The sequence below is a fragment of the Gopherus flavomarginatus genome, chromosome 2, assembly GCF_025201925.1.
Source record: "Gopherus flavomarginatus isolate rGopFla2 chromosome 2, rGopFla2.mat.asm, whole genome shotgun sequence".
Lineage (NCBI taxonomy): Eukaryota > Metazoa > Chordata > Testudines > Testudinidae > Gopherus > Gopherus flavomarginatus.
The window spans coordinates 150,485,712-150,555,309 of record NC_066618.1 but is presented as its reverse complement, the minus strand read 5'-3'; the positions used below and the strand labels follow the sequence as shown (position 1 = coordinate 150,555,309).

The window sequence follows — 69,598 nt, the reverse complement described above, 5'->3', positions numbered from 1 at the left end:
GCCAACAGGTACTGGAGGTTTTAGGGGGCAGCCCAGGGGTAGGCCAAGGCAGCAGGTCCAAATCCCTTTGCCTATGATGAGTGGCTGATACTGCAGTCTGACCCAGTGAACGGGGGCTAGATGGAGACTGGGCAGTAGCCAAAACTGAGGCAAAGTGGGGATAGTGGGTTGGGGGTTCCCCTGGGAGGGGAGACCCAGATTGGTGGGGTACTGTCAGGGGGCAGCACCCCAGTTAAAAGGGCACTGGGGTCCAGAGAGGGACATGGGGGCCAAGAGGACAAGCAGATCACCGGCCTGCAGAGGGTGCTCCGGAGCTGGAATGAGCTAATTCCCGGAAGTCACCAGCAGGAGGCGCCGCAGGGGTGAATCCGCATGTCTACAGACAGGTATTAGTAATGGGTGATTTGATCATTAGAAACATAGATAGCTGGGTTTGCGATGATTAGGAGAATTGCATGATGACTTGCCTGTCTGGTGCGAAGGTTGCAGATCTCTCGAGACATCTAGATAGTCTTATGTGTAGTGCTGGGGAGGAGCCGGTGGTTGTGCTCCATGTAGGTACCAATCAGGGCCAACGAGAAGGGGGGGAAGCCGATACAAATTACCAGGGCCCGGCAGTCCGGAAAGGGGCCCAGGGCCAGGCTTCCCCACCCTCATCAGCCCTATTTAGGTGGTCTGGGGCCCGGTGGCCTGGAAGGGGGCCCAAGGCCTGGCTTCCCCCCACCTCATCAGCCCTGTTTAGCTGGTCCACGGCCTGGTGGTCTGGAAGGGGGTCCAGGGCCTGGCTTTCCCCTCAACCTTGTTGGCCCTGCTTAGCTGGTCCGGGGCCTGGCGGTCCGGAGGGGGGCCCGAAAAGTTCTTTTAACCAGGACCCAAACCCGCTCTCGGTGGTCTTAGTACCAATGATAGAGGAAAGGATAGGAGAGAGGTCCTGGAGGCCAAATGTAGGCTGCTAGGTAAGAGACTGAAGTCCAGGACCTCTATGGTAGCATTCTCTGAGATGCTCCCAGTTGCACGCACAGAGCCAGTTAGACAGGCAGAATTGCATAGTCTCAATGCATGGATGAGACAATGGGGTAGGGAGGAATGGAACCAGATTGCTGGCACTTAACATTAAACAAGTTGTAGAACACTTTAAACTAAGGGCTGGGGGAAAGCCGACAGGTGCGGAGGAGCATGTAGTTCGGACATCCTTTGGGGAGGATCTATTAATAGAGATTCTCTGTGCTCTAGTGAGGATGAGAAGATGGAAAATGATAAAACACAGGCAGGGTCTGATCAGAAACAGTCAAATAAAGAATTCCATTCAATTACATTGTGTAATGGCAGACAGCTAAAAGGAGTCAAGTTTTTAAAGTGCTCATATACCAATGCTAGAAGTCTAAATAATAAAATGGGTGAACTAGACCCTAGTATTAAATGAGGATATTGAGATAATAAGTGTGACATTGCACCCCATAATGCTTCATAGAAATATGCTTATGAATGTAAATATGACATAACTGGACTATGTTTTATGCTAGATATGCCATGTAACATATCTGTGCAAAGGTTATGTTCATTGCATGTATTGATCCTATCTGTATGAATGTATCATTCTTGTATCCGAAACTAGAAATATGAAATATAACTCTGAGGCCCTATTGTAATTATGCAAAGTGTGGACCTTTAATGGTGGTTTTGGAATCTTGATGGCTCCCATTAATCAGGACAATTGACTGTAGATGGGTGTTTTTTACCTGTAAGTCTTCCTGTATACGTGTGTGCTGGCAAGTGGGTAATGAAGTCTTACAGTGACATGTGATCATGTCACCTGAACTGGAATCCATCTTTAACCTGCTGCTTTTCCATTTAGAAGGAGGGGTGGGAACCCAGAGAGGGACAAATGGTTCCCACTTTGTGCAAAAGATATATAAGGGGGTGGAACAGAACAAAAGGGGCTGCAATCATGAGAAATCCCCTAGCTACCGCCTGAGCTGGAACAAGGACTGTACCAGGGGAAAGGCTTGGACCCAGACTAGGAAGGAGGCTAGTCTATCAAAGAAGCTTATTGGAACATCTCTGAGGGTGAGATGTACCTGCATTTAGTTTCCTACTGTATTAGGCTCAGACTTGCATGTTTTATTTTGTTTGGTCATTTACTTTGTTCTGTCTGTTACTTGAAACCACTTAAATCCTACTTTTTGTATTTAATAAAATCACTTTTTACTTATTAATTAACCCAGAGTATGTGTTAATACCTGTGGGGGCGAACAGCTGTGCATATCTCTCTGTCAGTGTTATAGAGGGTGAACAATTTATGAGTTTACCCTGTATAAGCGTTATACAGGATAAAATGGATTTATTTGGGGTTTGGACCCCACTGGGAGCTGGGTATCTGGGTGCTGGAGACAGGAGCACTTCTTAAGCTGTTTTCAGTTAAGCCTGCAGCTTGTGGGGGACGTGATTCAGACTTGGATCTGTGTTTGCAGCAGGCAAGCGTGTCTAGCTCAAACAAGGCAGGTTACTGAAGCCAAGCTGGCAGGGAAAACAGGCTCCGAGGTAGTCCCAGCACATCAGGTGGCAGTCCCAAAGGGGTTTCTGTGACCCAACCTGTCACAATATGCATCACAGAAACTTGGTGGAATGAGGATAATCAATGGGACACAGTAATACCAGGGTACAAAATATATTGGAAGGACAGAACAGGTCCTGCTGGTGGGGGAGTGGCATTATATGTGAAAGAAAGCGTAGAATCAAATGAAGTAAAAATCGTAAATGAATCAAACCGTACCATATAATTTCTATGGATAGAAATTCCATGCTCTAATAATAATAATAAGGGATATATTACCAACTACCTGACCAGGATGGTGATAGCGACTGTGAAATGCTCAGGAAGATTAGAGAGGCTATTAAAATAAAAAATGCAGTAATAATAATGGAGGATTTCAATTATCCCCATATTGACTGGGTACATGTCACCTCAGGATGGGATGCAGAGATAAAGTTTCTTGACACCTTAAATGACTGCTTCTTGGAGCAGCTGGTCCTGGAACTCACCAGAGGAGAAGCAATTCTTGATTTAGTCTAAGTAGAGCACAGGATCTGGTCCAAGAGGTGAATATAGCTGGACCACTTGGTAATAGTGACCATAATATAATTAAATTTAATATCCCTGTGGCAGGAAAAACACCACAGTGGCCCAGCAATGTAGCATTTAATTTCAGAAAGGGGAACTACACAAAAATTAGGAAGTTAGTTAAACAGAAAGTAAAAGGTACAGTGCAAAATGTGAAAACCGTGCAAGCTGCATGGAAACTTTTGAAAGACACCATAATAGAGGCTCAACTTAAATGTATACCCCAAATTAAAAAATATAGTAAGAGAACCAAAAAAGAGCCACTGTGGCTAAACAACAAAGTAAAAGAAGCAGTGAGAGGCAAAAAGGCACCCTTTAAAAAGTGGAAGTTAAATCCTAGTGAGGAAAATTAAAAAGGAGCATAAACACTGGCAAATGAAGTGTAAAAATATAATTAGGAAGGAGAAAGAACTTGATGAACAGTTAGCCAAAGACTCAAAGTAACAGCAAATGTTTTTTAAGTACATCAGAACAGGAAGCCCGCTAAACAACCAGTCGGGCCACTGGACGATCGAGGTGCTAAAGGAGCACTCAAGGACAATAAGGCCATTGCGGAGAAACTAAATTTAATTCTTTGCATCCTTCTTCACGGCTGAGGATGTGAGGGAGATTCCCATACCTGAGCCATTCTATTTCGGTGACAGATCTGAGGAACTGTCCCAGATTGAGGTATCATTAGAGGAGGTTTTGGAACAAACTGATAAATTAAACAGCAATAAGTCAGCAGGACCAGATGGTATTCACTCAAGAGTTCTGAAGGAACTCTTATGTGAAATTGCAGAACTACTAACTGTAGTCTGTAACCTATCATTTAAATCCGCTTCTGTACCAGATGACTTGAGGACAGCTAATGTGATGCCAGTTTTTTTTAAAAAGGGCTCCAGAGGTGATCCTGTCAATTACAGGCCTGTAAGCCTGACTTCAGTACCGGGCAAAGTGGTTGAAACTATAATGAACAATATTGTCAGACATATAGATGAACATAATTTGTTGAGGAAGAGTCAACTTGGCTTGAGTAAAGGGAAATCATGCTTCACCAATCTACTAGAATTCCTTGAGGGGGTCAACAAGCATGTGGACAAGGGGGATCCAGTGGATATAGTGTACTTAGATTTTCAGAAAGCCTTTGACAAGGTCCCTCACCAAAGGCTCTTAAGCAAAGTAAGCTGCCACGGGGTAAGAAGGAAGGTGCTCTCATGGATTGGTAACTGATTAAAAGATAGGAAACAAAGAGTAGGTATAAACGGTCAGTTTTCAGAATGGAGAGAGGTATATTGTGGTGTCCACCAGGGGTCTGTTCTGGAACCAGTCCTATTCAACATATTCATAAATGATCTGGAAAAAGGGGTAAACAGAGTAGGTGGCCAAATGTGCAGATGATACAAAATTACTAAAGATAGTTAAGACCCAGGCAGACTGTGAAAAGCTACAAAAGGATCTCTCAAAACTGGGTGACTAGGCAACAAAATGGCAGATGAAATTTTATGTTGATAAATGCAAAGTAAAGCATATTGGAAAGCATAATCCCAATTATACATATAAAATGATGGGGTCTAAATTAGCTTTTACCACTCAAGAAAGAGATCTTGGAGTCATTGTGGAGAGTTCTCTGAAAACATCCGCTCAATATGCAGCGGCAGTCAAAAAAGTTAATAGAATGCTGGGAAGAATTAAGAAATGGATAGATGATAGGACAGAAAATATCATCTTGCCTCTATATAAATCCATGGTACGCCCACATCTTGAATACTGTGTGCAGATGTGGTTGCCCATCTCAAAAAAGATATACTGGAATTGGAAAAGGTTCAGAAAAGGGCAACAAAAATGATTAGGGGTAAGGAACTGCTTCCATATGAGGAGGGATTAATAAGACTGGGACTTTTCAGCTTGGAAAAGAGACGGCTAAGGGGAGATATGATTGAGGTTTATAAAATCATGACTTGTGTAGAGAAAGTAGATAAGGAAGTGTTGTTTACTACTTCTCAAAACACAAGAACTAGGGGGTCACCAAATGAAATTAATAGGCAGCAAGTTTAAAACAAATAAAAGGAAGCATTTCTTCACCCAACGCACAGTCAACCTGTGGAACTCCTTGCCAGAGGATGTTGTGAAGCCCAAGACCATAACTGGGTTCAAAAAAGAACTAGAGAAGTTTGTGGATGACAGGCCCATCAATGGCTATTAGGCAGGATGGGCAGGGATGGTGTCCCTGGCCTCTGTTTGCCAGAAGCTGGGAATGGGTGACAGGGGATGGATCACTTGATGATTACCTTTTCTATTCATTCCCTCTGGGGCACCTGGCACTGGCTACTATCAGAAGACAGGATACTGGGATAGATGGACCCTTTGTCTGACCCAGTAGGGCCATTCTTATGTTCTTATGACCAGACCCTGGTGTCCTGCACCTGGCTAGAGGGGGTTGGGGGTGTTTTCCCTTAGCCCAGCTTGAGCGTGTGAGGGGAGCAGAGTGCCCCTGGCTTGTGTGGATTGGGGTGTGCTTGCCCTGCACCCAGCTTCGGTAGTGGTGGGGAGGCTGGGTGCCTCTAGCCTGGGGGCAGGGATTGGAGATGCTTGCCCTGTGCCCGTCTCTGGGTATGTTTGGGAGGCAGGGAGGCAGTGTCATCCCCTTGTGCACAGTTTGGGTGCTGCAGTCAGAGGGGCATCCGTGGCCCAGAGTCTCCCTAGCTCTCACATCCCTTGGCGGGGGTAGGGTAGCCGCCTAGAGGCTTGTGATGTTCCCATCAGTCTTTCTGGTTCGATGTCCTCTTCAGGCCTTCCTGGGGGTGGGGAGTGCTGGGGACACTGCAACTGGGTAACCATTGAAGAGGAGGGAAGCAAACGCCTGGCTGCTGGGAGGCGGAACAGTGTGTTCCTCAGCTCAGTGGCTGTCTATAGGTCCAGCAGGGGTCCAAGGCTTCCTGCCTGACATCCTATTGATCTGCCAGTGAGGCTGCTGTAAAGGAGCCACAGGGCAGGGGTGAGGACCCCTCTGTGCCCCTATCTCGGGAACCCCCTGTGTTCAGCTGACTGCAGAAGCCCTGGGCATGGGATGGGCCTATCATAACCTTAGTCCCAGATTTGGACCTTAGCGTCCAAAATATGGGGGTTAGCATGAAAACCTCCAAGCTTAGCTACCAGCTTGGACCTGGTACTTGCTGCCACCACCCAAAAAATTAGAGTCTTTTGGGGCACTCTGGTCCCCCTGAAAAGCCTTCCCTGGGGACCCCAAGACCCAAATCCCTTGAGTCTCACAACAAAGGGAAATAATCCTTTTTCCCTTCCCCCCTCCAGGTGCTCCTGGAGAGATACACAGACACAAGCTCTGTGAATCCAAACAGAGTGACTCCCCCTCTCCGTTCCCAGTCCTGGAAACAAAAAGCACTTTCCTCTTCACCCAGAGGAAATGCAAAATCAGGCTAGCAAATTCAACACACACACAGATCTCCCCCTGATTTCTTCCTCCCACCAATTCCCTGGTGAGTACAGACTCAATTTCCCTGAAGTAAAGAAAAACTCCAACAGGTCTTAAAAGAAAGCTTTATATAAAAAAGAAAGAAACAATACATACAAATGGTCTCTCTGTATTAAGGTGACGAAATACAGGGTCAATTGCTTAAAAGAATATTGAATAAATAGCCTTATTCAAAAAGAATACAAATCAAAGCACTCCAGCACTTATATTCATGCAAATACCAAAGAAAAGAAACCATATAACTTACTATCTGATCTCTTTGTCCATACACTTAGAAACAGAAGATTAGAAAACAGAACTACTTCTCCAAAGCTCAGAGAAAGCAGGCAGACAGACAAAGACACAGACACCAAATTCCCTCCACCCAGAGTTGAAAAAATCCGGTTTTCTGATTGGTCCTCTGGTCAGGTGCTTCAGGTGAAAGAGACATTAACCCTTAGCTATCTGTTTATGACAGGGCCAGAGAAGGAAGGGGGTGTGGGTGAGGTGGACCTGTCCCCAGAGATTCTTGCACCCTTGCAAAGCTCCAGAGAAATAGGGTCACAACTTAGGGTAGCCCTCAGGCCAAAGCAGCTGCCAGATGAGGGAGGCAAAAACCAGTGCAGAGGTGATGGGCTCAGAGTGCAGGGCCTGGCTTAGGAAAACCAGCAAGCCCAGGCTGTTCCAGAAGCACTGGCTCTCAGCTGTGAACATGTCTCCTCTCACCACGGAGAAGGCAGGCGCTGCAAGAATGTGAGGGGTCCCAGACAAGAGCTCTTCTCCCTCTGCAGCAGCTGTCCTGACTCTGATCTGCCCCTTGCCCCTCTCTCTGTGCCCCCGCCACCCATCCCTAGGAGCTCCTTCTCTGCCTTGCACTGGCCTGCCTGCTCAGCGCTACCCTTGGCCTAGAGGGATGGTCATGGTGCACTGTGCTCTCTAGGTTGCCCCGGGGCTCCCATTGGTCATTGTAAGAGCTAGCTGGACTCTAGCATCATGTCTGAGCTCCAGGCCGGCCAGCCCAGTAGCTGGGGAAGATAGGCTGGTTGGATGTGGGCTGAAACATTGGCCTACACATTGAAACAGAAGGTTCCACTTCAGCAAAAAGCACAGATGCTACGAAGTCTGGGGATGAACCTCAGGGACTCTTGCCCCTTGCGGTGAGCGGAGATCCAGGGCCTCACTGGCTTGTTTCCATGAGAAGGGGAAATTGACGATATGAGGTAGATATTTCTCTGGTGCCATCCTGTTCACTTACAGGGAATGTACATCATGTCCTCTTTCCCTGCACACTGTAGAAACAAAAAGCAGCAAGAAGTTTCTTTGCTCAGAAATCCCTCAGTCCACCTCTCCAGAGGGCTCTCCGCTTCCTCTCAGGGCCAGGCTCATAACTGCTTCTCTCGATGTCGGCTTTTTCTGCTCCGGCACACAAACTGCTTGCCAAATAATCCCTTGGCACCCACATTTGCAACCAATTCCAAGGAAACCCCTCAGACCATACAGCCTAGTGCTTTGGGTGGTGACTTCTATTGCATCCAGCTATTGCTACCTAAAGGGCAATTTAATTACTCCTTCCACTTAGCCTGAAAGAAAGGTGCTTAGCACACTATGTGTGTGATTGTCCATATATCAAAGACCCACTTCATAGCAATCATTAACCCTTTGCAGCATGATGCGACAATGCTAAAATGTTGAACCAATTAATCACATCAGTAACTGGGAAATCAGCTAACTAGACCGTATCTTTGACCTGTTAACAGGCTCTGTGCTTTCTCAGAGAAGCACAGCATTCTCCAAGTGCCTCCCTCTAAGGTAGGTGACACATAGAAGTTAACAAAGATTTTTTTCCTGGTCATTTTCCCCATGTACAATTGGCTTTATTCTCTATTTGCAAATTGCTGCGCTGGCCCAGTTGTGCCGTGGCTTCATGCTCCAGGCAGGGATTGAGAGAGTCAAATCATGTAACATTTGCTGACAGATTTGGAAACATTGTTTCTCTGAGGGATCTCCAGGAAGGTCACAGCAACAGCAAACCCAGCTCTGCTCAACAGCCTCCTGGAGGGAGAGTGAGCTTGGAGGGGGATGTTCCAGAAAGGTGATCTGCGAAGGAAATAACAAGTCTGCAACTTCTTGGCTGCTGTCTGATAGCGAACAAAGGCCTGAGATGACCTTGCAGGAGGTCTCCTTAGAGCTCTCTCAGCCTTTCTCTGGAGGGAGCAGAGAGCTTTTTCCCCAAGGATTGGGCAGGCATTTGAGAGAATGGCGAGTGGTCTGAAGCAGTCAGAGCTTAGTTGGCATTGTAACCCTGCCAAATCTCCAGACATCTACAGGGCCTTCTGGGACTAGACCTGAATTTACAGTGTGAGAAACAACTGGGGCCCTCTCCAACCTGCGTTATCCAACATTTGGAAATGCCCCTCCCTCCCCCATTGTTGTTGACTCAGGAGTGGGGTCCAAGGATCTGAGCTACCCTGGGCGAGTCTGCACTGCATACACGTTCCCTGGAAGTCCTGCTGCAGCATGCAGCGGCTTCAGTGATTGCTCTGGAGTCCGGTGTCATTTGTTCCAGGGCAGATCAGGGAGGGAACATCCTCACATCACTAGCTCTTGGCTTCACACCACAGCAGTGCCACATCAGGCGTTGGGCAGTGAGTAGAGCCTTGACATGGTGCCTCTTGTCTCAGCTTTGAACAGTGGGTAAAAATTAACGTGTTCTCCTGTATCCAGGGCCAGTAGGAATAACTGCCTCAGAGCCCCTGCCCTCCTCTGAATGAAGGTCTCCTGTGGAGGGGCAGGAGTGAAGTATCCAGTACATCCTGCCAGATTTCAGCTTTCATTCAAGCAAAGCCCTTTTTAGTGGGAAGGAGAAAAGCATCTGTGTGAGACCAGGCTGCATTCCTGAGTCTGCAGCCAGCCCATGTGAAGCAGTGTGCTGCATCCATTTAATAGGGCTGTTGATTCTGGAACCTAATGGTGGCAGTGCAAATGGCTACAAGGTGTCATTACTGCTCTGCTACTAGAGTTTTATCCCACTTAGTAAAATCTATACGAAAGGTCTAAGTTTTAAAGGTGAAATTGAGTGAACATTTTATCAAATACTTGGCTTTATTTCTCAGTGTAGGAATCTTGGAGGGAGCAGAAGATATGGACTTGTGGGAGAAAGGGAGGTAAGAATAATACTGTAGTGTGGTCAGATGTCCTTCCATGACTAGGGACTCTGGGCCAGAACTTGGATAGACCTTCAGTCTGTTGGAAATTTGGATAGGGTTCAGCTTGTCAAAAAAAGCTCAAGAGGTGATGTGATTGCAGTGTGAGTATTATTATTATTCAATCTTTGTATTCTCATAGCACCTCAGAGCCCTTGTCCTGGATGCTTTGTGCCCAGTGCTGTACAAACACACAACACCCTTCCCAGGGAGAAAACACCAGGTGCTAATAGAGAGAAAGGCAGAGCAAGAACCAATGGCTGGAGGCTGACACCAAACAAATTAAAATGAGAAATAAGGCACAAATTTGTACTAGTGCTGGTGAGTAACCACTGCAAAAAACTCCTCAGGGAAGTGGTGGCTTCTACCTCTGTTGATGTCTTCAGATCAAGACTGGCTGCCTTTCTGGAGGATGGTTTAGCCAAACACAAGATATTGGGCTGCATGAAGAGGTGACTGATAAAATTCTCTGACCCATGTTACACTCCCAAACCAACGGGCAGCAGCACCCTCCGCTGGGAATAGGCATGGCTGCTGTCTCCAGAGGTGCTAATACCAAGGAGTCAAGGAAGTGAAAAAGAGGGGAGGAAAAGGCAGGTGGAGGGTGACCAAACAGCTAGTGTGAAAAATTGGGATGGGGGTGAGGGATAATAGGAGCCTATATAAGAAAAAGACCCAAAAATCAGGACTGTCCCTATAAAATCGGGACATCTGGTCACCCTAGGTGGAGGAAGTATAAAGGTGGGACTGGAGAGGCCTATAACATCATCATCCCACCAAGCCCTATGCCTGCATTTATTCTGCAACATCCATGGGTGACTAACTCAATCCATGGTGCTGAAACAGAGTTGTGTCCCTTGATTGTTCATTCTGAACCCTAATGAGAAATTATACAGAAGTGCTGTGCACTATTCCACTGCGGATCAGCCAGGGCCTACTCTGAGAGCCCCGGTGGCTTGTGGCTGGCACTCTGGCACCCTCGCACTCATTTGTTTCATGTTACAGCTTACAATAGAGACACCTCTGTACGGGGAAAGGCTCGTGCATCTGCACATGGAGAGCACCAAAATCCTACACCAAACTGTATTCCAAGCCAGTGCACCATATCTCTGTGTGTGTGTGGGCACATTCCCTGACTCTTTGTCTGCACTGCTGGAAAATAAAATAGTGATGAAATATGCCGTTGAAACAAACTCAAGCAAACAACAAATCCGATCCCAGGAGACACCCAGATCGTGTTCTGGGGAAAACCAGATTAATTGACAGGAAGGAACAGGAACCGTTTGAAAAAAAGAGGTAAAATGTTCCACTTTCGCCTGTCAGAGTGGGTGACAGCTGTTCCTCTGGGGCTCTGCAATAGGATCCCCTGCGCACGAGCTCTGAGGCACCCCAGCAGGGGGGAACTGAAGCTGCTGTGTAGGCCCAAAGAGGAATGTGGCCAGGTTTCATAAAAACAGGCCAGAGTTTCCAGGCTCCTTGGAAAGCTCCTGTCCCTAATGGCCTCTAGGGAGCAGTGATGCCCAGGAGAGGGGGATGGGTTCTTCTCTGCAGTGCTGCCTCCTCTGTTCAGGGGCTGATTTGGGCCCTGTGCATCTTCCACCATCATAGCACCAGGGGTGCTGCAGCGGCAGGAAAACATCAGGTCAAAGGACTGCCCTGGTCAAACCTCCTCTTGCCCCCCTCATCTGACATGCCCCTGCCCCAGGCTATTACTCAGAGGGGGCTTTATGCCTGTGAGTATTCTATGTCATTGCTGGTCCATGGGGCTACCAGGGGCTAAGGGCTTTGGGGGAGTTTACATTCAGAGCTGATTCCACAGTATACTGCACCTGAATCTCTACTCTACAGAACATGGCCGCTCAGCTTGGCTCAGGCAATGCGGGGTGTACCATGGGTGTGGGGGAGGGATGGCGGTATTGTGTTCATAACAATAATATAGAGCTGTGCTTTTCATCTGGGAATTGTGTGGGGGCGACAGCACATGGTGGGCGTGGGAGACTGTTAGGGTGAAGTGCCTGGATGCGGGGCCTCTAGGGTGTTTTGCCTGAATTGCGTAAGGTGCTGTGTTGGGGAGTGGAGTCAGGTGCACACACATCAGGGGTGGGTGGCAGCATTGTCTTGGCTGCCATGAGGAACAAAGTTCAGGCCCTCCAGAGATGAAAGCATCAGCAAAAGGGCCAAGGCCTGGATCCCCAAGGCTATTTAGGCTCCAAACTCCCATGGGGAACTGTAGCCGAGGCCTCCTAACTGGGACACATCGCCCCGCTCTCCGGCAGGTCACAATGCCAGGGGTGGGTGGCTGGGAGGTAGGCACGCAACCAGGTCGCGTGGGATGATCCCAAGCCCATGGCGAGGCGGGTGGAGCCCCCAGAACACCGTCCTCAAAAAAGGGGGCCACCTGCACAGGTGGCAACCTCTGTGGGGGGGCGCAGTCGCCCTTTCCCTGCACGGGCTGAAATCCCAGTGCCCCTGTGCACCAACCCGGCCTCCAGCAGAGAGCAAAGCCCTTTGTTTGTCTTTCCCACCCCGAGTGGGGGTGGGGGGCTGCAGCCAACTGCCCCTTCCCCCCCTCCCCAATCCCCTGCCTGCAGATAGGAGCTCCATTGCTTTCGCCTGGGTGGGGGAGGGAGGGCTCAGCCTCCCAGCAGGCTATGAATATTGATGAGGCTGCCGGGCTGCTATTGTGCAATTGGAGCTGGGAGGGAGGCAGGATGGAGGTGGGGAGCTGCGCGCAGCGGCTCACTCACCCCGCGGTGGCTCAGGCAGCGGCAGGAGCGGAGGCTGGGCACGGAGGGGCCGCAGAGCCAGGGCTTTGTTAGTTGCACCCGCCGAGCCCCGCCGCCCCCCAGCCATGGAGCCGGGCCAGCAGCAGGATCAGTGAGCCCCCCCCCCCCCCGCCCCAGCAACGCCGCGCAGGGAGGAAGAGGGCGAGGAAGGCAAAGGGCCATTTTTGTCTCCTTGGAAGGTAAGTGGCTGGGCCGGAGAGGGGGCTGGGCACGGCCCGGGGGCGAGGCGGGGGCGGGGGGCGGGCGGTGGCGTCCCTGTGCTGGGGTAAGGGGATGCCTGCCGGGGGCTGGGGAAGGCGCCCCCCGAGGCCGGGGCGGCGGGAAGGGGAGGATATTTTGCGCCGTCTCCTTTGTTGCATGGAAGGAAAACCCTTTGCAAGCGGCCCGGTGCCCGCGGGGAAGGAGGCATCGGGGGGCTGGCTAAGCCGGGGGCGCTGGAGCTGGCTGCTCCAGGGCGGGGAGAGGGTTCCCCCCGGCTTCCTCCGCCCCCGCCTGGGAAGCTGCCATTTTTGTTGGTATCTTTTTTGTTTGATTTTTTTTTTAAATGCTTCTGGTTGCGGTTGAATTCGGGTTCGGGCTGATGGATGCCCAGGAAAAGTGGGTTTCCATAGCAACAGAGCTGATGCCATGGGCGAGGTGGGTCGGATGCCAGCTGGGGGGTGGGAGCGGGGTCGCCATCCGGGGCCCCCGCTGGCCGCCCAGCTGCTGCTGCCTGCGCAGTGTGGGGCAGGTTCTGGGGAGTGCTGGGGGGGGGGACGCTGCTCCGGGCATGGCTGGGCAAGGCGAGGTGGGCACTGGGCAGGACCCCTTCGGAGGGAGCCGGAAGAACGGGCCCGGAGTGGGTCGGGGGCTGTGGGCCAGCCCTGGGGCCTGGCTGCCAGCAGAGTGAGGGCAGATCTGCAGCTGATCCAGGCGCTGGCCGAGGCCGGGATCTTTGGAAGGGGGGGCCCCCGGGGTGGCGAGAGCTGCCAGAGAGCCCAGGGTTGCTGGGAATTCACACGCGAGGCTTCCTGGTCTGCGTGGGAGTGGGCTTGGGGGTTTCCAGTCAGTGCCTGCGGTCTGGGGGCTTCCCCCCTCTTGGCTCCAGCCAAGGACTCCGGCCCAGCTGAGTGCAGATGGATGGGAAGGGAGAGGCCTTGGGCCGGCGGAGGGGGCGGAATCCTTGAGCTTGTCCTAGATTGACACTCGGGCTGTTCTAGCCGGTTTTCAGGCCCTGGACAGTGTCTCTGTGGCTGTTGGTTTAGGTGAATGAGCTGCAGGCTGCTTCTGGTTTCTGCCCAGCAGCGCCCAAGCAATGGCTTATCAGTGCCACCAGAGGTTTTCTGCCTTCTTGCTGTTGTCTGGTACGCCGTTGGCAATGGGGGAATCTCTCCTCCTGCAGACTGGCCATCACAGGTCTAGCTGGCTTCTCCCGACTGGGCCTGACCCACCCACCACATTTCCTAGGTTTGAGGATGCTGGGTTGGGAGCACAGAGAGTCTCTGCAGGTGGTGTGGGTGGGGGGCTGCCTGCCCCTGCAGGGCGCATCTGGCATTGTAGTGTTTGTTGCCTTTTCCTCCTCTGGTGTGACACAGGCCCATGGGTAGTGGGGCACGTGTGGCTGTGACCCTCCAAAGAGGCTGTTTGCTTTGCTGGGGCCTTGGGGACAAGCAGCTGATCCAGCAGCAGCAGTTCTTGGCTTCTGGGGATGTTTTACTTTGAACAGAGGATCTGTGGGTACTGATTGGTCACCGTAGGGGCCCAGCCCTGCTATCTGATGGGCGATCCACATACCCAGAGTTTTTTTTCCTACCAGGGATTTCATGATCCAATATAATATCAGCCATGATTCAGAAGTGGTGCAGGTAGAACCCCCAGTTTGTCACAGCTAGGTGGACTGAGAGGCTGCAAACAGGAGACGGGGCAACTGCTGCAGGAGTCTTTTGTGGTTTGGTCTCTAAGCTGGTCCGTTTTATCCCAGCGTTTGGACGGCTTTGTACCAGTGCATTGGGTTTTTTCGGCAGAGATCCAGGCCAGGTGGGGACATGTGTCAGGAGGTTGGAGGGGGAGCTCATTGTGGAGGTGTGTGGTTAGGGATATTTACTGTGATGAGCGTTTGTGGGGCTGAAATATGGTATCTGGCCCCACCCCGGGAAGCCTGTTTGCACTCTGTGGCCACCTGATGGCTGGGTAATGCTTGGCTGAGCAGGGTCACGCTCTTCCCACCATTGGGACACCGAGGACTGCAACTTAATCAGGCAATCTGGCTGGTCCGGCACTTTGGCTGCCAGCAGTGCTGCAGGTCCATTGGCCCAGCTTGTTGGGACCAGCCCCAGCCTTAACCATCAGCATAACACAGTGCACACTGGGAATATCTCCTGACCTCTGGACTCCTAAATCCCACCTTCCTCCACCCTCCTGGAGGCCTGGCCTCTGCTTAAGTGTCTTCTCTAGAATCCGCTAGCTTCAGCCCTGGCCTGGCATGCCCATCTATTGTCCCTTTGACGCCACCTCTTGGGCACTGTAGCATGACCTCCTGGAAAGGGTGGGTGGGTTGGTTGGTTTGCACTGGGGGATGCACTGGGATGGGGAGGCTGGGTGGAGCCTGCTGCTGTGGTGTGACTTTGTTCCCTGGTTTCCTAAGAGCTGGCAGCACTGGTCCCACAGATGAGATGGTCCAGAGCCATGGTGCAAGGCAAGTTCGTGTCCCACTGCTATGAAAGGGCTCACGTTCCAGTGACTTTGCATAGGTATTGTCACAGTGGACTAGCTCTCTAGGGTAATTGCAGTGTGTTGGCTCTTCACTATCCCGTCCACACACGGGAAGGGTCAAAAATCAGGCGCTGGAATCCATGGCGAAGGTAGAGGTGGCGTGGATGATTGTTATGGCCAAGACTCACAGAGAACATCTCCCTCCCCCCGCACCCCCGTTGAGAGACTCCTGTGGTTTCCCTCCTGTCCTGTGCAGGGGATTTCCATGAGCAGGAGGGATCTGGGGAAGAGAGGGAGACTTCTTGACAAGTGACGTCTCCACCTAGACTTTCTGCCCCACGCCTGTGGATCGTGAACTCCATCCTGAGCATGGCAGTGCAGGCCACTCTGGTGTCTGCTTCAGCCCTGCCAGAAACGCCCTGGCTCCTTCACGACTGCCCCCTTCGCAGTGTGACTTCTGCTGGAGCCCCAAGCTCAGGCTGGGCTCCGGCCCAGCAGGAGGCCAGACATGCCGGTCCTAGCATGTGGGGCTGCAGGGGGGAAGAGCTGTGGAAGGAGGGCTGGAAGTCTGGGTTGGCTGTGGGGAGAAGGTCTTCTAACTCCAGGCCCCCAAGCCTGGCCCACTAGCAGCCATCCCAGGGGATGGAGCCCTCAGACAGTCAGACCCTAGCAGGGCCTTGTGCTTTCATTGGAAGGCCCTTTTTCCCAAGCCCAGAAATGGGGCAGATGCTGCTTCCTGGCCTCTGCTGCAAACCTTCCTCGCTGTAATCAGATGAAACTCTCCCAGGTCCCCTGCTCTGCCCCTCGCTGTTGCTAGAACAGTGGCTGACTCTGTATCTGGGTGCAGTGTCTGCTGTCCTGGCAGGTTCACAGCTTGCATGTTGGCTCGGGTGTGCATTGAAAATAGTTCACTAGGTAACTAGGTTAAGCAGAGGCTCATCCACCCACCCGCTTATATAATGCTGGGCGGGCCCCGGGTGAGTGTCTTGGAAGGTCAGGGTGTGCTGCATCCCTGGCTGCCTGGTTGGCAGGAGGTGGGGGGACAGCAGAGGCTGGGTTGAGCCTGAAGGGCGGAGAGGGGAGTAAGGGAATGTGAAGTGATGCACTAAGGCCAGCCATAGGTAAGTGGGCAGTGGAGACCATCTGTCATTAGTCTTGCTCCCTAGTGAATTAGTCCTGCTGTGTCAAGCAATGGAACTGGCTGCCAATTGATCAGAGAAAACAAGCAGTCAGCATCCATGTGACAGCCCCTCACCTGCGATCAGTGAGCATGCTGCAGCACCTGGCCCCTCTTGATGGCTGGGACTGTATGGACATGCTGCTCGGGCTGAAATGCCGGCAGCCACATGATGAGTCTGATCTTGACCCATGAGGGCCCCGAGAAAGAAAGCACAGGACAGGGCATGCACAGACCAAAGAACAATATGCTTTCTCTTGGGGGAGGCTGGGAAACAGAGGGTCTCCAACCTTTGCTAAACAATATCTTGGACAAGTCTCATGCCACTGTCCCCTCTGAATGCTAGCCAGGCACAGAGCTGCTTAGTAGTTAAACTCCAAGGGAATCAAGCCACTGCCTTCACGCTTCCAGTCACTGTTGCAGAGACTCCCATGATCTGTCACCCCCCGGGTGATGGTGTACCTGCTGTACTGTGGCTTGTTCTGTAGACCTTTGCCAGAGCATTCCTGTGCCATCAGGCGGTGCGCAAGTGGCTGGCTGCAAAGCCAAAGAGAGCGCTACAGAGCCAGGTTACTGAGCTGTGTTTGCCAAGGGGAAAGTGTCAAGCTCTTGGATCTTAAAAGAGAGGGAATGTGTGGGCCCTGAGGAACGAATCACTTCCATTAGCAAGGGGAGTGAAAAATATCTGTGAATGACCCACTCTTCCCCTCTGCCTCCCAAGGCATCACTAGATTTCCCTGGTTGGAGGACCCCCCCCCCAAAAAAAAAAAAAAAAGCCAACAAGTGAGTTTGGACTGAAAAGTTACAAGCAACTGAGAAGGCAGGTTTGGAATGGAAACATCCCCGAATCCTCTGGTGTCTAGAACCTCTGTGAATGTGAGCATGGGAGCCCAGACACCTCTCTGTGCTTCAGCATCTGCATTGGTAACAAGGGGTGCTTATACTTTATTGTTGGGAAAGGGCTTGGAGATCCTTGGCTGAAGGCCAGCTCATGGGGAAGGCTTGTGACTTAAACCACTGGGTCCAGGGGTGTGTGTGTTGGGGTGGGGGGGTCAGGGCTGTAGCTCTGCTTTCTGCCCTCTTGGGCTTGGGGTGCTGTGGGTGCCCGGCATTAGGTACCATGGGCATGGGGAAGGCCTTGCGCCAATCTTCCTGTAATGGCTTAGCTAGTCCTTGCCCTTTGTGCCAGGTGCTGTACCCCCACAGTCAGCTGAACCCGAGCTCCCAGTGCATTGCTGTGGCCAAAAGGAGCTAATGTGATCCTGGGTTACAGAAGCAGCAGAATGTGGAGTTGGAGCAGAGCGGTTCTTTTCCCTCTGTAGCTGGCACTGGTGCAACCACTGCTGGAATCCTGTGTCCGGGTCTGGGGCTCTCAATTCAGGGAGGATGTTGATAAATTGGCAAGGGGGGTGGAGAAGAGCCAGGAGACTGACTCAGGGTTTAGAAAACCTGCCTTCTAGTGAGAGACTCCAGGAGTTCCATCTATTTAGCTTAATGCAGAGACTGGATCCCAGTCTATCAGCATCCTAAGTCAGTGTCCCAGCACAGTCCATTTTGCCTGTTGGTCCTCTGACATCCAGACAGTGGGTGTTTTCACTGACTGGGAGCTGCGAGGGCCCAGTGTCTCAGAAAATTTGCTCCCAGGAGCCTTGCATCAGGCTCCTGAAACCAGCAGCCTCTCTGGAACACGTAACCAACCTGCCGCTTCTACACACTCGCTCCAGGCCAGGAGGATAAGTGGGGATTTATACACTGCAGTGGCTCCGGATATATGGCTGGGGAAGCAGCTAATGTCAGAACGACTGGAGATCAGCTCCCGTGCAGCCCGTGCCAGGCCGCTCAGTGCTTCATGCCCTGGTGGGGAGGGATCCCTTAGGGGGTGGGTGGGTGGCTGGAGTCCCCCAGTCGGAGAGGCTGTGATTCCAGCCCAGTTTCCAGCATGGCCCAGCCAGCCTGCGGCGGGGGGCCTTAACTTGCACCAGCAGAATCACAGGGCCTCGGGCAACTGGGGAGAGAAACTTCCCTGGGGCTGCTCAGCTGGAGCCTCTCATGGCCATGGCCCTTCCTGGACTAGGAGCAGTAGGAGTAGATCATGAGTTTGCGTGTGTCCTGGTGTGTGTGCCTGGGGAGGGTCTCACATGCATGTGCACGTGCCCTGGAGGAGGAGGAGTGTGTGCACGCCCGTGTGTGTAACAAGACCCTGCCCCACTGGGGCACTGCCATGGGGTGGTGGAGGTGAAAGGTCCTGGGGCCAGCACACACATTCTTTTCCATGACAAAGGAGCCTCTGATGGCAGAGCCAGTCCCTTTGACTGGGAGGTACCCCCTCCCTATGGGGGTGGGGTTGGGCTAACAGCTCCCATTGCATGAGGGGTCTGCCCGGCAGGCCCTGAGGGGATTGGGCCCATCTCTCCTTGCTGCTCCTAGGCGTGGGGTGGGGGAATCGGGGCCTACCCCTCCATAGTTTGTTCCTACCTGGAGGGAATGGGGGGTAGACCTGGGAATGGAATTGGGAGTAAAATTCCAAGCTGCATCCAGGTGACCCTGACTCCCATCCCTTGGGGTGGGGAGCATCCTGCCCCGGAGGGCAGGGTTGTGCCACCTAAGATAGCGCCTTAAATACCCAGTGGGGACCTCTGACCCTGAAGTCTGACCCCATCGCTTTCCAGGCCACCATCTGGGGTGGGATGGGGAGGGTCCCTCTGGCAGAGACCTTCGTGTCAAAGGGGCTGGGACAGCGAGTGCACACATTTTTTTTCCTCCCTACCCCTCCCAGCTCAAGGGGACCTGGCTGCGATGTGACTGCACCTCAGATCTTGCCTTGTCACTTAAGGATCCTGAAGGACGGGGGTGTGCCCTCACTGCTGGAGGGTGATTGGAAACAACAGGTGGGCTCTGCAGAGGAGGAGGCTCTGGCGGGGAGAGCCGGGCGAGTGGCTGGGGACCACGCATGGAGCCGGCCCATTGTTTTGTTCCCTGACTGCAGTATCTCAGGCCCCTGGGAATCTGGGTCAGAGCAGATCAGATACCCTGCGCTGGGGGAGGGACAGCCGAGTGCTGGCTCAGCTGCTCTGGATCTGAGCCACTGTGTGGCTGGCTGGGTGTCACAGTCGCGCTGGTGCTCAGCACCTCCCACCAGGAGCGGAGACCAGAGGAAACTGAAAGTGTCTGCATCTGGCCTACAGCAGAAACCCAGCCATCAGCCTGGAATTACCCCAGCCCCACTGGGGCAGGCCTGGGGGAGGGAGAGACTCTTCTTAGCTCCATGGGGACCAGCATCACCAGTACTCGGTGCCCTGCCCCTGTGTGTGAGGGTGACCAGGAACCCTGTAGCGAGTTAGGGGAGTAGGGTCCCCGGGCAGGAGGCTACATGCCCCTGCCAGCCAACCAGCTGCAGTGGGGTCATGGGCCCTGGAATGACTATACCTGTGGCTTCTGTTTCCTGCCCATCTGGGTGCAGCTCCGCTCGCTGCCCTGGTGCTACCAGCCCATATGCAGCCCGCTCCCTGCGGTGGAAGGCTGCCCCCTGGCCTTGCCCCCTGCCCTGCTGATTTCTCTGCCTGTTGCCCCTTCCCTGTCCCATCCTGCTTCTGCATCTGACTGTTCAATGTTAGCGGAGCCATAGAGAGCTGCCGGGTGCTGCCAAGGGGCCACAATGGGGGCCAGTGCCAGAGTAGCATGGAGCACAGAGAGAGCAGACGTTACCTTCCCCAGCCTTATTCTCAGCCCCTTGGCCAGCTGGCACCAGGCCCCCAACCCAGCCTGAGCCCCTAGGCTTGGGTTCTGTGCTTCCTGATCTCCTGCGGCCCTCGCAGGGACCCCAGCAGGGCGTCCTGTCCTATGAGGATGGAGCCTGCCCAGCACTGGATGTACACGTGTGTGTGTGGGGGGGGGGTGGGGGGGCGGGGAGAGTCCCATGGTCCTGGAAAGTGAACGCTGGGCCGGGGGAGCCCCTAATACCAGCCACTGCCCCAGGCTGAGAGCAGAGCAAGTCACTGCAGAGCCCCCACCCTGGGGGGGGGAGGGGCAGTGTGGAAAGTCCCTGTGATTTCCCCTTCCCCTACCTAGGGGTGTGTGAGTGCCCCACAGGGGAGTGGGGTGGGGATCCAACCAGGCAGGGAGTGGTGAGTGGGTGGCTGGTAGGCTCATTCCTGGCATTCTCTGTAATGATTAGCATGATCTTCCCCCCGCCCCGCCCCTCCATGGGGGCAACACAGGCTCCTGAAAAGCTGCTGTGTGTGTGGGTGTGAGTGACTCCATGTCCCAGCCACCCCACCCCATCTCCAGGAGCTCCCAGAGACTCTTGGGCTCCCCCTGGTGCCCTCCCCCCAACTCTAATTCAAAGAGATCAGCTTTGTTATTTACAGGATAAGGGGGAGAGATACTGGAGTGTTTGTGTGTCACTGGGAGAGCATGAGACAGCATGTGTGTGTATCAGAGACAGTGTGTGCAAGCCATGTGTGATTGTTTCTAGGCTGTAAATGGCTGATTTTTATTCTGAACTCCAGCCTCATCCCTCCAGGAATGCCCTCCACCCATTCTCCCGGGGCCTGGCTGGCCTGGGGTCAGAACCCAGAGGATGGGTGGCAGGGGGCCTTTCCCAACCCATTTGTTAGTCCAGGTCCCGTCCCAGTGGATAAAGAGCGAAGGCCTGCCCCAGGAGTGGGACCTAGGCGCCTAAGCAGCTGAGAGGCCGGAGGTTGGTGCCTCCCTCTGCTTGGGCTACCCAGCCAAGAATCATCTGTTGGGGTCAGGCACCTCAGCCAGGCCAGCTGCCCTGGCTGGGCTGTGCCCTGGCAGCCCAGCCTCTCTCTGTCCCTCCTCCAGCTCAATGTCTCTCTTACGCCTCCCCCCACATTCGTTCCCTGTGCAGTGCTGGGATGCCCTGCCTCACCTGTGTCTGGCCCTCCTGCTGTGGGGACTGGCAGTTCTCCGGCCTGCTCAGAGTTCCCCTATGGGATTGGGCCCCACTAGGGTGATAGGGCCCCCCATTTGTGAGAATACTGCTGCAGAGTGAACCCCGAGGGTGTGAAGGCTAAGACAGCCTGGCAGATGCCAACTGGATCAATGTGTTGCAAGGTTCCGACGTGCTGGGCCAGAGAAGGACCTAGAGAGCTGGAGACAGCAGTGGAGTTCACTTAGCCCCTTGTGTTCTCAGCACACATGGTACTGCCCCATCAGCTTCCATTTACTGGCAGCTTCTGCAGGATTCCAGGACCCTCTGGCCCCAGAGACTGGCTGATTTCTCCAGGGGAGGTGGGGTATGGTGGCGGAAGCAGACTACTCTGCCTGTATCTGCCTAGCGTCCAGGGCTCTCCAGCCAGCTCCTGTGACCAGCACTAAATCCAGCCATGCAACTCTCTAGCCATCCCCATTTGACCTGTGTATGCCCCTTCCTCCTGCAGAGTGTTGGAAGGGGAGGTGCTACCCCACCCACCCTGCACTCTGGGCCCATCCGGTTCCAACCCGGGCTTGGCCGAGTCCTTGGCCCTGGAGCGGCTTCCCCATAGCTCTGTGCTCCTGTGGCGTATCAGGGTTGGATCTGCTGCCTTTAGTTGCCTCTGGCTCCTGTGAGCACTTGCACAACCTCTAGGAGAGCCAGCTGGACACCTGCCTTGGCAGTAGAAGTGGATAATGAGGTCCAGGATCAGGGCTGGCATTGCAGTGTGTGTGGTGGGGGCTGCAGGGTTTTTGGTGGAGGACACAGGAGGGGGTGTTCTCTGCTAGCCAGGCCCAACATTTGGCCCAGGAGTGGGATTAATGCCCGGCCCTCTGCAGGGAGGCGGACAATAGCCACAGCGCAGTGTGTTGCACCCACTCTGTTCCTCATGAAGTGCCCTGTGCATGGTACCCTGGCCAAGGGGCTTTGATGCCAGGCCCTGGAGGAGTTTGCAGGTGGTAAGGGGATGGCATGGCTGGGCACACAGCACTCGTGGCGTTGCCATGGTCAGCAGAGCCACACTCTCTACCTGTGATTAAACCCAGGGAGCCCAGGCACCGCTGCCATGTCTCAATGCTGGACCTATGCCCATGTCCTCGCTTCCCTGTTTGAGGAGGTCCCACTGCTGTGATGGGGCAGGAACCCAGCCCCCCAGAGTCCCCTGCTTTGCTGTTGGTGCTGTCCCCCCCGCACAGTGTGGGTCCTGCTTCTGCTGGAGCTGCCGCTGGGCAGCACAAGTGTCTGCCCCTTGGGCCAGCATGCTGCCCCTCTTTCACCAAGTGGTGGGGCTCAGGGAGGGCAGTGCCATTGGACACTGTTGTTGCCAGGGCCTGCACCTCCATGTTAAACACAAGGGCAGCTGCTATCTGCACTTCATGCCAAAGAGCTGCAGCTCTTGGGTTCCTGGCAGGCTGCCAGCTGGGCTCTGCTGGGCAGGGCTGGGGTGCGTCTCCCCTTTCCAGGATCAGGTTACCTTCCCTGCCTGGCTGCACACAAAGGCCTCACGGCTGCTTCTTGGCTGAGAGCTCAGTGCACAGAGTGACTTGCATGGATCCGTCCCTTGGCACCAGGCTGCCCAGCAGAAAGAGTTGCTGGAGAGGGACACGGGTGGGGAGCAGAGAGGTGGCAAGTCCTAGGCACCAGGTGGGGATGCTGCATCCTTTTCATGGGGAGCTCCCCAATGCGCAAGGCTCAATGCTGCCTCAGTGCTCCCAGTTCAAAATCCCCTTGCTCTAGCATCTCCGGAGACAGCCCTGCAGCTTTCAGGAGGGGGGCAGGAGCGCTGCTGTGGGGAGAGATTCAAGTTACCCCAGACCTGACCTCTCCCAGCAGGGGGTGCTGTAGGGAGCAGGGCGGGAGCACTAGTGTGGGGAGCTCATGACTACTCCAGCCCTGGCCTCTCCCAGCAGGGAGTGCTGTGGAAAGCAAGGCAGGAACTCCGGAGTACTCACCTCTCCCAGGAGCCAGCGGTTCTGCTATTCAGCCTTAATGTCACCCCATTCCTGCTGGTCCCACCCTTGTGCCCTCCTCTTACCATTTCCCCCCGCCCCCCCTTTTGTAGATCAGCCATTGACTAGCTGTGCGGGTGATCTGACTCTCCTGTGGGCTGCAGGCACCTCTCCGTTGCCACTGTGATGCCACACTCCAGAGGGGACTCTCTCCTAGTGAGGCGGGGGGGATTCCCTAGCAGAAGGGGCCATGGGACTGTGCCTGGCACAGTTTGCTGGGTGACACTCCCACCCCTCCCCCTACGCTGAGCAGGAACTGCAGACACCAAGGCACATCCGGGAGTGCCCCCCTTCCCCTCCCCCACTGCCCCAGGAAGTGGCAGTTGCATTTCCAGGTGCCTGGGCCCCCAGTGCTGATGATCTCTCCCACCCGGGACAGCCTGGCCCTGAGGGGCAGGGAGGGCTGTGCCCATTGGGCCCCTGCTCCTTACCTTGTGCTCTGAGTCCTAGAATCTGTGCCTGGTGGGGGAGGGGGAGGCACCTTCTCCTCCCCACCCACCCACCCTGCAGGCCTCGGAGCATGCAGCATCCCAGGCCCTGGAACCTCCCCGAAACAGTACCTCTGCCCCAAAACCAGCTACAGAGGGGGCCTGCTGGAAAGAGTGTGGGAGTGCAGGGAGCTCCTGGCTACTCCAGCTGTGGCCTCTTCCAGCAGGGGGTGCTGTGGGGAGCGGGGCATGAGTTCCTGGCTACTCCAGCCCCAGCCTCTCCCAGCAGGGGGTGCTGTGGGGAGTGGGTTGGGAGCTCCTGGCTACTCCAGCTGTGGCCTCCCCCAGCAGGGGGCGCTGTGGGGAGCAGGGCAGTTGGCTGTGGGGGGGAGCTCCCAGTCCCGGCTGCTCCCAGCAGGAGGAATAAATTAGTAGTCCCAGTTAGAAATCACTAAACCCTGTGAGCTTGGCCATGACCCCACATGCACGGAGGCCTGTGCGTGCAGATCCCGGGGATCCCCGCTTCAGCAGGGTGGGGAGGGAAGCTTCAGGATTAAAGCCCACACTGGGGCGACACGCCAGAGCGGGTTTCATCAGCAACTGCTAACATGGAGCGGCTGAGCCGGATGCCTGCAGCATGAGGCCCCTAGCTCCAGGCCGGCACTGCTTCCCTTGAGCCTAGTGGCTCAGTGCACCTCAGGATCTGCAGTCTCTGTCCTGCTCTTCAGTGGCCTCTGCGGGCAAGGTGCCAGTGGCTCTGGGGGTGCCAGGGCACCTACCCCACTTCTCCCCATGCATCCCCACCACTGGGTGGGTTTGCTGACAGCTCCACAGAGGACTGCAGCAGGGTGGTTCCGTGTGCTTTGGCCTCCAGCAGCTTTGCTGTTTCCCAGGACTGGCCTCGTACAGGAGCAGAGAGGGCCTCAGGCCTGCTGCAGAGGGAAGGGTTTAAGGCTGCAAAGCTCGCCTCTGCCCCAGGTGCAGGGAGGAGGCCCCATGCCCTACTGCTGATTCACAGGTCGGCCCCCCCTGCCCTCTCCTGCGGTGCCTCCTGGGCTATAATCTCTGGGAAGGAACAGGCTGTTTCCTTGTTCCAGGAACATGTTCTGTAAGAAGCACAGAGGGCACAGATGTGCGCTGCAGGGGAGCTATGCGCAGGCAGATGGTCAGCGCCAGGCAGCACAGGGCAGGTCCACCTGGAGGGGCCTGCAGCACGTCTTGTGCTCCGGCCCCTCGCCTCCCCGCCCCCCCCAGCCAGCTACCGGGGCCCAGCACTTACCCCCCACCCCCTAATCCTGTAGTGCACCTGCAGGGGCCCTGGCAGGCTCAGGACAGGGCCCTTCCCCAACCCAGCTCCCCAGGAGGAGCTGCACGGAGAATCCAGATAATTGTGCCCTAGGGAAGAGTGGTCCTTCCCTCCAGGTGGGGGCTGGGGAAGGAGCCTCATCTCCCCCAGCCACCCTGCTTCAAGACCATGGATTAGCTCTTCATCCCTGGGATGGGGAGGGGACGGGATTGGATTCTTTCTGCTATTTGCTACAAGCCCGTGCGTTAGCCTTTTGTAAAACTGGCATCCCTGCCCGGCGGCTAATAGGGGGCTTGGGTGCAAGGACCTTGCGCCATGCCTCAGTTTTCCTGGTGAGCATGTACATACAGAGCTATCCTCCTCCCCAGATGTTGCTGGGCAGGGAGGCATTTTCCCCTTGACTCTGCTCTCCAGAATCCTCCCTGGGCCGGTGCTGATGACGTCCCTTTCTTGCCAAGCATTGGCCTGGAGTTGGAGTTTGAGAGACCACCAGCTGCTACCCATGCTGGAGAGAAGCTGGTTTAAACTTGTCCACTGCAGAACATTGGTTTCAACTGGGAGCAGCTCCTGAAGGACAGTGCATTTTACCCCCCCACACACACACACACACACCCCACCATGGGAATGCGGTGCCCGTGCCACGGTCAAAGCTGCAGGATGTGCCATGGCCCTGTTCCAGGTGCTGGCAGCCAAGCGGGAGTAGGGCCAAGGCAATCGTGGCTGTCCCTGCAGAGCTCTGCCTTGCCATGGCACAGGCCAGCTGTGGGAGTAATGAGAGGGAGAGACACTGGGCCGTGCCCCAGAGTGCAGGAGGGGCCAGCTGCTGATGGATGGCACCCAGGTCTGAAACAGCACTGGTGCCCCATGGGAAGGGGTAAGACTCATCAGCACCCGAATGAGGCTCAGCATGCCCCGTGCATGGGCTCCCTCCTGGCTCCTGCTCCCATCAGGCCAACCAGAGTCTGATAGCTACAGTGTCCCAAGTTCTACCAGCAGGCTCTGGTGCCCCTGTGTGCCAGGGAGCTGGGGCAGGGCTCGGCACAGGTGCAGGTCAGATGGGGCAGGCACAGCAATAGAAAAGTGATGAGGGCAGAGTCAGGGCCGGCTCTGGGTTTTTTGCCGCCCCAAGCAACAAAAAAAATTCAGCTACTCCCTACCCCAGCCCTGGGCTCTCACCCCTACACACACCAGTGCCCTCCCACACTGCACCCCCTGCCACCCCAGCGCTGGGCTCTCCCTCCTAACCTACCCCACCCGCACCCCATGCTGCCCCAACCGTCGGCTCTTCCCCCCCCCCCCAACCTGCACCCCCTGCCACCCCACCCCAGCCCTGGGCTCACCGCCACCAGTGATGACTCCGCCTGCTCCCCCCTTGCCTCCAGCCAGTCTGGCGCTGGCAGGGTCAGGATAAGCAGCGGGGCTCCTAGGCTGTGCCTGAGCCCAGAGTCCCTCCAGCCAGGCCTCCTGCCTCCAGGACCGGCTGGGACCCGGGAGGGCAGAGCTGGGGGACTGCCCTGGCAGGGGGCTGAGGAGCTGGGGCAGGGCAGCCCTAGAAGGAGCGGAGCGCCAGAGAGTGGGACAAGGGCCCCACATGGCAGTGCCCCGCTCTCTATGGCCCCACTGCTGTTGCTGCTTCTGGCTGCCCTGCTGCAGTCCCTGGGCAGCTCGGGCCACTTTGCTCAGCCCCGGCTATGGTGCTGGGGAGTGGACACCCTGCGGCACCTACAAGCAGCTCCCCCCAGCCCGAGTGTCCCCCACTCAGAGCCTGCCTGGCCCAGCCACAAGGTGCGGGCGCTGCTCCCCCGTGGCATGAACTGCACCCCCATGCATGATGCGCTGCTGCCAGGGCCGGCTCTAGGCTTTTGCCAACCAAAGCGTCAAAAAAAAAAAAGTGTCTGGAATGCTGCCCCTGAAAATGTGTCGCCCCAAGCACATGCTTGGTTTGCTGGTGCCTAGAGCCGGTCCTGGGCAGTGTGTCGCCTTGGCATGTAGGCAGGGAGGCAGAGAGCCCCCCCAGGGCTCCATGCCAAGGCCCCAGGCTTTGGGCATCATGCTGTGGCCTACCCCCACAGAGCCGGTCGCAGGCCATGGGGCCTTGCCAATGACTCGGCCCCATGGAAGGGTTAGTCACTGCCCCCGCTAGAGCTGCCAGCTGCCCCTTTCCCCAGGCTGAGCAGGGAGGCAAGGGCCTGGCTGCAAGCGGGGTGGGAACCCCACGACCTGGATGCCCCCAGTGCCCCTTCTGCATTGTAGCCTGTTATGCCCCGCTGTGGCTTGGTGTGGGGCTGGGGCTGGGGCTGGGCTTGGGCCTGCCATGTCCCTGCAGTACCAGGAGAGCTGCCTGACCCCCTGCCCTCCCCCTGCTTCACTCAACCCTCCACTGTCCCAGGCCAAAGCCATGTCTGGGCAGGGGAGCCCCTGCACAGACACTCTCTGAGGCCCAGGCAAAGGAGAGGAGCTGGGGGAGCCAAGCAGACTACACCCCTGCCACAAAGCACACCCTGCACCTTCCCTCATCCCCTCTACTGTGTCCAAGCCCCTCCCAGGCTTAGCTGTGGTACCGGAGTGGCTCTGATCACCCCTGCAGTGCTCAAGTCACCTTGCAGGGCTCTCTATGCAAGCTTAGTGCTGATCCCCATCACCTGATCTACTCCCCAGCAAATGGACCTCCCGGGGGTAAGATCCCCCAGCTCTCTGCAGCTGGCACTCTGGCACATTGGGGCCACCTCTGGGATGGTGCCATGCACAGCAACATGATGCCAGGCAGGAACCTCTTCCTCCCCTCAGCGAGGAGGTTTGGACCAGACAGCAGGTTTAGTGCCCACCCTCTTGCAAAAAGCGCTGGTGAGTCCTCCTCCTCCGCACAGTGGGTAGGACCCTCAGTGTCACCACTCCTCCTGGCTGCAGAGCCATCCCTGACTCGGAGAGGAGAGTGCCGCACACGGAGGCACCTGTGCTACCGCCATAGTGTTTGCCAGCTCTAGTGCTGTTTAACTTGTTTGACCTGCTCCAAAAACCTTTGCTTGTCCTTAGATTAACCCAGGACATGATTAGCCTGTGGAACTCACGGCTGTCGGATAGCACTGAGGGCAAGAGTAATGATTGACAGAAGAGACTTGACCTTGTATCTGGATAATGTGGCCGGGCAGAGGATGGTGCTGCTGTGTGGAACTGGGGTATTGCCACTTACTAGCCCTCCCAGCCCCCATCTTCCTGCTGGCTGTATAAAGCAGCTGGGCCCAGTCACCTGGTATCTCCAGCTGCCTTGACTTCCCAGCCCCATAACCTTTTCTTATCTGCTCCTTGTGACCCAGAGGGGCACCATGCACTCCCCTGGCACTGATACACACCTGCCTGCTAGGGGGCATGAGGCAGCTGCTGATCAGGGTCAGGAAGGGATGTTCCCCATGGACAGCTTATTTCAGAAGGTCCCATCAGGGGATTTCTTGCCTCCACAATCCCAGCCAGGGATGAAGCAGCTCCAGGCTGAGTGCTTATTTGTGTCATGTTGCCCCTTGTACCTCAGTCCTTTGTTCTGTCCTACTCCCTCCTGCCCCGTGTCTGGCATGCCCAATTCTGCTATGGGCACCGGCTGAGGAGTGCGATTCCAGTGTTTATATCACACAGACTGGTTCTGTTTGGAGTTTCTGTGGAAGGCCCACAACTGGGCTAGCAGGGGCTGCAGGCCAGGATTGAGGGGCCCTGGCAGAGCTGTGGCCAGGAAAACCCAGGTCTGGGGTTGCATGGGGCTGTGGGTCGGGGTTGAGTGGCATCAGCAGCTCTGAGGCAGCAGGCAGAGAAATCATTTGTCAACTCCAAGAGCAACCCCCCTCCCCATTTTACCTCCCACGGAACGAACACGTGGCTGGAGACTCCTTCCCAGAGCATTGACAGTGGCACAGGCTAGATCAACAGGGTGGCTACTTGGGGCAGAAACTCGTGGCCTTGCCCTGCAGCCTGGCAGCTGGATGGGTGCTGGAGTGGCAGGGTGACCTGGGGAGCTGGTAGGTGGAGCAGAGTGTGGCCATTCCTGGCATGTTCCTTGATGCTGTGTATTGCTTCTCCTCCCTCTCCCCTTTAAATGCAGCCTCCTCCACTAGCCCTTGGCAGGGTCCCCTTCCGGGGGCTGTTGCTGCTGTCCACAGCTGGGGGGCCTAGCAGCCCCTCTCTCCCCATTTGTGGCAGGATCTGTCTCATGCCTGCCCTCCTAGGTCTCCATACCTGGTCAGCTTGTTGGGGACTCCAGGGTAGACCTTCCATTGCATTACAAGGTCATTTACAAGTGGGAATGGAGTCCTTGCCTGCCTGTCATGACTCCATAAGAGGCAGGATCAGGCCCTGAGTCGTTTGCTTCTCCACTCGGCTCCTGCCTTGTCTCTGGCACTGGCACTGTGAGAGCCTTCTCCTCTGCAACACTGGTGCTCGGAGCAGCCCCCTTTCGCCCCCACCCCCGGGCACAGGGCTGGAACACTCAGCTGGCCGGCTGGTCCCTGAAGGGCAAGTAGGACAGAGAGAAGGGATTGTGTGTTGGGGGTTCAGAGGGAGGCATTGGAGGGGGCTGTTGTATCTGAGCCATCACAGAGGCACTGGTGATCTCTCACACACACACACACTCTCTCTCTGTGCAATGTGGCAGAATGCCCCTCCCCACTCCACATGGGGCAACTTGGGCTGGCATCTGCTCTGCTGGTGTGCAACCTGCTCACTCAGCCAGGCTACAGGAGATGCGGGGGATCCCTCTGGACGCACGGCCTCCCCCCAACCAGCTATTTTCATGAGTGTGATAATTTTATAGTGCTATGGGGGAGGCAATGGGAGAAGAGTGGGGATGGCAAGCTGGCCTTCATCCTGAGGGATAGGACGGTCTTTGTGCGGCATGCAGTGAGGTGCCCTGCATTGTCTTTGCACCCCTGGGAGGTCATCAAGTGCCTCTCCGACACTTAGAGAGAGGATCGCCCTGCAGCGGCTCCCCATGGTCTCTAACACACAGTCATGTGGTCCTTCTCTCTGCCCTGCTGCAGAGGCCGTGCCAGTGCTCTGTGAAGTAGCGAATATCTGGTGTTCCTAGGAAGACTAGGAAGTCTGTGTCCGGTTTGGAGAGGGCCTGCGGGATCCGTGCTAACACTGCAACCCTTATTCATCCATTAACAAGGCTAATCATGCAGCTTACATATTCCACAACGAATCGATCAAGAGTCAGGACATGCCCAAATCAGAGTGAACAGTTTAACCAAGTGCCTGTGTCTGTGTTCTCCATCAACTGTGCCCCTGTAGGTGCTTGCATTTTGACACAACTTTCAACTGTAGGGTCTCATAACCCAGGATAACATTGTGTCTTTCATTTCTGCAGCTACACTTGTATCCAAGAGAATGTGGGCATGACGGTATAATGCAAATGACCCAAGGAGGCAGAGTTAAGGAGATATGTGGTCGGCCTGAACTTTTGCTGTTCTTGACTTGAATGCATATAACAGTGGAATGTAGTTTTGCATTTAATTTCCTAGTTGTTTAAAGATAAATAAGTGGGGGAAAAGAAAATCTCATGTCAGTAGTGATCTCTGAACATTCTTAACATTTAAAACCACACCTCTGTTTTTTTTTTTCAAACTTGGCTTCATTTTTAGATCTTGCTGAGATCTGCCAAACAAGCCAAGTCTGAAGGAAACCATTGGAATTAGTTCTTTTGTTTGTCTTCTAAACTTTTTATTAAGGCAAAGTTACAATAAAACATTGCCATACTATATCATACATTACTTTTTACTTATTCAGGATCAGATTAATAATCAAAGAACCTAGCTAAAGAACCTGGCTTGCTGGCTGGGGAGCCCTCCTCCTTTGAGTACACTAAAAAAAGATGACCACGTTCTAAATAACTATCTTCTTTTCAATGTCTCTTGCATGTGAAAGCTTTTCCGTGACAAGGCCAGTTCATATTTTACTATACCACAATTCCATAGGAAGAAAAATCACATTTTTCCAATACAAAGTCTTGCTGATAACAATAAAAAAGAAATAAATTTGTCATTCTGTTTAAAAGGTAGATGCTTTGTGGGAACATTAAGTAAGAAGTCGAGGAGTCTCTGGGAAGCCGGCATTTTGTTATAAGATGAATCTCTGTAATAATTTCCTGCCAAAAACCATTTAATTCCTGTGCAAGTATGTTCCTTTTTCCCTTCAGCCCGTCCAACAGAACACTTCTCTTGTGGCAAAAATACGCCAGATCTTAACTGGATTAAAATGCCATCTGCACAGTCATTTCTAAAAACGTTCTTTGTGAGCTATGCAAATTGAAGGTGTGTAGCCCCTTTCCCATGCTCATCTTGAATTAGTTTGAAAGGCTAGAAGTCAGCAAAGTGGGTGCCAACACAGCAAGCATACTTACAACCTGCGTGAAAAGCATCTATATTCACCGAGTCTCCAAGGCCCAGATCCTCAAAGACAGGCACCTAAATATGGGTATCTTAGGGAATCGTAACTCAGACTTTTTGCCAAGGAACTGGTCTCGTGCAGATAAAGGGGGGGAAGAGAGCAGAGTTTGGGGGTCTGCAGACGCCCCCCTCAATAGCAGTCTGGATAGAACATGCCCTTGTGCAAGGAAGTGGATTTGTTTTGGTTTTTCAGTTTTGCTGAAAAACTGTTGAGAATTTTGATCTCTTAAAAAAAAAATCCAACTTCAGGTGATCTTGTGTGAGGAGCCAATGAAAATGGAGGGGGAGAGAGGGGAATCTGAAAACTGATTCTCAGCCTGAGTAATCAGATGAGACTGGATACCAGCTGCAGTGCTGCCTAACTCTTCTCCTCTTTGGCGCGGGCAAAATCCTGTTGTGTGGTGTTAGTGTGTTAACATGGGACAGGCGGAAGGGAGGGAGAGCTAGTGGTTAGAGCATGGGGGCTGGGAGCCAGGGCTCCTGGGTTCTGTCCCCAGCTCTGGGAGGGGAAAGGGGTCTAGTGGTTAAAGCGGGGGAGCCTGGACTCCTGGGTTCTGTGTCAGTCACCTCAGTCAAATCCCATCGCCTCTCTGTGCCTCAGTTTCCCTCACCTCCTAACTGGGATAATGAGCCTGGGGCTGTATTGGTTAATGTTTGCTTGGAGCTCCTTAGGGAGCACTAGAGTTGGGTAGAGATGTTGTGAGGTTTGCCCCACCCAGGTGGCTGCCTGGGGCTACAGCTCCCAGCCCGCCCCAAGGGTGCCATGGGGTGGAGGTGGCAGGAGTTTTCCTGCAGTGAAATCCCTTGTTTGTGAGCTCCCCTCTGCAGCCTCTCTTGGTGCTGGCTCCTGCAGGAAGAAGGCTATGCTGTTCCAGAGGGACTGTGGCTGGGAGGGGGTGGGCAGGTGTCCCAGCTGCTCCAGCTTGTCTCCATCACAGGACAGACCCCAGGGAGGAGCTTGCAGGGAGAGCCCCCTGGCTGGGGCCAGCCCACTGTAGCCAGAGCTAGAACTGGGTCTTGCTGTGCCCTCATGCTAGATTACCAGTCCTGGCCTGCCTGCCAGCCTTGGGGAAGAGAGTGCAGAGCCCAGCTGTAGGGGGTCACTCGGGAGGGAGGGGTCTGGCCTGGTGGGGCTTGCCATTGTGCAGAGATCCCTTAATCTGGTCTCTGCCTGGTCTGACCCTGACCCCCCATTGGCTGGTTGGCTCTGGGAAGCAGGGAGCTGGTTAAAGCCCCACCCCTATTAGCTCAGCCCGCATCACCAGTTGGGGGGGGGGAGGGGAAGAATGCTGGAGGGGGGTGGTTGGGATGGGAGAGACTTAACTAATGGATGTCTCTTGTTTGGGGGAAGGGCAGTGCAGAGCTGGGGTGGGGAATAGCAGGATATCCTGGGGGCCATGCCCTGGGGGCTGGGGTAAGGATTTATTTTACATCTGGCTGTCTGCCCCACTGGCTGGATTCCCCAGGCTGAAACTGAAAGCAGAATTTCAGAAGCTGATCCCTGTCCCATGGAACAGGGGCTGGGTGCAGTCCCTGGGAGGAGAACCCAACCTGGCTCTGCGCCCCTGGAGCGGGCTCTGGGTGTCCGGTGCTGGGACAGAACCCGACTTGGATCTGTGCCCCTGGAGTGGGCTCTGGGTGCCCAGTTCTGGGAAGGGAACGCGACCTGCATCTGTGCCCCTGGCCTGGTGCTAGGAACGCGGTGTTGAAGTGACTGTTGTGTTGTGGGCAGTCAGAGAGCTGAATTGAATTCCCTTCTCTTGGGGGGCGGGGAGGGGGGGAAGGTGGGCATCCCCCTTGCACCCAGGGCTTTGGAGGAGAGTCCTGGCACTTCTTTCCCCCTCCCCCCTGCCAGTGCATGGGTCCAATCAGGGTCTGCTGTTTGCTGGTCAAACCCCAGCCCGGCCCCTTGCTGAGCACTAGGGAAGAGGGTGCTGTGTTTGAGCAGTGCCAGGAACCACACTGCCCCAGCAGTGCTAGCTGGGATGGCAGTGCTGGGCCTATGGGATGCTGAGTGTGTATGGGTGAGGGGGCCACAAACAGACCTGTGTGCAGGACCGTCCAGAGGATTCAGGGTGCCTGGGGTCTTCGGCGGTGGGAATCCTTCTGTTCCGGGTCTCCGGGGCACTTCGGCGGCAGGTCCTGGAGCAAGTGAAGGACCTACTGCTGAATTGCTGCCGAAGACCCGGAGGGGAAGAAGCCCTTGCCACCGAAGACCTGGAGCGGAAGAAGCTCCGGGTCTTGGCAGAGGGTCCTTCACTCGCTCCGGGTGTGTTCGGCGGCACTGAAGGACCTGCCACTGAAGACCTGCCGAAAACTCTCGTGGGGACCCCTGAAAACTCTCTTGGGGGCCTGGGGCAAATTACCCCACTTGCCCGCCCCCCTCTGGGCGGCCCTGCCTGTGTGTGGGCCAAAACACCTCTCTCCTTCCCCCAGTGAGCAGGCTGGGCCTTGCAGTGAAGGAAAGAGCCTGATTATCTGAATGTACAGGAGACAGCAGAGTTAGGTGGGCTCATAATGCTGATATTAGGAAGGTTAGACATATGCTTTCCACGTCACTGGACTTTAGTCCAGTAACTACAGGGTTAATTTATAATGGCAGTGTGTGCATGTGACCTACTGTGTTTCTCTCTTTGGGTGATAAAAGGGGACACATTGTTGCAACTGATGTTCTAGCCTGCAGCTGTGCTTAGTCTGGAAGAAAAGCTCGGGGGAAGGGGAAATGGGGTCTGACACTGGACCAGAACGTGCTGTTTGCTCTTCGAAAAGGCTTTGAGAGGTTTTGTTTCTATGTTTTAATCCAAACGAGCCCTTGGATGTTCACAGTTTTCCAAAACATGCGCTGTCTGGGGCAGAAATTTTCCAGGCTTGGGGGGTTTTACTGAAGGAAATTGTTGTTTTTTTTAAGTTATTTTATTTTGGAAAATTTGAGCAAAAGCCCTTTGAGTCACTGGAGGTGGGGAAAATATCCAGCCGTATTCAGGGCAAAGTCGACTGAGTTTGACTCCAGGGCCTTCCTGGGGACTGTGGCCTTGGCTTGGGTTGGAGACCAAGTATTTTTGGTTTAGTGACTGAGGTACGAATGGTTGAAAATCACATGCTGAGCTTGAGCAGTAGATATTAAATCTCAAGGGCTGGGATCCTGCAAGCGGATCTGTGTGGACGAAGCCCTGGTGAGGCTCTGACCCTGCTCGTCTGGGTCTGTTTACAGGATCTGTGCACAGCTAGCGAAGATTGCCCTGGAGAGGCTGTGTGTCCTAGTGGATATAGCACTGGATAGGGACTCAAGAGGCTGGGTTCTATGGCCAGTTCTCCCACTAGCCTGCGAGATGCTTGGTGAAGCCACTTCCCTAAGTTTGGATTCCTCTCCCGGGGCTGCACCCAGGGAGGGAAGTGACTGTGTGAGGGGAAAGTGTGCCTCAGTTTCTCCCATTCTTTGCAAAGCAATGAAGAGTGCAGGTTAGAAGTGTTAACATTATTGTTGGTTGAAGGGACATCTGAAAGCAATGGATTTTTTTTTCCTCTTAAAAAACCTAGGAAATTCAACCCAAAGAACTTTGTTAGTGCAGCACTATATTCGTAGAGATCAGAGCAAAAAAATTGATGATTCCCTGTTCTGTTCATTCCCTCTGAAGCACCTGGCACTGGCCGCTGTCGGAAGACAGGATACTGGGCTAGATGGACCTTTGGTCTGACTCAGTCTGGCTGTTCTTATGTTCAGAACTTAAGACTCCCATGGCACTGCCACCTCTGCCCCGGGGCTCACACCTGAATTCTCTGTTCCTCTCGTTGGGATTAAATGTGCAGCATAACATAGGTGCTGAGCTGATGCTACTAGTGGGACCTTAAACTTGAGTACTTTCTATCTTACTCCAGTAACTGCACTGCAGTGATGCCTAGGAGTGCCAGTCAAAGACCAGGACCCCAGAGTGCCAGGTGTTGGACAAACCTAGAACAACAAGTCCCTGACCCAAAGAGCTGGGATTTTAGCTGGGCAGCCAGCACGTTGCAGCGGGGGGACGGCAGGTTGAACTTAATAAAAGTGAGGTCTTTGTTAAGGTGCCCGGTGGGTGTAGGCAGAGCTCAGAGGGGTGACTCGAAGCCTGGTGGGTGCTTGGAGTTGGAGATTGGGGACATCCTGTCAGGGACAGGGTTCAGCACTGTTCACTGGAGCTGGGTCATTAGTTAAGGACCAGCTGGCCAGGGGAAGGGGGCGGGGGGCTTAGTGCTGGAGATGTAACAATCCTTGCTGTAGTTTTCCTGTCACAAGCAGAGCACCTGTGAACACCCCTCCTCCAGCTCCTTCTCAGGCCTCCCCCCAGCCCTGCAGCTCATGGTGGGGGATGTGCAGCTGCCGCCCCCGCAGCCCCATTGCATCCTGCCCCTGTTCCTGCAGCTGAGCTCATGCACTCCCCTCCCCCATTGGGAGCATCAGCCAAGCAGCCCCCTTCCCCCTCCCTCCAGACAGGCCTCCTCTGTCTGCTCAGCCAGGCACCGCCCATATGGGGAGAGGATGCCCCTGCCCATAGCGGGTGGAGGGGCAGCAGGCAGACAGGTCCCTGCTGAGGCAGGATCCCAGGCTCCCCACGGGGATCAGGAGCCCCTAACTGGAGTGTGGGGTGCTCTGGCCACAGGCCTGTCTCCGACACACAAGGGAAGCGGGCGGTGGCAGGGAGCCAGGGTTTACTGTTTCCCCTGCTCTGGTGCTCCATGGCTGAGAGGTGGAGGCTGCCGGGCGGAGTGGGGGCTTCAGTTATTGTCCCAGCCTCAGGCCTGCTTCCCTTCCCCCACCAGCACCAGGCACAAAGGGGGAGGGCAGCCTTTGCCCCACCTTCCCACCCCCCTGCTCCAGAGTGCCGAGCCGGATTCCCGCGCTGCTGGCGCCCTGCCAGGAGGCCTTGGCTCCACTGTGTGTTTGCAAACAGGATCCAGGAGCTGGTCTGGGCTGTTCCAGCCAGAGACGCTTTCCTTCCTCACTGTGCGTGGGATGGCATGCTGCTGCATGTGGGGACGTTGGGCACAGGACATTTAAGGGCGCCCCACAGCCAGTGCTCCTGCCCTGCTCCCCGCAGTGACCCCTGCTAGGGGAGACCAGCGATGGAGTAGCCAGGAGCTCAACCCACAGCCAGCACTGCTGCCTTGCCCCCAACAAAGCCCCCTGCTGGGAGAGGGCATTTCCTAAAGAGATCTTCTCCCCCTGCCTGCTGTGCCCGGGGCGTAGTGGCCCGAGCCAGGCGGTGGGTGCTGTGGGTTTGCTCTGGTTGAGTCATGCCACCGGCTGCGAGCTGTGGGCCAGGGAGAGTTAACCCAGCAGAACTAGGCCAGCCCTCCAGCCCGCACATGCCAGGACCTTGTTTTGCCAGATCTGGGCAGGACGCCAAGTTCCTGCTGGCTGCGCTGTGAAGCTAACGTAGTTGGTGCTGCCGAGCCAGTGTGACCACTTCCCCTCAGGAGAGCCCCCACTCGTCATTGGGGGGGCAAGAGAGGAGTTCTGGGGGCCCAGTACAAGGGGATGGGTGAGACCAAGGGGCCGGCCTAAGGCGGTTGAACTGAGTTGAAGAGTTCACCTTATCTGACCCGACCAAAGGTCTGGGACGCAAACACTGTGCAAGGCGCCAGGGTCCGCCCCTGCCCGGCCTTGGGAAGTGAGGGGGAGGCTGTGGGGTGTCAGGGATGGACTGGGAGGAGGGCGGGTGCGGCCTGGGACTCAGGACTCCAGGGTGCTATTCCCGGCTGAGCTCCAGCCTCCCTGGGTGACAGCTCCCTCCCCACGGCCCTGTGCCACCTAGTGATAAAGATACCGTCCTTGCCTGATCATGCTCATGAGATGCCATGGGGCTGCGTGGGAGCCTCCATTGATATAGAGAGGGGGTGCAGTGGGGCGGAGAAACATGGCCAGTGGGAGGGCGCTTCAGCAGGCAGAGCAGACGTGAGAGACAGAGCAGGTGGGCGAGCGCATCGGCTCTGTGCCTAGCCTTGCCCTGCTCTCTCCCCAGCACTGGCTGAGTCACAGCCCCTGCCATCATGGCCCAGTGTCCAGTACTGCCCTGTGGGTCTCCTAGGGGCAGCATGGGGCCACCCCATGGACCCCCAAGGAGGTGGCACAGCATTAGCACCTTGGGGAAAGGGTTACTCAGGCCAAGACGGGCAAAGTCCTGGCACCTCAGCCACTGGCAGAGGGGCATCACTGTATGTCAGGGAATGTGGGGTGCAGAGGGGTTGGGGGCTGTGTGAGCAATTGTGAGGGGACAGGTTGTGGCAGTGGGCAGATTGTGCAGCGGTGGACGTGTTTGCGGTGTCCATGAGGGTTGTGTGTCTGCAGGTGTCTGTAGGATTGCATCTGCGTGGGCTGCATGCACAGAGGACATTTATTTGTGGACAGGGCTCATGTGTGCAAGGCCCAGTGTGTGTGCTTGGAGGGGGTTGGGGGTGTGGGATGGGGGGTGCTTTATGTGATGGGTTGTCTGCAGGGGGCTGGGGAGAGAGATATGAGGGATTGATGAATTAAAAGCATGCATGTCACTGAATTGGAAATGACCCCTTGACCCCTGCGCTTGCCTCCATGCCCACCCCGAGCCCTGGGATGAGTGCCCTCCCGGAGCCAGGTCTGGGTGCTCTGGCAGGGCCTGATTCCCTCTGGGAGCGGTGGGGGTCTGCCAAGTTTTGCCCTTGGTTCCAAGCAACTGCTTGTTTCTGAACCCACCACCTGCTCTAGGTACTCATTGGCCCTTGGCCTGTGCAGGGATACCGGCTGTGCGGCCGTTTTTCCATTAAACGTTTTTGTGTTGGTGAAAATGGATCAGTGTCACCGACTCTTGCTCCAAGGGGCAGGGGGCTGGCAGGGGAGGATCCTCAGGTTTAGGGTGGCCTTTCTTGGGGCATGGGGAGAGGAAGGAGACAGAGAGAGCCCCAGGAGAGCAAAGTGCCCCCGTGGTTAGGGTACTCGGTGGAGAAGGGGGAGGCTGAGGATGACATATTGCCAGGTGGTTCAGGCATTCATGTTCCCTCCCTTCCCCTGCTGAGTTTGGAGGAGGGATTTGAATGTGAGTCTTCCCCACCACCACCACCACCACCAATGCTCTAATCCTGGCCTGCTGGGGAAGCAGAGGGCATGGTCTCTCTCCCTCTCTCTCTCTCCCTCCCTGTTTTCTCATTACAATGTTGAAAGGTCTCCATTGTGTTCTGACATGGAACGGGAATAATTTTCACAGGGAAAACCATCCCCAGTGCAGGTCTAGCGGGGAGCTCCCTGCTGCAGCCAGAGCTGCTGCCCCATTCCCTGCAGTGCCCCCTGCTGGAAGAGGTCTCCCCACACAGCGCTCCTGCCACTCTCCCCACAGCTGGCGCTGCTGGGAGAGGCCGGGGCTGCAGTAGCTGGGCACTCCCCCCACAGCTGGTGCTGCTGCCCTGCTCCCCGTAGTGCCCCCACTGGGGCTTGTGTAGCTGGAGCTCCCCCTGCAGTGCCCCATGCCAGAAGAGCCTGCCTAGAGAGCTAACACTCCATGTGGCTGCTGCTTCCTTGTAGTGTTAATGCCTTGGCGCTCTGTCCATCCCTCCCCAGTCCGGCTGGAGCCACTCAGCAGCCGTCGCTGTTCCCGAAGACCCAGCACGCAGCCCGCTCGCCTGCCTGCAGCCAATGAACTCCATGAACCCAATGAAACCATCCCTCCCGCCCACGCCGCATGGGTGAGTGTTTCTGTTCGTCAGTTCCGTATGTCCGTCCCTGGCACACCTTGGAATTTGGGGGTGGGCTTTCCAGGGAGATGTATGGGGAACTGGGGTCATCCCTCACCCCTTCTGCCGGCTGGGATGGGGGGAGCAACAGAGTTCTCCATGCACAGCTCCAGCATTACCCACCACGTGGCACCAGAGGACGAGGTGATGTGTCTTGTATCAGCTCTACACAAACATCGCTGATAAGCACCTTGTGTTGCCTCCTGCCCTGTCCCTGCTCCCCCACATAGACTCAGCGCCTCCTCCCCCGTCATGGATCCCCCCAACTTAGCACCTCCTGCTTGGCAACAGATACTGCGCCAGCTCTTCCCAACACTCATAGATAAACTTATAGACCATCATGATCATCTAGTCTGCCCTCCTGCACATGGCAGGCCACAGAACCTCATCCACCCACTCCTGTAACAGACCCCTCACCTCTGGCTGAGTGACTGAAGTCCCCAAATCTTGATTTAAAGGCCCCAAGTTACAGAGACTTCACCATTTCCACTAGTTTAAACCTGCAAGTGACCCAGGCCCCACGCTGCAGAGGAAGGCGAAACCCCCCCAGTGTCTCTGCCAATCTGACCTTGGGGAAAATTCCTTCCTGATCCCAAATCTGGCGATCAGTTCGACCCTGAGCATGTGAGCAGGACTCACCAGCCAGACACCTGGGAAAGAATTATCTGTAGTAACTCAGAGCCCTCCCCTATCTCTGGCCGTTGGGGGTATTTGCTGCTAGCAGTTGCAGATCGGCTCCATGCCTTTGTAGGCAGCCCCATCACACCATCCCCTCCTCAAACTTATCAAGCTCAGTCTTGAAGTCAGTTTGGTTTTTTGCCCCCACTCCTCCCCTTGGAAGACTGTTCCAGAACTTCACTCCTCTGATGCTTAGAAACCTTCACCTAATTTCAAGCCTTAACTTGTTTCTGGCCAGTTTATATCCATTGGTTCTTGTGTCCACATTGGTGTTTACCTTAAATAACGTCCCTTTCCCCCGCTCCTCCCCATCCACCGGAGCCCCCTCCTTGCCATGGATGCCTCCAGCCCTGGCCACGTGTGTCTGTCCAGTTGCACCACCGCCCCCACCAACCTCCCAGAGGGACTTTTAATGGCCTTGTTTTCTTTCTAGTGATGGTTCATTTGCATACGAGTCAGTTCCTTGGCAACAGAGCACCAATCAACCTGCAGGATCTCTCTCCGTGGTAACCACTGTGTGGGGCGTCAGCAACAACACGTCCCAGAGCCAGGTACCCGCGCCACCTCCCCAAGTCACGGGGACACAGTTGGGGGTCCCCTGGGCGTGGCAAGGGCAAGGTCTAGAGAGCTGCCCAGAGCTGTGGTGTTTTTGGGAGCACCTAAAACATTGCCAAGGGGAAAGACCTGTCCTGGGACCTGTACCCACCTCCTGCCCCTCTGCCAATCCCTTCTCCCCACCCCTTGTCCCTGCCACACCAGCCCTCCACATATGTTCCATCCCAGCTCCCTTCCTCCCTCCAACCCCAGCCCCACACACCACCCCCACTCCATCAACTCCCCACAAACACTGCCCCTTGCCAACTCTGTGCCCACACGTGTTCCTCCACCAGCCCCCCTCACCCCTCCACCCCCCTCTTTCCTTCCCCCACTCCAGGCATGCTGCTGGGGCTTGGGCTGCAGCCCCTTGGCTAAGGGGGTGTGGTGGGGGGCTCCCAGGGCTGGATGCTGCCTCTCTCACCCCCTCACACCACTTCCCTCGGGATCTGTCCTGTGCAGGTTTTTGGAAACCCCATGGGCCCTGGGGGAAACGCCTCTGGAAACCCCATGATGCCTGGCATGGCTGGCAGTGGCTCTGGAGTGAACTCGCCTCAGTTTATGGGACAGCAGCCTTTCCCGGAGGGGGCCACTGGCAAGGGCTACGTGCAGCAGGGGATGTACGGCCGTAGCACGTACCCCGGGGGACCGGGCTTCACCACTAGGTAAGTGGGGGGACTTGACATGGCTCGGATGGTGCAGTGCTCTCCTAAGCACAATGGCTTCTCAGGGTCATGGGCAGCCCTGGTGTGATGGGAGAATGGAGCTATTCTCTCTAATAAGCCCTCAAACACCCCATGCCCACACAAACTGCGGTGCTGTGCTCCCCCTCCTGGCCAGATAAGGAACCATCCTCATCCTCCCACCATCATTGATGGCACTGGGGAGCCCAGTCTTGGGATGGGATGGAGGCTCCTTCAGGGAGATGGAGTGGGGTGGGGGGGAAATGCCGTTATAGGCCTTCAATGGGGGGAGTCCCACAGCCCTTTGCAGGAACGGCCCTGTGACTTCCCCCCCTTTTTCTAGTTACGCAGGCAGCCCCAATGGCCCCGGCGGCATGGGCCTCCCTTCGCACACGGGCCGGCCCCCAGCTGACTTCACCCAGGCAGCTGCTGCAGCCGCTGTGGCCGCAGCAGCTGCCACGGCCACGGCCACAGCCACGGCCACAGTAGCCGCCCTGCAGGAGAAACAGAGTCAGGAGCTGAGCCAGTACGGAGCGGTAAGAGATGTGCTCCCTCGGCCGGCCAGCTGCTAGCAGGCTGGGGGCACTAGGCTGTCGTATTAAATGGGGGTGTCGGCGTAACTCTGGGGCCCAGCAGCGCCGGTGGTGGGTACGGGCTGGGGATGGTGCACAGGTGCCTCAGTCTCGACAGGAGCAGTGTTGGTGTTCTGGGGGCCTGGTGGTGCTAGGTTGTGCTAGGTGCCCCAGCGGAGAAGCAGGGTGTTGGGGTTGGTGGGAACCCCAGCACTAATAGATGTGTAGGAGGGGAGATGGGTGCTCTGGCAGTGGTAGGTATGTGTGGGGTGGGGTAGGTGATGTCCCTGGGGTGGGGTGTCAGTGATGGGAGTTGAGTGCTGGGTGCATGTGTGGGAGGGAGAGTGATGAGTGCTGAGTCTATGTAGGGGTTCAGTGATGGGGTTGGGGCATAGGGGGGTAAGTAATGGGTACATCAGGGATCAGTGATGGGGTTGGATGTTGGGGGGTCAGTGATGGGTGCATGGGGGGTCAGTGACGGGTTTCAGTTGGGGGGGTTCAGTGATGTGGTTATATGTGGGTGGGGTCAGTGATGGATGTATGGGGGGTCAGTGATGGGTGCGTGGGGGGGTCAGTGACAAGTTATGTGGGGGGGTCTGATGGGGTTGGGTGTGGTAGGTGCTGGGTGTATGTGGGAGGTCAGTGACAGGGTTGGAGGTACATGGGGGGTCAGTGATGGGGTTGGATGTGGGGGATCAGTGATGGATGCAAGGGGGTGTCGGTGATGGGGTCGGTGTGGAGGGATCAGAGAAGTGTGCGTGGGGGGTCAGTGATGGCATTGGCAGTGTGTATGGGTGTCAGTGATGGGGTTGGTTGTGGGGCTGTTCAGTGATGGGGTTGGTTGTGGGGGGGTTCAGTGATGGAGTGTGGGGGTGTCTGATGGGGTTGGTTGTGGGGGAGTTCAGTGATGGAGTGTGGGGGTGTCAGTGATGGGGTTGGTTGTGGGGGGGTTAAGTGATAGGGGTGTGGGGGTGTCAGTGATGGGGTTGGTTGTGGGGGAGTTCAGTGATGGGGTGTGGGGGTGTCAGTGATGGGGTTGGTTGTGGGGGGGTTCAGCGATGGGGTTGGTTGTGGGGGGGTTCAGTGATAGGTGCTGAGTGTATGTGGGGATTCCGTGATGGGGTTGGATGTGGTTGGGTCAGTGATGTGTGTGTGGTGGGGTCAGTGATGGGTTGGGTGTGTGGAGGTTCAATGATGGGTGCTGAGTGTAGAGAGAGTCAGTGATGGGTATATGTGGGGGGGTCAGTGATGTGGTTTGTTGTGGGGGTTCAGTGATGGGTGCATGCAAGGGTCAGTGATGGGTGCGTGGGGAGTCAGCGATGGGATTATATGTGGGTAGGGTCAGTGATGGGTGCAGGGGGTCAGTGACGAGTGTATGTGGGGGTCAGTGATGAGGTTGGGGTTGTTTGGGGGGTTCCGTAATGGGATGCATGACAGGGGCCAGTGATGGGGTTGGGTTTGGTGGGGTTCAGTAATGGATGCATGAGGGGTTCAGTGATGGGATTGGATGGGGGGTTCAGTGATGAGTGCATGGCTGGGATCAGTGATGGGTTCTGGATATGGAGGGGGTCAGTGTTGGGTGTGTGGTGTTACCCGAGGTTCTTTCAACCCAAAGCTCTTGGTAACTTTTACTCTGTATGAGGTGGTGTCAGGAAATAAATCAGTGACCGATAGATGGCTGGCACAAACAGGACAACACAAGGGTGCTTTCACTTAAAGCTAAACTTTACTTAGTCTCAAGCACTTACACATGTCCACAACAGGTTAGTAAAACACCCCCAACCCTTGATAATTACCAGAGCTGAGTGTGGCTCTCGAATGGCACAGCAGCAGCCTTCTGTCACCCAAATCTTCCGCCTGCCGGTGGGGACCACAAGATGTGTCCAGAGGGAGAGTCCCTGAAGAGTCCCTCCTGAGAAGTCCAGTTACCTCAAACTTTTTCCCCTTATTTATACAGTACTCATATAATGACATGTCACTTAAAGAAAACTTATTAAGCAAGCAGTTTCAAAGGTCAAGCAAAAGGTTTCCTTCTGATCATCCATTGAACAGTTGTGGTTTTTTCCAGAGTTTGCACGCCTTGAGGCCCTGAAAGACACATTCCTGAGGGCAAATATAGACAAGCTTCCTGTTTTTCTAAAATGCATATATGAGCAATTTCAACACAATTCTTATCAGAAAGGATGTGGGGTCAAGCTGCCCTTTCTGTGGCACCCAAAACCCCTTCCCCTCCTGCCTTGGTTATGTTATGGCTGCTGCATGGCCATTTTACAGCCTGCTGACTTGGCGGCTTTTAACAGTAAGCAATAGTGATCGTGCACTTTACTGAGTTTGCCAAAATCTCCCCTACAGTGGGGGGTCAGTGATGGGGTTATATGTGGGTGGTGTCAATGATGGGATTTGGTGTGGGTGGGTTCAGTGATGGGTGCTGGGAGTATAATGGGGGTTCTGTGATGGGATGCCTGTGTGGGGGCGGGGTTCAATGATGGGTGCTGAGTGTACGTGGGGATCAGTGATGGGGTTGGTGGTGTGTGTGTGGGGTTTAATATAGAGATATGCCTATCTGATAGAACTGGAAGGGAACTTGAAAGGTCATCAAGTCCAGCCCCCTGCCTTCACTAGCAGGACCAAGTACTGATTTTGCCCCAGATCCCTAAGTGATGGGTGTGTGTGTGTGGGGTCAGTGATGGGGTTGGATGTGGGGGTGTTCAGTGATGGGTGCATGTGGGAGGTCAGTGATGGGGTTGGGGTATGGGGGGGTTCAGTGCTGGGTGTATGTGGGGGGTCAGTGATGGGGTTGGATGTGGAGGGGCTCAGTGATGGGTGTATGTGGGAAGTCAGTGATGGGGTTGGAGGTGGGGGAGGTTCAGTGATGGGTGCTAGGTGTGGAGGGGGTCAGTGATGGATGTATGTGTGGGGGTGTCTGTGATGGGGTTGGGTGTGGTGGGGTTAGTGATGTGGCTGGATTGGGGGGGCCAGTGATTGGGTGCGGGGAGGTGTTTCAGAGATGGGTGCTGGATGTGCGGGGGTCAGTGATGGGTGTCGGGGGGTCAGTGATGGGGTTTGGTGCTGAACACCTCAGCAGTGCTGAGTGCTAGGGTGTGAACCAGGAATTGTTGCAGTGCCCCATATGCTTTGTTTCCTTTCCAAGTGGTTCTAATCTCTCTACTTATTTCTCCAGATGGGGGCCGGGCAGCCATTTAACAGCCAGTTCCTGCCTCACTCGGGCCCCCGTGGACCTGCTGTGCCAGCTGGGATGAACCCTGCCAGCATGGGGGGCGTGATGGGCCCTTCAGCAATGTCTCCCATGAGCATGAACCCCGCCAGGGCGCCTGGCATGACCCCCTTGTATGGAGGACAGAGGCTGCCCCAGCATGGGTACCCCGGGCCCCCACAGAGCCAGCAGATCCCCCGGCAGGGGGTCAAGAGGGCGTATTCCAGTGACGTGAGTACGAAGCAGGGATGAGGCTGACATGACCAGGGGCAGGGGATTTGTGTCCCATTGCAATTAAACAGCCCAGAGTGACCCCTCATGCTGGGACCCAGCTTGCCGCTGCCCAAGGAGGAGGTCCTGGGCCTGGGGAGGCTGGGAGCCCTGCAGCTCTGGAACCTCTTCTGTCCTCTCAGAAGAGACCTGATGCCCAGCTTTAACCCTGAGCTTGCCAAAAGTGATAAGCCGAGAGTTCACCGGGGCTAGAGGAAGGTAGCTACTGCAGGCCCCACAAACTCCAGCCCCCAGGGTAGAGGCACACAATGATGCTGGGGGAGGCAGCATTTTCAGCGAGGCTCCTGGCTCTCAGCTTCAAGCCTGACTGGGGCGACTCAGCTGGGTGAGGAGATTACTGGGCGTTGCTCTTCTGGAGTCTTGCTCAGCACTGCTGGGCAGTGAGCGATGCATCACCTCTGTGCTGGCCTCCACCCCAGAGGTGGCTGCATGGGGGGTTCCACTCTTTCTGGTTTCAGGGCTGTGATGCCATCTTCTCTCTCCCTCTCAGGGTTACCCTGGGCAGCAGTACATTCAGGGGGCCCAGTACCCCACCCAAGCTGCCCAGTATGCCCCCAGCGCACCCCAGCCATCTGCCCCGTCCCCCTCATACCCTGGCCACAGGATGCCCATGCAGCAAGGAATGGGCCAGTACCTCTCCGCCTCTGGCTCCGCTGGACCATACTACAAGGTATGTAACCGTCAGGGTAACGCTGCAGAGACTATATAGGGGGAGGGTGTTGGGGGGCATTGTACAGGGTAGGATAAGGCAGCCTCCACTGGGGGGAGCACATTGTCTTAAAGTTGCCCCTCACCCTCAATTGCTCCAGTGCCCCCTGCTCCAGGAGCTTCTGTGGAGTTAACCCTCTGTCTCCTGCAGCTGAACCCCATTGTAGAGAGGGCCCAATGGGGTTTTCTGGGGTCAGCCAGCAAGGCAGAATTGGGAAAATAACCCAGGAGTCCTGGTTCCCAGGCTCAAGCTTTAGCCCCAAGACCATCCTCTCCTGCACCCCATGACTCCTGCCTGTACCCCTGACCCATCTTGCTGCCTACACCCTGAGATGAGGCCCCCCCAGGATGGGGTGAGGAGGCCAGTCCATGATGGACAGTCTAGCGGGTCTGGGGTGGGCTGAAATCTGAGGACTGGGATGCTCCTCTAAAGTTGTGCCTTGGGGTCATCTTCTTCCCAGCCAACTGACCAGTTCAATGGGCAGAATGCCAGCTTCACCAGCTACAGCCAGGCCTCCATGAATGGGGTGAGTCACCACACCGAGGGCCAGCCCTGGCACCTCCCTGCTCTGGGACCTAAGGGGCAGCCAGGCCTGCTCTGCGCCCAGTATTGCCCCCTGTTCCTGTGTCCACTCTGCCTCCCCTGGTACTGCCTCATTACTGCACCTACTCTGCACCCCAACCCCAGTACTGCTTCCCAGTACTATGCCCGCTGTGCCCCCCGAGTCCTACCACCCTTGTATGGTGTCCTCTCTGCCCCTATGGTGCTACCTGCCAGTCCTGCATCCCCTTTGTCCCCCAGCATTGCCTTCCCAGTACTGTGTCCGCTCTGCTTTTCCCGGTGCTATACCTGCTCTGCCCGCCAGTACTGCACCTGCTTCCTGCCAGTCCTGTCCCCTGGCACTATGCCCACTGTGCCCCCCAGGTGCTACCACCCAATGCTGCCCCAGGGGCGTGCTTGTTGCAACCCCGAGTCCCCTGGCTCATCTGGCAGGTTGCTCATGGGCATGCCAAGTAAATTCTAGAGGCACCAGTAGCTCTCCCTGCGCTCCAGGGGTCTCCCAACCTCCCTCTTTCCTTGGCATCTCTGCCCAGAGGAGCAGGCCCCCTACTTCTACCTCCCTCCTGCTTCCCCCATATCTCCTGTTCCCCTCCTAGTCCCTAAGGGGACGCACCCCCTGTGCTAAAGGTTGGGTTCCCCCAAAGGCGGCCGGGTGGGGCTTGCTCTGAGGGCCACGCTGTGTTTGTCTCCCTGCAGCCTGGCCGGTCTATGCCTGGCTACCCCAGCTCCCCGCTGCCCGGGAACCCCACACCCCCCATGACGCCCGGAAGCACCATCCCGCCCTACATGTCCCCAGGGCAGGACGTCAAGTCTCCCTTCCTGACAGACATCAAGCCCAGCATCAGCTCTCTGCACCCGTCGCCTTCGGGTGAGTCCCATCTGCAGGTCTTTGGGATCCAGCCTGGGCGCCGAAGCAGAGGAGCGCCTTCACCACCAGCTGGGCCACCTGGGCCCATCACCCATGGGTGCTGCAGAGAGCGTGGGGATGGGGGGATGAATCCAGAGCAGGGGGAAAGGCAGCAGCTCCTGGGCTGAGACCCTGGCTGCTCCGCGGCCTCGCTAGACGTGGGCATGGCGGCTCCCGGCCCACAGGGCAAGGCGGAACAGCGCAGGGGTCTGTCCCTCTGAGCCGGGATGGAATTTAGGGGGCACGGCCCCTAAAGGGGGCAGATGGAACGTTGAGGGACTGGGGGTTCCATGGCAGTTGGGGAGGGGGAATCAGGTCAGGGGAGGAGCTAGCAGAGGGGGAGGGGTATCCGGGGCTCCACCCAAAGAGGGGAGGACAGGACGCTGCCCCCCGATCATGTTTGGGAGGGGAGGAAGGGGCAGGGGGCTCCAGGCCGGCCCCATGGCCTGGCGCCCCCTGCAGCTGGTGCCTGTGGTGCTGCGGGTGCGGTGCCTGCCGGTGCCCATGGCCCTGCACCGCTGGCCCACCCCCAGCCTGAGCCCCCCTGCCCCCACCGCAGGCAACCCGTGCGAGGAGCTGCGCCTGACCTTCCCTGTGCGGGACGGGGTGGTCCTGGAGCCCTTCCGCCTCCAGCACAACCTGGCCGTCAGCAACCACGTCTTCCAGCTCCGTGACTCTGTCTACAAGACGCTGATGCTGAGGTGAGGCCTCCCGCCGGGCTCCGCTCGCAGCCTCCCTCACCCCTAGCGCCGGCAGGGTCCCCCCATCCCACTGGGGTCATCGCAGTGCCGTAACAAGGGCGAGGCGAGGGAGGCACTTGCCTCAGGCATGCAAAGCGGAGGGGCGCAGCTCTACCGGCCCTTGCCTCGGGTGCAATAATTCCTTGTTACGGGTCTGGGTCATCGTCACACTGGCCTGGCCGCTCTCATGCCTGCTGGTGGAGATGCAGCCTGGCCCTCCTGGCTTTGCAGCAGCTTTGGCATCTCCCTAGGGGCAGGCCTCCCCACAGCTGCATCTGCTCCTTTTCCCACCCCCTAGTCCAACCATCACCCTCTGGTCCCTCCACCTCAAGGCACTGCCCTCTGGCCCCTTCGTAGGTAGGATCCTCACCGCTGAGTCACAGCCCCATCCCGTCTGCCTTCTCTCTAGCAATGGAGAGAACCTGGCCAATGCTCCCCCCTTGGCCCTGGAGCTACCCTGAGCCCCTGTTCCACAGGCTCCTAGCCTATCTCCCTCTACACCCCCCTCAGCCCGTCCAAAGAACTGGCTGGGGTCACTTAGCTAGCTTTCCTCCTGCCCAAGGCCTGACCTGGAGCTCCAGTTCAAATGCTACCACCACGAGGACCGACAGATGAACACTAACTGGCCGGCCTCAGTCCAGGTCAGCGTCAATGCTACGCCCCTGACTATCGAGCGGGGAGACAACAAGACTTCTCACAAGCCCCTCTACCTGAAGCAGGTGTGCCAGCCTGGGAGGAACACCATCCAGATAACGGTCACTGCCTGCTGCTGTGTAAGTGACCTGCATTCCTCTATCTGCCCAGATCCGAGTACATGCACAAACTGACAAGCTCGCAGACCCTGCCAGACGCATACAAGCCTATGTGTGTGTATATGTGTGCACACATGCTTGTTGTAAAGTTACATCACATCGTGGGTCCAGTCCTCATTTGGCACTGGTGCGATCGCTGCTAGAATCCTTTGTCCAGTTCTGGTGCCCACAATTCAGGAAGGGTGTTGATAAATTAGAGAGGGGGCAGAGAAGAGCCACAAATATGATTAAAGGATTAGAAAACCTGCCTTCTCGTGAGAGACTCATGGAGCTCAGTCTGTTTAGCTCAACAACAAAAAGGCTAACAGGTGACTTCATCACAGTCTTTCAGTACCTATGTGAGGAACAAATATTTAATAATGGGCTCCTCAGTCTAGCAGTGAAAGGTGTAACATGATCCACTGGCTAGAAGTTGAAGCTAGACAAATTCAGACTGGAAATAAGGTGTAAATTTTTACCAGTGAGAGTAATTAACTAATGGAACAATTTCCCAAGGCTCGTGGTAGATTCTCCATCACTGACATTTTTTAAATTAAGGTTGGATGTTTTGCTAATAGATCTGCTCTGGTCTACCGCCTGGTTCCATTTTGATTTTTCATCAAAGAAACAAATGCTGAATGTTTTCATTTGACAGTGCTGCTGCCACACCTCATGGGAGTTGTAGTTCATTTTCCTCTTATCCACATTCTACTCTAAGGGCCAGATTCCCGAGTCAGACTCGCTTTCCCATGATGCACCACAGCCAGGAACTCCCATGATACCATCACCTGCTTTCATCAGGAGGAGAAACTGAAGTCCAGCCCATAAAGAATGAGAGCATGAGGCACCTGAACTACAACTCCTATGAGGCACCCCAGCAGTATTGCCAAATTGAAATATTTTAGTTTTTTCATTTTTTTGATGAAAACCCAAGATTTTTCATGGGAATAAAAACCCATTTCCTGGCTACAGCCAGTCAGAGGTCAGACACCACACACCATCTCTGCCAGGCCAGGAGATGTGGGCATTGTCTCCCAAGGGCACCTATATCTCTCAGCATCCACATGCTCCAACCATCAGCATCCCAGAGGGGCACCCGTACCTTTGCCTATTGGAGACAGTGTGGTCTGCTGGTTAGAGCAGAGCAGTGAGATCCAGGAGTCCTGAGCTGGAGCCCTGGCGTTAGTAGGGAGGGTGGAGTAATGGTTAGAAATGGGGATGGGAGCTCACTCCTTACTTTTGTTCCTAGCTCTGGGAAGGAGTGTGGCCTAAGCGATGTGCATACTAAACTTACCTTCCAGACTTGCTTAGTTAACTCATGTTGAGCTCCACCATTTAAAGGCACCAGAGAAGGGCAAAAGATTATTAATGGTTGGGATGGTTCCCAATTGGTTCCTTACTCCCAGCATGCACCACCCCCCAACAGAAAATCTAGCCCTGACTAACCAAGTTCAGCTAGACCAGCAGCAGGGCAGCCCCATCGGGAGGAGATACAGCATATCCTGGGGTAGTGGATTGACCTCTGGGGCAGGTATTCCAGAAGTCACAGCCTGGACTCTGGGAGGGAGGGGATTTCTGTTTTCCCTGGAGCAGACTATGAGAGAGAACCTATATCCACAAAAAGCAGCAAAGAGTCCTGTGGCACCTTATAGACTAACAAACGTTTTGGAGCATGAGCTCGTGCTCCAAAATGTCTGTTAGTCTGTAAGGCGCCACAGGACTCTTTGCTGCGTTTACAGATCCAGACTAACACGGCTACCCCTCTGATACTTGACACCTATATTCACAGCTTATTGAACCAGAAGGGACCACTCAGATTATTTAGGCTGACCTCTGGCATAACACAGGCCATAGGACTGCCCTGAATTAATTCCTGTTTGAACTAGAGCAGATCTTTTAGCAGAACAGCCAATCGTAATTGAAACCTTGCCGGTGACGGAGAATGCATCCCAGCCCTTGGTCGGATGTTCCAATGGCATATTACAGTAAAAAACACAAAACCAAAAAAAACCCAACACCAAAAAAAACCCCACACTGCGTGTGAAAAGAACATTAAGGTTGCAAAGTCAAGTACTCAAAAGCTAGAAATTCCTCAATGTAGGTTGTCCGTGCACTTTGCTTATACCAGAGGGCAACCCCTTGTCACATTTTAACTTCTGCCCCAAAGCATGGGGGTGCTAGAGCTTCTCAGCGAAATGCTCGCAAGAGTTTTTTGACCATGGGCAAAACGAGATGTTTTCCCTAGTCTTGGTCTTGGAAACAGCTGAGCTCTTTTCTCTGAAACTTGCCCAGAAAATGCAGCCTGAAGCAGACTCTCGGTGTGGAAAAATTCAGCCTGAGCAGTTAACATTTGGAAAAGTTATAAATAGCTAAAAAAGTTGTCTTAAAATGGGAGGTGTCGAGCAACCTTAATCCTAGGTGGCACTACTGCTGCCACCCATAATGTCCCCCTGGAAGGGGCTTTGGGTTCAGCCTCTGGGTAGCTGGGAAAGCTCTGCTCAGCCTGTGGGAATCAGATGCAGGGTGGCCCTGACCACGTATACTGGACACAGTCTATAGCCATGTCATTAGGAGTGTGGGTGGCCATTTAAAAGGGCCAGGGACTCCAGACACACTAGAACGCTCAACGAGACAGTTCAGTGGAGCCTGTTGGCTGGGATTCTTATGCAGAGCCCTGGGGATCTACCGGTGCAATCGATAGATGTGGGGCCTGGGGGCACCGGAGGAGAGGCATGGCAACGCTGGTCTGATTTGTGCACACACACAAATGCTCACCCTCTCTCGGCCCAGCTAACCTCTCTCTCCTCCTCTTTGCAGTCTCACCTCTTTGTCCTGCAGCTGGTGCACCGGCCGTCCGTTCGGTCAGTGCTGCAAGGGTTAATAAAGAAGCGCCTGCTACCAGCTGAGCACTGCATCACCAAAAGTGAGTGCCCCCTGTTGGGCCGCAAGATGGCTCCTTTGACGTGTCATGAGCTTGGAGGCCTTAGCCCTGTGGGCAGTGCTCTTGGTGGAGCTGCTGTAGATGGGAGCTGGAAGGAGGAACTCCAAGCAGCACTGGGTTCTGTCTTTGTGGGCTTATAGTTAGAGAAAGGGACTGGGAGTCAGGACTCCTGGGTTCTCACCTTGGGCATGCCCCTGCCCTCCTCTGTGCCTCAGTTTCCCCATCTGTTAAATGGAGATAATGATACTGAGCTGGCACACAGTCAGTTAGTGACTAAGGAGCTTGGAGAGCCTCGGGGGAAAGGCAGCGAGGAGGGCAAGGCGTTAGTAATTAGGGCACCAGTCAGTGCTCTCCCTCCAAGCCCAGCTGGTGTGTTCCTAAGGGCTCTCCCCTCCTGCTGGCTCAGGTGCCCATCGCAGTGGGCTAGTGCAGTTCATACACGTGGGCATCTGACTCTTGACATTCCAATTCCTTGTGCCAGGGGTGACGTGCATGCCTTTGAGCCAGGGGGCACCCTAGTGGTGACCAGCACTTTCATCCCCCCAGCCTGAGTTGCCACCAGCTGACCCATAAGTGTGGCAAGGCCTGGTCCTAGCATTGCCTGTCAACTCTGCACAAGCCCCCTCACTCTAACTAGCCCCCTGCTGGTCTCCCCTCCCAGCCCTGCCATGTGAAGCAAGCCTCCCTAAGGGGTTGGAGTAGGGGGCTGTGCAGCTTCCTGGCAGGCTGGCTCCCCAGGCCTGGAACCTCTCTCCGTCTGAACCCAGCTCCCCAGGAAGTGACGGTGCTGTTCTCAGTGGCCTTTCCCTTTCAATACCTAGTAAAGCGAAACTTCAGCAGCGGGACGATCCCAGGGACTCCGGGTCCCAATGGGGAGGATGGCGTGGAGCAGACAGCTATCAAGGTGTCGTTGAAGTGTCCCATCACCTTCCGGAGAATCCAGCTCCCTGCCCGAGGGCATGACTGCAGGCACATACAGGTGAGACCCCCCCCCCAACCCCCACACTGGCTGTGCTCCCCGCCAGGCGTCTGGGCTCAGGCACATGCTGAGAGGTCCAGAAATAAAGAGCTGTGACTAGTGGAAAAGGGACAGAATGGCAGTGAGATTTCTCAGGCAGAAGAGTCTTTCCAGGGAAGGGGTGGGAGACTCCTCACTGGGGACATTGTAAGGCTAGGCTGCTAGCCCAGTGCCTGGGCTGTCTCTCTCCCTGCCACCTGGAGGTAGCACTTTGCTGCCTTCTTCCCCCCACCCCCAAGATGACTGCTTGTCTCACTTTCTCTCCCTGCTCAGTGCTTCGACTTGGAGTCCTACCTGCAGCTGAACTGCGAGAGGGGAACGTGGCGGTGTCCTGTTTGCAAGTGAGTGGTCGTGCTCTGTGAAGTGGGCAGCCCAGACTGACCCCCCCCACTCCCCACCCCCTCACACACTGGCTGAACTGCTGTCACGGGGCAGGGGAGAGCGGCACCAGTGTAGCAGAGTCTAGTGCTCAGAGCAGGTGGCCGAGAAGCTGGAGAACTGGATCCTACCCACAACTCTGTGACTGGGTGACCTGGGACTTGCCCTCACTGTGCTTCAGTTTCCCACCTTTGCACAGTGCTTTATGACCCACTCTCAGGACCCAGGGGGTTTGTGGGGGGGGAGGGGAGCAGCACTAGGTTCCTCTGGCTGTGGATGCTGTTTTGGATTTGAGTCCCCAGCTCCTACGAGGAGCTGAATGGTGTGACTGGGCTCCGTTCTCAGACTCCTCCCTTGTCTTGTCCTCAGTAAAACAGCCCTGCTGGAAGGACTAGAGGTGGATCAGTACATGCTGGGGATCCTGATCTACATTCAGAAGTAAGTGCCCTGCTTGAGTTCCCGCACTGTGCTGCACTGTTGTGTTTCCCTCTCGCCACCAGAGGGCAGATATGTGCCAGAGAGAGAGAGAGCTGGTGGAATTAGTGTCTGTCTGGGGGCACAACCTGCCCCCCAAAAGCCAGACTGATTATGGGATTTGCTCTGGAAAGCCCTGACCTGCCCCCTGCCCTCCCCCCTCCCCCCTGCCCCCAGGAGAGGGAAGATGGTGGAGGGGCTGAAGGGGGAATCCCCGTGTGCGGTGAGGGGACGTCGGGGCAGCACATGACTTGGGTGGGGTCCATAGGGGATCCTGGGGAATGGACAGCTCGGGGTGGGAGCACAAGGGATGGGAGAGCTGTGCCTTGGGGGACAGAGCACCTTGCAGTGCTCTCTAGAGAGCCCTGCTTAGTGGGAGGGGGGGGGAAATACGTTTTCCTGGGGGACCCCAGAACAAGATTGAGCTGAGTGCTGGGCTGTGCCTGTCCCCAGGGCCCAGTGCAGGGTTCAGGCAGTGGCTGGGTATGTCCAGCTAAAAGTCCCATCTTAGCAGCCTCAGCAGAGAGTGCTGGACACCCCTCCTCTTCCACTGCCAGAGGGGTCCCTCCAGCACAGCCTGGGGCAGACTGGGCGGAAGGCTGCACCTTGAGAGAAGGCTCCAGTCTCTGCAGCTCTTGAGCTGGCCCCTCTCCATGACTAACAGGACAGACCAGCACTAGAGGCCCTGCCTGCAGCCGCCCCTTGTACAGAGCCCCCTGCCGGCCCTGCTCCCACACCCCATCTTTCCATAGCCCTTGTCATGCCAGCCCTGCTCTGCTGACTCCTCTGCCCAGCTAAACCCAGGGACTTCAGGGAACAGGTCTGGCCCGCCCCCAGGAAGGGAGAGGCTGGCTCCAGAGCAAGGGCTAGCGCAGCTCCCAGCACAGGCGACAGGGGTCTCTGGAGGGCTTTGCCAGGATGCAGCCCCCCATGCTCCTTCCTCACCCCTCTTGGAAAGCTGCCACGCCCAGGGCTGCTGCAGCAATAGCCCGGTTGCCCCAGGCTGGCTGATGTCAGAGGCCCTGGCAGTCCCTGCAGGTGTGTGAGCTCTGCCCACCCTGACCTGCCCCTCTGTGCCCACCCAGCTCCGACTATGAGGAGATCACCATCGATCCCACATGCAGCTGGAAGCCAGTACCCATCAAGCCCGACATCCACATCAAGGAGGAGCAGGATGGCCCTGTGCTGAAGCGCTGCCGGACCATGAGCCCCACGCACATGGTGATGCCCAATGTCATGGAGATGATTGCTGCCCTGGGCCCCGGCTCCTCACCATTCACGCCCCTGCAGCCCCCGCCCACCAGCGGCAGTGCCAGTGACTACAGTAGCCAGAGTGAGTGACTGGGGTTGGGGGGCTGGGGGAGGACTGGGCCTCTGGGCTGGGAGGAAGGGGAGAGGGTCTCAGGTTAGGGAGGGGCAAGGAATGGGGCCTTCAGGTGGGAGAGCGGGCAAGGGGGCAAGGAATGGGGCCTTCAGGTGGGGGAGCAGGGAATGGGGCCTTGGGGTGCAGGGATGGGCTGGGCATCAGGAACAGGGGCCTCTGACCAGAGGGAAGGGACAAAGAAGGGGTCTCCACTGGCTTCCTTTTGGGGGAGCAGGCAGGGCAAGATGGCCAAGAGGACCCTGCTGCTGGATGAAGTACAGGGAGGTGCCTTGGAGCTGAGTGTGCCCAGCAGCTCATGATGGGATTCCCAGGGAACTGCCCATGGGTGTCCTTCCTCAGCGCGCCTCGCCCCACCCTGGCACACCTGGTTCTACTCTGACAGGGTTTCCTTTTGCAGGTTCCAGCTTCTCCGGCCCCGGCAGTTTCCCGGACTCGTTCCCTCCCACAAACCCCGGCACCCCAACATTAAACGAATTCACTCCAGGGCCTCCCCCCATCTCCTACCAATCGGACATTCCCAGCAGCCTCCTGACCCCTGAAAAGCCACCGGCTCCCTCCATCACCGGACAGGTCAGCTGGGCTTCCCTGGAGGGGGCAGGGGCTGTGGGTGTGGGAGAGGGGTGCTCTCCCTGTGGCTGGGATGACCCCACCCCGTCTGTGGGAACTGTTCCTCCCAGGCCCTTGAGCAGTGGAGCTGGCAGGACGCTGCACTTCCTCACTAGTGTTTGTGCCAGCTCACAGCTGGTTCACTGGATGTGCCTGGGCTGCTTGGCAGCATGTTGCCTTGCCCAATAGCATCCTGTCCTTTGATGGGTTGGTTTCTGAAGCGGGCATGGTTAATTGCCATCTGGTGTAGGAGAGCCAGAACCAGGGCACAATCTCCAGAAGTTGGTGAGTGAGAGAGCACGTCGCTTTGCCACAGCCCATACCCCACAGGGGGCAGTGTGGCAGGCTCTTCGGGAAGGTGGGAATGCAGAGGCACTATTCTGTCTGTTCACATCAGCTGTAAAATACCAGGCTCCATGAGTGCCATGGATGGTTGTGAGGGGAGGGTGGGACAGGGTGCATGGCAGTGGCATGTTTGTGGGGCTGTTAAAGGGGCAGGCGTGTATGCTGGGTGTCCGTATGGCCCCGGGAGTAATGCTGGGGCCCTGCTTCAGGCCTGGCCACTCCACACCTCAGAGAATGGTTTCTCATCGCCAGATTTTCTTCCTCTCTCTCAGATGCCTCCATCTGGCAGGATGGATCCATCCCACAACCCTGTGCAGCAGGGGCTTCATAACCCCAGCCTCAGCGGCCAGTCGGGACAGCAGCTCCATCATCGGAACCCTCCCCCTCCGCAGTCCCGGCAGCCTATTGGGCAGGCGGGATCTGGGGGTCCAACGCATGCAGGGGATCTTGCCTTTAACCCTGGGCCTGGGATGGTGGGGCAGCCGGGCATGCCGGGAGCTGGGGAAGGGCCAGAGCCTTCCCTTGATGTAAGTAACCTGACTCCTCCTGAGTGTGCCCTGCCCAGCTCTGGGACTAGTGTGAGGGGCTGCACTGCCCCCGCACTGAGTCTTCTGTCTCTAAGCAGGGCAAAGGAAGCCTTGATGCACTGATCTGCACTAGTTGCAGGGACCTTCCAGACTGAGGCCCAGTTCTGTGATTAGCCAACAGTGCCTGGGCCCATTGCTGGCTGAGCCCACTGGCCCCCGGCTCCCATGCTCACTGGGGATGGGGTCTGAGAAACTTGTATGCCAAAAAGCCCAGCTCAGTGCCCCCTGCTATCGGAGTGAAAATCCCCACATGCTCAAGGCCTTTGCCCCAGGGCAGGAGGGCTGCAGGGACGTGTGCTCTTCAAAGTTCCCCCACGCCACTTAAGGCAAGTCAATTTCAGAGCCAGCAGTAGGTGAGGCGACGATGCAGCCAGCCTCATGGCTGACCCCCTTGGACTGCCCTAGCTCGATGGATCTGCCCCCACCTTGCAACAGGGCAGCTGGAGGTGTGAGACTCTGAACCACGCCCTCTGGGAGTGTAGTAGAGTGTCTTCGCCACACAGCCCCCGTGGAGGGTATGGTTTGTTCCCCACATGGTCTGGCTCCCACTGGCTTCCCCGAAGGATTCCTGGCTACAGGACTTACGGCCTCAGGCTGGGTAGGAGTAATCCCCACCGCCCTCTTGCCTGGGGCACAGATGGTCTTGGTGGGGAATGGGGCTTGATCCCCATCCCATCCCCCCGTCAGACTCTTCTGGGCAGTAGGTCAGGGGTTTGAGCTCCACTCGGCTGGTGCCCTGCGTTAGAGGGGCGGGGGCAGAGGAGGCATGCCCTTAGCCAGTGCTTCCTCATGCTGTTCCCTTTGTGCATCCCCTTCCTATGTCTGCTCAGAGACCCCCCGGGCATTGGCAAGGCTGCCACCCCAGGGGCACGGCACTGTCTCAGGCCTCCAGCCAGGGCTAATCCCACTCTGCCCAGCCAGCTGAACTCAGAACCATCTGCAGCGGCTGGAATTTCCTGTCGCCTTCCCCCGCCGAACAGGTGTTTCATTAGTGCACTCTCAGCAGCACTGTGGGGCTCCGCTCTTGGCTTCTGTCTGCCCTAGACGTGTCATTGTTCCAGAGATCTGTGCCCCAGCGGGGACCCGGTTCTCCCCAGCCCTGCAGCACCACATGCCACTGTTCACACATGCTCTGAGCTTACTATGAACCAGGAGCCCCCAGGGCTTGGGAGTCTCCCTTGCCCCTGGCCAGGGAGGGACTGCCAAAAACATCAGCTGCTGGATCTAGCTGTGGATCAAGTTGCCCCCTCTCTGCTGGGAGCTGGCATTGTTTTCCCAGGGGGCTGTGACTGGACATGGGGATTGTGGTGTTAGTGGGGAAGGTCCCAGCACTGGGGGAATATGCTGCCCCCACCCTCTGGCTCCTGATCTCCCTGCAGGAGAGTTTGCACCTGCTGGCTATTTTGGGGGCCGACATAAAAAGGTAACCTTTCCACATGGCTTCTGTGGGGCAGGGACTTGGAGGCTACAGCCCCCCTTTCCTATCCCATCCCACTCTGCTCCATGGGTGCTCAACTAGCAGTTACTCCTGCTGGGTTTTCAAAGCCAGGCCGAAGAAATCAATTGAACTGCCATGCCCAGAGCAAACTGGGCAACACTGGCTCACCACAGCTCTCTGGGCAGCCTTGGGCCCTCGCACCAGCTGTCGCCTGACATGCCAGGCTGAGTGAGATGGGGCCAAACGTCCCGTTCTGGGTAGTGTTTTATAGCCTGGGGAGCAGGTCAAGGTGTGACCCCAACAGAGGGCTCGGGGGGCAGCTCCCAAATTTTGGAGCCTAGTGGTGTGCCTGATCAGAAGCTGATCTCTCCATGTGGGAATGCAAGGGTGGAGAGGGGATAGCCTGGAGCTTGGCTTTATGGAGAGGGAAGGTCACCTGCAATAAGGGGTCTGTTCTAGAGCCGGGACTGGAGTCAGGGCTCCTGGGTGCTGCTTGCAGCAGGGAGAAGGCTGTGCACTGAGGGTTTGGTTCTGGGGGCTCAAGTCAGGGCTCCTGGGTTCTTTTGTAGCTGTGCCATTTACTTTCTCCCCTTGTCCAGAGCAGCGCCTTCGACTCTGGCTTTTCCTCAGGGGGCTGGGCGGGTTGTTACTGGCTACGTGCCACCTGTGTGACATTCTCTGGGTCCCAGCTGTCCTAGTAATTTTGTTCTGTTCCTTGCCCTTAGCTTCTTCCCGAACTGACAAACCCCGATGAGCTGCTCTCCTATCTGGGCCCACCAGATCTCCCCAACAACAGCAATGACGACCTGCTCTCCCTGTTTGAGAACAACTGAAGCCGTCCCTGGTAGAATGCAGTCACCAGGCCCAAAGGCCCTCCATGCCCTCGTCCTTGCCTCCGCCCTGAGGCACCTCCACACTCATCCATCCCACAGCTTCCCAGACACGTGCCTCTCCTCTGCACTGGGCAAGGACCAGGGCTGAGGCAGCCCAGGACTTTGGCCTGGACAATAACCCTCTTGTCTGAACTCTCAGAACCTGCCCCACAAAAGGGACCCTGGAGCAGCTGGCTCTGGGAGTCCTTCCCGCGCAACTGAGATGGCCCTCTCAGACCGTTCCTGGAGCCTCCGTGACACAGATGCACTCGGGCTATGCTAACGTGCCAGGTCACCAATATGCTGGGTGTACTGGCCCCATTGATTGACCCTGGAGGTGTCCTACAAGCCACAGCTGGAGAAGAACAAAGCAGAGCAACTTCTTGGAATGGGGCTGGTGGCACCCAGCCTCCTCCTGGCTTCCTCAGATGGCTCTAGGATGGTCAGCTCTGCCTGGGTGCATGGAGGTTCAGGATGGAGACTGGCACCTGTGTGTACATTGCTGCACAGCCTAAGGTCATTGGGGACACGTGCTGAAGGAAAGCAGAGAGCCATGGAGCCCAGTAAGAGATTCACTCCCAGGGCCTGGCGAAGCAGACACAGCATTGCCCTTGAAGGGCTCTAGAAGCCATCTCCACCCATCCCAGCTCCTAGATGGGCACAGCACCAAGTTGGCTTCAGTCCCCCACACCACCTCGCCCCAGTGCTCATGTGCTCTGGCTCCCTGCCATCTCTAGGAGTGTCTGAACATCACAGGAGCATGCTTGGAGATCCACCTCGGCTCCCTGCTCAGCGAGGTTGGGCCAATGATGAATTGCAGTGGAAGGGGGGTGGGAGGGCCTGGAAAGCCTCTTCCATTCCTTTCCCCGGGACTGCAGCAGCAGCAGCAAAGGAACCTCGCTCCGTCAGAAAGACCAGGCAGTTCCCTAAACACGCCCTGACAGATTGACTTCATCTGGTGATGGGTCATCTACAAGCACAACGATGTACATAGCTTAGAAACACTAAAGGAAACAAACCCAATATATTTAAAGGCAAGTGGGTCGCTCTGGTGTCTAGTTCTGGGGTCCCCCAGCCCCGGGGCAAGAGTCCTCTGTATAAATGTGCATATGCTCCCTAGTTTGTAATACAGACCATTCCATGTGGGACCACCCGCGCCACCAGAGACTGCTGCTTTAGCCAGAGCGGGACCCCTTCCCTCACATTCGAAATGTCTGTCCCACCCAAGCCAGGTCTGGCTGACGAGGATGGGAACACACCCAGCCGGCCCTGGAAATCAAAGCAAAGAGTCAGTCCCAAATGCTGTGGTTTTGGAACCTGCCGCCCCACCTCCACCCCCAGTCAGCGCCCCTCTCCAACCAAGGCTGAATTCAGTGTGGTGGAGAAGGGGTCCCAGAAATGGCCTGACAGGGGAAAACCAAACCATTGTCCCTGGCTGGATTTCTTAGGCCGGAGTCCTGTGTCTGAGTGCTGATGACTGTTTAGTTTTGTGTATCCTGTTTCATTATCGCTATAAAAGGATTTCTTTTTGGTGGGGCTCACTGAATCACCTATGTGCTGTTGGTCTGAAGTGGTGAACATGTATTACAAGATCAGGATGGGAGCAGGTCGAGGGATGAGAAGGCTGCAGACATCTCTGATCGGGAAGTGGCTTTAACATGGAACACCAGAGAGAGAGAAATAAGTGTAGAGGAGGGCAGGTTCCAAATCTCTCCCCTCACCCTGGCCCTCTGCTAAGAACATGCAGAGTCCAGTTTACACATAGCCCTGCTAGCAGATGCGAGAAATGTGGGCTAATTTAGTGCTGAAGCAGCCATGGGAGATGCTGAGTGGAACGGCATCCCAAGTTGTAGTGATCCTGATTGATTTGGGTCAAACCGAAATCTGGTGGGATGGGAAGTCAGTGCAGTGGGGCCAGTCCAGACTGGAGAACTGGATGGGGAGGAGATGGTTGCTGGGGTGTTACAGAGCAGTGATTTCTGCAGTGCCAATGAAGGACAACCTGACTCTGAAGGGTTTACCAGGGAAATTCCTTGAATATTTTTTGTCAATAACCAAATTTCTTGGTCCAGGTATTGCCAAGGTCCAGACTCCAGAGAAAATAATACAAAAATAAGTAAATAAGAAGATTTTGGGGTCCATTCAGAAGCATCTGGCGGTCCAGCTTTGGCCCTGTGGGCCGCCTAGTGGCTCCCCCTGGGCTAGAAGAAATGAAAGGCAGCAAAGCAACAGGTCAACTCCCCACCTGGGAGGGGAGTGGGAATGGAAAATCAGGGGAGTAGCTGTAAGGGAAGGTGACTTGGTATTGACAGGCTGGGACCTACCTGAGGAGATTTTGGAGCGCAGAGAGCTCTCCAACGCAGAAAGAGAGTCAGGGGCTGGAAGCTGAAGCTTTTAGACTGGGATTAAAAGGTGCCCGTTTTTAACAGTGGAGGGAAATTAACCACTGGACCAGTTTCCTAGGGATGTGGTGGATTCCCCATCACTTGGAGTCTTAAGGTGTGTCTTTCTAAAAGATACACTTAAGCTCAGAGTCATGGACTGGATGCAGGAATCCCTGGGGGAAGTTCTCGGGCCTATATTTTGCAGGAACTAGTTTAGATTATCATAATGGTCCTTTCTGCTCATAAGACCCCTGAATCTTCCACCCTCAAACCAACCCAAAACTGTTTGTGGGGGTTTTACCTGCCTGGTATTTGCTGAATACCAAATAAGTCTCATCTAAGCTACACCAAAGGTGACTTGCTATCCAAAGAGCAAAGAGATTGGTTGATGGGGGAGCCATCCCAATCTGTATCTTCCCAGGAAAGGATCTGACAGAAGGAAAAGAAAATACGAAGCCCCTGATTTCAGCAGAGCGAGGGATGTGGTCTCTGCCAGCAGCCGTACCAGGACAGTAAGACAGCAGGTTGGAATGAAGGAACCCAGTAAGTGCAGGAGGGCATATGAAAATCCAACAGTGGGGAAGGTGGCTGGGGAAAGCTGAAAGGCAGCAGTTTGGGAGCAACACATCCAGCCTCATCCAAGAAAGCAGGACATGTGGAGCAAGAGGCAGCCAATGCAGCTGCCCCAGGAGCTGCTCGGAAATCTGAGGTGGGCAAAAAGAAATAAAGGAGAGGTCACCAGAACAAAGCCCACAGGGGAGCGGTGATGGCACCAATGGGGGCACAGGAGTTAATGCTGCCAAGGGGTTTACCGAGAATGAGCTCAGAATCCTAAATCTACCAGCAAGAAAGAATCGTAGAATATCAGGGTTGGAAGGGAACTCAGGAGGTATCTAGTCCAACCCCCTGCTCAAAGCAGGACCAATCCCCAACTAAATCATCCCAGCCAGGGCTTTGTCAAGCCTGACCTTAAAAACCTCTCAAGAAGCGGATTCCCCCACCTCCCTAGGTAACCCATTCCAGTGCTTCACCACCTTCCTAGTGAAAAAGTTTTTCCTAATACCCAACCTAAACCTCCCCCACTGCAACTTGAGACCATTACTCCTTGTTTTTTCTCTTAATTGGCCTCTCAGAACTGGTAAGACAACTCCCACCTTTTCATGCTCTCTGTATGTGTATATATATATCTCCTCAATATATGTTCCATTCTATGCATCTGAAGAAGTGGGCTGTTGCCCACGAAAGCTTATGCTCAAATAAATTTGTTAGTCTCTAAGGTGCCAAAAGTACTCCTGTTCTTTTTGCGGATACAGACTAACACGGCTGCTACTCTGAAACTCCTTGTTCTGTCATCTGCTACCACTGAGAACAGTCTAGATCCATCCTCTTTCGAACCCCCTTTCAGGTAGTTGAAAGCATCTATCAAATCCCCCCCTTGTTCTTCTCTTCTGCAGACTAAACAATCCCAGTTCCCTCAGCCTCTCCTCATAAGTCATGTGCTCCAGCCCCCCAATCATTTTTGTTGCCCTCCTCTGGACTCTCCAATTTTTCCATTCCTTGTAGTGTGGGGCCCAAAACTGGACACAGTACTCCAGATGAGGCCTCAACAATGTTGACCAGAGGGGAATGATCACGTCCCTCCATCTGCTGACAGTGCCCCTACTTATACAGCCCAAAATGCCATTAGCCTTCTTAGCAACAAGGGCACACTGCTGACTCATATCCAGCTTCTCATCCACTGTAACCCTAGGTCCTTTTCTGCAGAACTGCTGCCTAGCCACTCGGTCCCTAGTCTGTAGCAGTGCATGGGATTCCTCCATCCTAAGTGCAGGACTCTGTAATTGTCCTTGTTGAACCTCATCAGATTTCTTTTGGCTCAATCCTCTAATTTGTCTAATTTGGCCCTCTGTATCCTATTCCTACCCTCCAACGTATCTACCACTCCTCCCAGTTTAGTGTCATCTGCGTACTTGCTGAGGGTGCAGTCCATGCCATCCTCCAGATCATTAATGAAGATATTGAACAAAACTGGCCCCAGGACCGACCCTTGGGGCACTCCGCTTGATACCAGCTGCCAACTGGACATGGAGCTACTGATCACCATCTGTTGAGCCTGATGATCTAGCTAGCTTTCTATCCACCTGATAGTCCATTTATCCAGCCCATACTTCTTTAACTTGCTGGCAAGAATACAGTGGGAGACCGTATCAAAAGCGTTGCTGAAGTTCAGGAATAATACATCCACTGCTTTCCCGTCATCCATAGAGCCAGTTATCTTATCATAGAAGACAGGTTAGTTAGATGTGGGGTGGGGTGGTCTCTATGAATAAGGGGATGAACCAGGACTGAAATGGCTGGAAATAGAGCTCTTGAGAGAAGCCATCCTCAGCGAGAAGCAATCCCTTTGAGCTCAGGCATTATGGAGGAGCCTCTGCTCCAGCACGGTAGATGTACCCACAGCCTACCCTGGGCCAGTGCCAGACAATGCTGTGGGGAATTAAAGGTGTTAGCAAACTGTTTTACTGACAGACAGTGCTGGAAGGGGTCCAAAAGCTGAAGCAAAGCAAACATGATTCCAGCCTTTACAAAGAGAAGAGGGAACAGGGAAGTAGCACACTCCCAGTCCGATATGCTGGGGTGGCTGAGGAGACGTACAAGCAGAGGGATTGCCAGGCTGAGCCGGCTAGCTCAGTATCCCAGCTCCTGCTCCCAGCAGCTGCTTGAGAGGAAGGTGGGAGAACCTATGTACTAGCAGATGACTACACCCCACACTGGAGTGTTCTCTTAAACCCAGCTAGAGACTGGTTTAAACCCTCAAGCAGAAGGGTAAGGATTTACTATTGTAACTGGAGATTCTTTTTCTTCATATAAACCTCCATATAAACATGCTCTGCAGCTTGCTAAAATCATTGAAAAGGCTTAGCCGTCACTGAGATGAGGACTGGTAGAGCAAGTGGCTATGGGTCAGGAATTAGGGCCACAGAGCTGGTGGGGGGCAGGACTGGTATAGCAAGGGGCTGTGGTTCAGGGTGAGGGGTGCTGTCACATGGGCCACAGTGCACCAGATCCTAACAATGCTGCCAGCTAGTAGAAGCAGTAAGTGTTCCCCACCTCTCCTGCGTGAGCCCTCCGGCCAGTCCCTCACCCTGGAGGATTGCAGGGTCCGGGCCCCCTGCAGGCAGGGCTGCTGCCACCCAGCACAAAATACACGTGCAGATCCAGCCATCGCCAGGGACCAGCTGGGAAGACACCTGGGATGTGTCCTGCAGAGAGCAGCCAAGTTGCTACCATAATGATCTTTGCAGGTATAACCTTCTCCTCCCCCCCCATGTGGCACTACCCACTTCTAGGAATGGGGGGGCTACAGAGTTAGGTGGGGTCACTCAGCTCAGGCAGGGTGGGGTAGGGCCATTCATGCTGGCACAACTAGCTGACCTCATGTCAAACTGGCCCAGGGTGACCCTTTTACATTTCAGCTGCCCCCAGCCCGGCCTTCTGCCCCACAAGCCTCTGGCTCCTGCACTGCTCCATGTGGGTGGGCACAAACCCCGCTGGCAGGGAGCCTCAAGCGGTTCCCCCACTTCCTCTGCGGGCTCTCCCCCGCCTCATGCTTCCCCCGTGCCCCCTTCTAATCAGCCCCGCCCCGCGGGCTTTCCCTGCCCCTCTTCTATCCAGTGACCCAGCCCCACCCACTTCCTCCGGCGGGCTCTCCCCACGCTAACCGCCCGGCCCAGGCCCCCGGGCTTCCCCCGCCCCCTCTACCCAGCCCCCCCGGGCTTCCCTCTGCCCAGCCCAGCTCCCCCCGCGGGGGTGGGGGGGCGCCTCCTCCGGCCACAGGCTGCGGTGACCATTGGCCGCCGCTGGGGCTTTACCCGGCAGCTGCCGGCGCGTTAGCGAGGCCGGGCCCAGCCCCGCCCCCAGGCCGGCGAGAGGCTGCTCAAGGGGGGAGGCCCCAGCACCAAGGTCCTGCCTGCCGGGCACCTCCCTGCTCCCCAGGGCAGCCTCAGTCTCCCCCACAACTAGACACCCACAGGGGACCCCCATCTCCCCGGGCTCCCCCTCCCTGCTGGACCCCCCCGGGACCCCTCCCTCCCAGGGCACACCCCCCCAAACACCCACAGGGCCCCCCCCATGGCTCCCTGACCCCTCCCTGTTGGGGACCCACTCCCAAAGCTCCCTCTTTCTACTGGGTACTCCCCGGGGACCTCCTCTGTGCCAGGTATCCCCTACCCCCTTCTCTGTCAGCCGCCCATCCCCGGGCTCCCTCTCCCAGCCCCCACCCCGAGGTGCCCTGTACCATTTATTTACACACACAGCCGGCTGTCCGGGGCATTCCTCTCCGCCCATGCACAGCAGGTGCCTGGGAGCCCACCCCGCCCAGCGCTGTGCTATTCCCCTGTGCTGCAGCGGGCTTGCATCCCCCTGCCCTGGCTGCTAGCATGCCAATCGCTCCCCCTCCTGACAGCCATGTGCCCTTTGCTGTTCCCCTGTGATCCCCTGCTCCCCCTCCACTCTGGCCCCACAGCCAGGGCAGCACAGAAGGGAGAGAGGAGATCTGGGTCACTCCCTCCTCCTTTTGCGTCAGGACATGAGCAGATCCCCTCAATGATGAGGAGGGCGAGTCCATAGGAGACATTTTCCCTCCTAGAGAACAATGGAGAAAGTCCTGGCCCCACTGAAAATGGAGACCCCCCAGAGAACAATGGCTAATTCTCCTTCCCCAATCAGGGTTCTTTCCCCACTCTGAACTTTGGGGTACAGATGTGGGGGCCCCACCTGAAAGACCCTCTAAGCTTATTTTTACCAGCTTAGGTTAAAACTTTCCAAAGGCACAAATTCCTTTTTTGCCTTAGTAGGGCTGCAACCACTAAGTGATTTAACCAAACATTCAGGAAGGGCCACTTGCAGCCTTACCTTCCCCAAATATTCCCCCCCCCCAACACCCTCTTTCCTGGGGAAGCTTGAGAATAATATCCTCACCAATTGGTACAGGTGAACCCAGTCCCAAATCCTTGGATCTTAAGAACAATGAAAAATTATTCAGGTTTTTAAAAGAAGAATTTTTAATTAAAGAAAAGGCAAAAGAATCACCTCTGTAAAATCAGGATGGTAAGTACTTTACAGAATAACAAAAGACTCAAGAACACAGAGGATTTTCCCTCTACGCAAAACCTTAAAGTTACAAAACCAGGGATAAACCTTCCTCTTAGCACTGGGAAAATTCACAAGCTGAAACAAAAGGTAATTTAATGCATTTCTTTTTTGCTATTACTTACTATTTCTGCCAAACTAGATGCTTAGTTTAGATATACTTAAGGAGATAAATTTTCCTGTCCTGGTTTCTTGGCTGGCTTGCAAAGACACAGACCAAAACCTTCCCCCACAGATCTGAAAGTATCTTCTCCCCTTATTGGTCCTTTTGGTCAGCTGCCACTGGGATTATCTGAGCTCCTTAACCCTTTACAGGTAAAAGAGGAATTAACCCTTTACAGGGTTAAGAGGGGTTTTATGCTACCCTTAGCTGTATGTTTAGGACACCCCCAGACAGGATAATTGAGTATTCCCGCTCCCCATAGACAACAGTTCCACCCCCTTGTTCTCCTGGGGTTTGCTGGCCTTGCTCTTCTGCACCAGCTGTTCCTGGCCCCTTCCCAGAGAGAATATGGGGATGGAGGGGCACTTGGGCTAAGAGCCTGTCTGGCAGCTCCTACTGACCCCAATTCACCCCTTTGCCTGCTCTCACCTTCCTGGTTCTTCCTCCTTTGGCCCTTTCACCCCCTTTCCATGCGCCCTCCCCTGCCCCCCTCTTCCCACTCTTCTAGGGCTTGCCCACCTAGATCCCTAAATCGCTAACTATCTGCACCACCCTTACCCAACCTAGACTTGAAATCACTCAACCAGGCCAGGCCCTGCCAGCTGCACATGTGGCTGCCTAGCTGCCCTGGGCCCCCTCCCCTAGGTCCCTGCATTTGTCACTATGCCAGGGCATGTTGGGTTTAGCTAGGCATGTCTCAGCCAAGGTGGAGGAAGGTCAGATTGGGAAGATGCCCACACCCCGGGACACCCTGCAGCTTCCCCCAGGGAGAGTTGCAGCCGCTCATCCAGGCAGGGTTCAGTCAGTAGTGTGAGACTATCTCTGCACAGGGAAAAGTGCTGAATAATCCAGGAGAGGGGCAGTGCCCCCATTCAAACTGCACTATGCTCTGAGCCAGCAGCACTGACAGCCTTAGAGACCATGGCTGCTCCCTGAAGATGTTTCCCACTCCCTCTTAATAAGCCCTGGCCTTGGCTTGGTAGAAAGGACTCAGCAGTGCAAGGGCCACATTGCTGCACGGCTGGAGCTTTCCTGGCACTGGGATGTTGGCCCTTGTGTTGGGTCTCTCCTAGCAGCTCAGCTCTGCTGGCCCCTGCCATCGTCGGGATCCAGGCTCCTGGAGGCTGGAGCCAAGGTTGGCAGGCAGGGCTGGACTCCAGACGGACAAATCTTTGGTGCACCTTGGTGCCGCATGTTCTCTATCTGTGGCCTTAGTCCCAGATTTGGACCTTAGCGTCCAAAATATGGGGGTTAGCATGAAAACCTCCAAGCTTAGTTACCAGCTTGGACCTGGTACCTGCTGCCACCACCCAAAAAATTAGAGTGTTTTGGGGCACTCTGGTCCCCCTGAAAACCTTTCCTGGGGACCCCAAGACCCAAATCCCTTGAGTCTCACAACAAAGGGAAATAATCCTTTTTCCCTTCCCCCCTCCAGGTGCTCCTGGAGAGATACACAGACACAAGTTCTGTGAATCCAAACAGAGTGAATCTCCCTCTCTGTTCCCAATCCTGGAAACAAAAAGTACTTTCCTATTCCCCCAGAGGGAATGCAAAGTCAGGCTAGCAATCCAACACACAAATCTCCCCTTGATTTCTTCCTCCCACCAATTCCCTGGTGAGTACAGACTCAATTTCCCTGAAGTAAAGAAAAACTCCAACAGGTCTTAAAAGAAAGCTTTATATAAAAAGAAAGAAAAATAAGTACAAATGTTCTCTCTGTATTAAGATGATACAACACAGGGTCAATTGCTTAAAAGAATATTGAATAAACAGCCTTATTCAAAAAGAATACAAATCAAAGCACTCCAGCACTTATATTCATGCAAATACCAAAGAAAAGAAACCATATAACTTACTATCTGATCTCTTTGTCCTTACACTTGGAAACAGAAGACTAGAAAGTAGAACTACTTCTCCAAAGCTCAGAGAAAGCAGGCAGGCCGAAAACAAAAGACCTTAGACACTCAATTCCCTCCACCCAAAGTTGAAAAAATCCGGTTTCCTGATTGGTCCTCTGGTCAGGTGCTTCAGGTGAAAAAGAGACATTAACCCTTAGCTATCTGTTTATGACACGCCCCCCAAATTGCAGACAGTGGGGAAGCTCACTGGCGGCGATTTCCTTTTAGAACTTGAAAATAAACAGATTAATACAACACATACACCTTTACATATACTCCTAAGTATATAACTAACAGACTTCTACATTTTAAGAACACTTTTTAACTACTGAATTCTGGGAAACTCTCACGGGAGAGTGCATCAGCAACTTTATTAGAAGCTCCTGTGATGTGTTGAATTTCAAAATCAAAATCTTGGAGAGCTAAACTCCAACGAAGAAGTTTCTTGTTGTTCCCCTTGGCAGTATGAAGCCACTTTAGTGCAGCATGGTCAGTTTGTAGTTGGAACCGCCGTCCCCAAACATATGGGCGTAGCTTTTCCAGGGCGTACACAATGGCATAGCATTCCTTTTTACTGACTGACCAGTGACTTTCCCTCTCAGACAGTTTCTTGCTGAGAAACACGACAGGATGGAAGTTGTGATCTGTTGCTTCCTGCATGAGCACTGCTCCTATACCACGCTCAGATGCATCTGTGGTTACTAGGAATGGCTTGTCAAAATCCGGGGCCCTGAGCACAGGGTCAGACATGAGCGTTGCCTTAAGTTGGGTAAAGGCCTTTTGACACTCATCAGTCCACTTAACTGCATTTGGCTGGGTGTTTTTGGTCAGGTCGGTCAGTGGGGCAGCGATTTGGCTGTAGTGTGGTACAAATCGCCTGTAGTATCCGGCCAAGCCTAAGAAGGATTGGACCTGTTTCTTTGACCTTGGGACAGGCCACTTTTGG

General features: G+C 55.3%; 1 protein-coding gene across 3 annotated transcripts; it reads left to right on the top strand.

Moving 5' to 3' along the window:
* Positions 1–12,476: 12,476 nt before the first annotated feature.
* ZMIZ2 (zinc finger MIZ-type containing 2) lies at positions 12,477–60,586 on the top strand. Of its 3 annotated transcripts, none has more exons than XM_050937409.1 (19): positions 12,477–12,740; positions 39,101–39,225; positions 40,385–40,502; positions 41,008–41,210; positions 41,572–41,764; positions 44,982–45,245; positions 45,796–45,975; positions 46,475–46,540; positions 47,272–47,443; positions 48,042–48,183; positions 48,785–48,995; positions 51,831–51,936; positions 52,776–52,933; positions 53,246–53,313; positions 53,720–53,788; positions 54,910–55,157; positions 55,606–55,778; positions 56,432–56,686; positions 58,910–60,586. In XM_050937409.1, exons 2-19 carry the CDS (start codon positions 39,176–39,178, stop codon positions 59,015–59,017), a joined length of 2,784 nt encoding a protein of 927 aa, XP_050793366.1. In that variant the 5' UTR covers positions 12,477–12,740; positions 39,101–39,175; the 3' UTR covers positions 59,018–60,586. The 3 variants fall into 3 exon arrangements, with proteins under 3 accessions (XP_050793366.1, XP_050793367.1, XP_050793368.1); XM_050937410.1 differs by having other exon boundaries at positions 39,065–39,225; XM_050937411.1 differs by lacking the exon at positions 46,475–46,540.
* The last annotated feature ends 9,012 nt before the right edge of the window (positions 60,587–69,598 follow it).

Excerpts from the sequence above, each read along its gene's own strand:
- ZMIZ2 (XM_050937409.1), top strand. The coding sequence starts at position 39,176 with ATGAACTCCATGAACCCAATGAAACCATCCCTCCCGCCCACGCCGCAT. Across the intron at positions 40,503-41,007 it reads ACAACACGTCCCAGAGCCAG|GTTTTTGGAAACCCCATGGG; the intron begins GTACCCGCGCCA and ends TGTCCTGTGCAG. Across the intron at positions 45,976-46,474 it reads CCGCTGGACCATACTACAAG|CCAACTGACCAGTTCAATGG; the intron begins GTATGTAACCGT and ends TCTTCTTCCCAG.